This window comes from Grus americana, chromosome 12 (genome assembly GCF_028858705.1).
Source record: "Grus americana isolate bGruAme1 chromosome 12, bGruAme1.mat, whole genome shotgun sequence".
In the NCBI taxonomy this organism is placed as follows: domain Eukaryota; kingdom Metazoa; phylum Chordata; class Aves; order Gruiformes; family Gruidae; genus Grus; species Grus americana.
Window position 1 is genome coordinate 14,422,713 of NC_072863.1, and position 60,948 is coordinate 14,483,660.

Sequence of the window (60,948 nt, forward strand, 5' to 3'; positions counted from 1 at the left end):
ACATACTGAATAATATTTTTAATAAGATAATTCCAAATGCTTTTCCTCTTGTAGCTATTTTATTACATTTCTTACAGATAATGCTTATAAAATTATCTCACTTACTGTTATTACTATAGCCTCTGGTTCAGGAGCCAAACTCTAATAAAAAGAAAAATTTTGTTTTACATTTCTTAGTCCTAACAGGAATAAAACCTTTCTGTATTTAGCCTCTATTATCACAGCTCACAGTGGAAAGTGACCAAAAATCCATAAATCAATCCAACTCCTAAAAAAAATGCCCAAACCTCCAAGCATCAATCACCCCTAGTCTATCGAAGGTGACAAAATACCTTCAGCATTGCTTCTAAAGAAGTTATAATTATTCTGTTTCATCTGAGGGAAAGATTAGAAGGCTCATGCCATATTTTAGGCAAAAAAGGGAAAATAAATTGAATAATCACTTGTTAATGACAGGCTTTCACACCCAGATAGGAAAACCAATGTTTTTGCACTATGGTGCATCAGAAACTATGGTGTGATAAGGGAAAAAGGGAACAAATGTAAGCTGTTCTGTTTTACGGTACTGACCAAAAAGAAAACTTAATCCTGTTTCCTAGCTGAAAAAACTTTTCTTTTTAGCTTTGCACGAGAATAGCTGGTCAAGCAAGCAGTTCTAGAGATAGCAAACTACTGAAATAAAATACAAATTTCCCAGAAAATCATTTGATAGTCTTCTGCATAGTAACTGGGGAGTTAAAAAAAGAGTACCTATTATTCTTTCATTAAGACAGTCATCTGGTAAACACTCATTTTTCAAGGGACCAAGAAAATTAGTTAGGAACCAAGGCTTCATGTTTTGACAGACACACTGCTGTATTTACTCAGCTTGGATAAAATCTTAATGGTGATTAATCTGACATAGATCAAGTAGAGTGAAGTTTTCAGGGAGCTCAGATTTTTATTAACATATATCTCACTAACAATAGCTATTGAAGAACATCATACTAATTTTCTTCTATCTGTATAGATTCAGATCCTAAAAAAAAAAATTAAAAAAACCCAAAATAAGTTCTGGGGGTTTTATGAGTATTTTTCTACCTGCTTTCTCAAGTCTTTCTAGTTTCCATCAAAATCATTGGGAAATTTGCCTTCATACCTGTGGAAACCAAGTAAGATCTTTAATTGCTGAGACCCTTGAATGGCTTGCACAGCATGTGCTTCAGGCTCTAAGAGAGCTGGGAAATGTCTCTTACTGGTGGACAGACCAAGAAGGATGCTACTCCCCTCACTGTTTACTTAATTTAGACTGAGAACAGACTTGAAAAGAGATACCTGGGTTGTAGTTCCTTATTTGTCTTCCCAATGCCCTAAATAATTTTTATTTGAACATAGATCCTCACTTTTCTCCTCAGAGAATTCTTGCTCTGTTCTGATGTACAATTTTGTTACCCATGTCAGCACATACAGCCTCTCAATCACCTTTTTCTCATTAAATAATATCTCTGAATGACTTATTTTAATCACTGTTTTTCATGTTGGGAAGCTGTCAAAGCATAAATCAAATCAAGTGAACACACCAGCAATAGCTAATTACTATATATCCAAGCATTGCTGAGATTTGATAGCCCTGTTTCATGCACAGAGCATTGCTGGGTCTACTCTGCTCCTGTTCAGGTAACAAACAAAACTGTTCTTGACTTTAATAGGAATCAGTCTTACTTGATATTTGCCTTACTGGAGTGCTTAATTAAGATTGCTGGCCTATTATGATAGAACTCAGGGATAAAGGAGAAAGATGCTGTGCCACATGGCCTGCCCGCACCCTTCCTGTCCTCCATCAGGATCACACTGGGTGGCTTTTACTCCTGTCCTCCCCCAGGCTCTTGAAGGACAGAGGGCAGGGAGAAGGTGAAACAGCCTTTATGCCATTGCTCTTTTCAGTGTGTATCTTGGCTTTTTCAGCTGATACAGCTTCACCATCATTTTGGCTCATAAAGCCGCTTGCTAACCAGTAAGTAATGCTCTTCATATCCAGAATCACATTTGCATCTGCTTCAGTGACATCTCCTCCTTGGTCTTCCATCTTCCTCTCAATTGTACCATCCAGAGCAGGAGTTCTTAATTTTTCTTCCTGTCTTCTCTACAAAATTCTTATGATCATTTTGATAATACAGTCATCTTCCCTAACGCTTTAGCGTAGAGGTTGAGATTTATTTATTCTTTGTCCAATCAATAACAAATAATTGAGAAATTACCTGATGAGCAGTATTGTTTCATATCCTCTCCTCAAGTAACCACAGTCCTGCTGTTCTTCCTTGGGCTGTTGTAAAAAGCCTAATGGGTTTCCAATGGGCCAAAAGCTTTGACTAGCTTTATTTTCTTCTTTTTCATGAGTGACACAACTAAAGCCATTGGTAACCTTTAATTTCCATTCATATGAATTGGTACAACAATTTGTGTTTATACTATTTGGAAGCTGCTTTACATGAAACTGCCACACTACTTCATTAAGACAAATTCCTTTAGGGTTTATGATGCCTATCATCATAATGTCATATCGGAACAATTGGTCTCTTGTGATTCTGACTGATAATGCTTGTCTCTTCCTGGGAAATGTTAGACAGTCATTTCAGAGACATTTTCCTTCTATTCAGAGATGCTTTTTCTCAGCTGTTGGTTAACTGTGTCTTCTGTTGTAACTGTTATTTTATCCCTCCATGTCCATCAGCTACCTTTTGGCAATACCTCACACCCCTGTGTGGCAGAACCTCTGTCCACGTTACAACCTTTCTGTGGTATAGTTTCCAACTCAGAGATCTGCTGCAATGCGCTCTGTAGCAGGTGAGCTTTAACAAGGCACTGAAAGAGTCAATAAAGAAGAAAAAGATTGTCTCCTGAGCTTTATATTTAACCACAGATGTGGCATTTTAATATTTAATGAAAACTGGCCACATGGACATCTCTTCTCGTTCCATCAAATAGCATGAATATCTGAACATGCTTGAAATGCAGAATTACTGCATCATTACAGAACCATAGAATAATAGAATAATACCACAGAATAATAGGTTGGAAGGCATGTCTGAAGGACATGCAGTGCAACTCCCTTCATAGCTGGGCAAATTAGATCCTAAGACTGAAGTGGTAGATGACAGGAGGAATCTTGACCTCAATGAAACCAGTAGCAAAGCTCCGGGGTACTTCTGTTCAGCAGAGCGGTTCACCAAAATGAATCTTATCACAGGACCTCAGTATTTGTGGTGTGGTTTAGTTCGTGATACAGAGTGAGAAAATAACTTGTGATTCCTGGTGATGACTTTTTGCATGCCACCAGCCTAAGCTGCCATTTTGCATGCAGACTAGGTGATGACAAGTAGCCTACGCTCTCAGGCAGCCAACAGAAAAACAGCCACCTGCAACTGGTGCAGAGGCACAACATCTTTGCTAGAATAACCATGTCTTTCACTCACTGAAATCTGTAACTTTCCTTCCACAGTTGAAACATTTCTTCCACCAACTGCCAGATTCAGCAATGTCTGTTGTTCCAAGAGATTCAGAGAGCACTTGTAAAATAAATTTACACTTCTTTTTTCCATCTCTTCTGCAAAATGTTACATGTACAAAAGGAAAAATGATGCATTGAGTGAATGGCACCTCTTTAAAATGTAAATCAATAATCATGTCTGACATCAACACACTGGAGTGCTGCCAAATCTTTTATAAAGGTGTGAATTGCTAATCTAACTTAGTACAGGACTAGATGTTTTGACAATAATGTTAACAAAAGCAGAAGATATATAAAGCAGGGAGACAAATGAGTTTGCTAAAACATACGGTAATCACAAGCTAAAAGACCACAAAATCATCTATTTAGTCTCATGGTTTTGGGGTTTTTTTTTGGGGGGGGGTGAAGGGTGTGTGAGGGAATAGACACTCTGTTGTGTCCATGGTGTTGAATCCCTCTAACACAAATTGTGATGCAGCAGCCTTTCAAACCATATTTTCAAAACTAGAACATACAATCTCAAGCTTTTGCCTACTGTAGAATATGTAAATATAGGAATGATTTAGGAGTGAAGTTAATTTATATTTTCTTATTGTGAATATACCATATAAATTTGGGGCTGAATTCCCTTCAGGCACAATATCATCAGTTATAAAGGAAATAATTTTAATTACATTAAATTAGGTCCAGCAGTGCTTCTGCTTGCTGTCTGGTATTTTCCATAGCGGCAGAGAAAAGACCAGTCAACGGAGTCAAATACTTTATTGATATTTACACATACAAGAATCTGGCTTCCTACTAACATGATAATACATCTGCATGAGATTTATGTTAGTCCTTCAGGTGCTTTGCTATTGAGGAAGCACTGATTAACACTGGGTAACCTATCTAGATGTATCTTTGTGAATAAAAGCAGACTGAGTCTTGTAGTAATGATTTATCTAAACTCAGGCTTATTCAAGTCTAAGCTCAAAGACATGTCATCAATATTTTCATACTCAGATTAAGAGATCTGAGGAAACTGTTCTCTATGACACTTTAGTAAAACTAGCTCATACTGCTTTTAAGAATACCTAAGTGTTTGCTTGTGTTGAACACAGGCCTAGAGCCTTTGACTGTTACATGAGCTGAAGTGATTGTATAGTGAATGGTAGGAATATTCATGATAATTAATTGTCATTTAGCTTGATTATCATTGTAAGTAGAATATCACCTTCTTTTATAGTATCAAAATGTCTCTTACTTTCTGTAGAACTATATTTGGATGAACTACCATAAACTACTTGCACTTCTTGTTTTTTCTAAAAAGTAATGGGAAAACGTCTTGGTTTTGTCTATGTATCTACAAAGTCAGGGCTTTGGCTTTAGACCATATACTTTTACAACCAAGACTGACCTCTTCTGTCATCAAAATTAGACCATTCTAATGAGTTACTGAAGCTAAATTTTATACATATAGTTATTCACCTAAGTGTCCTGATTTAAAATTTTCTGAACGGTAAGTAGACTCTTTCTAAAGTGATAACCTTATTTTTTCTGTTGTTTTGTAAAGATAGACTTCTCTAACTTGTTATTAAAAAGTAGTTTAAAAGTTTTGAATAAGTTTCCATTCCTTGTTTGATACTGCCTCTTTTTTTTGAGATTAAATTAGAACGGCTGTTCCTTTAGCAGCCTTCCATTTAATCACGATGGTTTTGCTGAAAATCTCATTTGATTTGGTTTAGCAATACATTATTGAAGTGGAGCTTTTTAAAGAGTAAAGAGTACAGCACCGAAGTCCTTCCTGTAGAATGAGAACATTTAGTTGACTTTTCATTATAATCCAAGAGAGCTCAACCTCACGCTCCACTCTTAGTGCATATGATTTTCTTTGAAAGTCTGTGAAAATGTAAAAGAAGTCTGTGAAAATGTAAGCTGCAAGGGACAGGATCATTAAAGCAGAATAAGTATTGTCTAGTTAAAGTGTCTGTAAGGGAACTTCAGGATTCAGCACAGGTACTGCATAAGTGTTTCATAGTGTTCTGAGTAGATGAAAGTAATGGAAGAACAATCTAGATCATGGTATACAAGACAGTTCTCAAAATTAAAATGCATTTAGCAATAATAAAAAAATCCTTTCTAAGTGTTTAAATTTACTACTAACAAAAATAATAACAAAAGTCATTATATGTTCTTAGTGTTTAATTTGGTTCAAATATGGTTCCTGGGTTTATGTGAAATACTATTAGTCCTAACGTAGTCTGTAGCCAGTATTTAAGGAGCTAATACCATGTCTTCTTTAAAAATTACAGTGAAATGTATAAGCTATCTAGAAGCATAATTAAATGTATGGCACACATCAGTGTTCTGAAGACAAATTTGTATCATCTCGTTTTCCACTCAAGACAAACTGTCTTTGGGGGTCCTCTTGTGGTAGGACTTAATTATTGCACTTAAAATCTTCATGGTGTTCAGGTAATCTTCAGACTGATCTGTCTTCAAATATTATTTTCTGCAGTTTGTGAAGCTACAGAAAATGCAAGTTAAGATAAGTAATTTTTGAAACCCACAGGGAAAAAAAAATATAGCTATGCCAAATATGTCCAGGATATAAACTTATAAATGTTATGTCAAAGACTGTTCAAACTAGTAAAGGATAAAATGTTAGCTATTAAGACAAAAATGTCATCTATGTTATCTGAAAAAAAACCCAGAAAGCAGGACTAAAAGACTATTATTACAAGCTGATTGCTTCCTTTGCTTTTTATTTTTGTCACACTATTCACCTGTTGCCACATTGTAAGATTACAGTCTTGTTTTCTATAACAATTTAGTGGAAAAATACAAATCTTTTAAGTGATGTATGCTTGTAATAGGAAGTTATATATCATGGTCTGTCAGGATTATGACATTTTATATAGTACTTCCATAGCACTCCCCATCAGGGTCAATACAAATAATGCTAAGGCCATAAAAATGTACTAGCATATATAGCCTTTAACATATAGACCTACTGCTGCTCAACATCACTGGGAATTCTGCTATGGATTGGGAAGAGTCACGTGATCTTTTCAGATTAATCTCAGCGAAAACTGCAGTATGTTCAAAAGAGGCAGTAATCAATCTTCATAAATCTGTACTAGCTTCAGGATTGAAGCATCCTGCTCATAGGCACAACAAATTGAATGCACTGTTAAAATCACTACCTGATGATTGCTCAGTTGATTTTCCATGGGTACTAGAAAAACATGCTTGTACTCTGTTATAGAAGTAGATGTGAAATAGCCTAGAAATTTCTATCTATTGTACAAGTAACTTTATGTTCTAGGTTGAACCTATAAGCTCGCAAGTTCCATCTTTGACATTGATGCTGATGAATACTGCCCTTTAACAAATATACAGGAGCTGGTTGGAAAGCCCATAAAGGCTCAAAATGTGGAGTTCATCTTACTGTAGATGTCTACAGCGCAGCTGTCTTCGTCTGAATTGTTATCTAAGGTTCTGCATATAGCCACTGAAATGTAGGGCTGTACTTGCCTCGCTCTCAAGATGGCCAAGTGAATCACAACCATTTTGATGCCAGTAACTTTTGGATATGATTCTTAATTCTATGAACCAAAGCCATCCCTGGTGAGTTAACTCCTAATGCACTAATCTCTTCTTTTCAAAATGGCAGCATTAATGCCAATACTCATGAAGATCACAGAATATTAAGGTTTGTAACTTCCAGAGATAAAACTATTATTTAAGTGTTATATGTTCATACTAAAACTCACTTAACTGAAATGAGGACTACTGTATGGATTACCATACAATATTCATACATAGCCATCCAGCATGCATATTGTAGGGGAGTATCTGTACGTTTACAGTTACAAATGCTGTCTGACCACAGGAAAAGAATAGAACATTTCTCTTGTATTGCTTTCTAACCAGTTGTACTCCAAGTTTTCAGTAATTTTTTTCTGGTTTAATTCATTCATTGTCAAGACCTACATAATTCAGGGCATCTTTTCACATTTATCTCAAATGTGATTTGGTTAATGATTAATAAAAACAAAATTAGCTGAATAAACTAATGTGCAGTTTTACACATGAATGTGAGTGTTGTCTATTAACATGGACTGTTTACAATACCAATGTACTTCGGCAGATGAAATAACATGCAGTCTTAATATACTAATAAATGCATTTGTGCATGCAAAAAAAAAAAAACCCCAAAAAACCCAAAAACAAGAGAAATGGAGATGAAACTGAATAATTAAGCAGCAAAATGTTACATGGTATGTTTTCAAATTCATTACTGATACTCAAAAAGAAAAAAGGAAATGTGTTACTGAGGGTTGTAGACCAACAACAGGATATACAGGTATTGTTCTGGAAGAATGCAGAAAAAATTACTATTAATTTTAATAGAGAGACCCATTATTCCAACAAAGAACATAACATGGAGCAAATAAGAAAGCAATTACCCACCAAGACAATTATTTTACAGGTGAGTTGAATGACAATGACAGTTGTTTTTTGGATGACCAAATTGAGCTAGACCTTGACGGTTAGTAGGTAGTATTTTAAAAATACATATTTTTAGAAAATTATGCTTTCATAAGTTACAAAGTTTAATAACCTTCTGAAGTTTGGATTCCAGTGTTCACTTCTTTGACTCCTCTCTGTGAAACTGGGAAGCTTCTGTACTGCAGGTGCAAAGTAGACTTGATTCCCTCAGGCTTCCTTCCATATCCAGGTCAGGAAGATACAGTATACTGTAGAAACTGAAAACCACTAGTGGAAACATATATCTACACTAAAGTAGAATCTGTGACAAAATGAACCTTGGGTGCCTATCTATTCCAAACTTGCTATACAGAATACTATGTATTTGGAGGAGGAGAAGGTGGAGTAATGACTTCTAAAGGAAACAAAGAAATAGTCAAGTTTAATCAAAGGTCAGCTTAAATAATTATGATAGGAAATCAATAGAGATTAGTTGGCTCTTCTCACTAATAAGTTTTTACAAGATCAAAGAAGATTACCCACCAGTCTAACACGTGTAATGAAGGATTTTTGGGTTTAATAATTTTACAATATTTGGTTTTGTCTTTTTGTAATGGTTATACTTTCATTGCCTCTCCATGTGAACACTACCTTTTAGAGTGTTTTATTGGGACTCCCAGATAAAGTTCATATTAACTATTCAAAGAACTGAATAAAGAAGCATAGCATAATCTGATTTCTTGTACACATGCAAATCTTCCCTGGTTTAGTTCAGCTTCTCCTCACAAATTCTGGGAATACCGGCTGTTCTACACCCTGATTTGGATATATGTCATTTCTGGGTATCACTTTACTCAAGGACAAGCTAATAAAACTGCAATACTTTGGTTATATTCAACCTTCAGCTATTATTGATTAATCATAAAGCAACCTTGTCTAAGAAGTTTTTCATTTTTATATCTCTATTGATTATAACTGTTTCTTCCAACCGCTGACCTGGTTATTATAACATCACCATTTCAGTTAGATTACTGAAAGGCACTTCATTGAGACTTACCAACACGAAAAGGGCATCTGACCACCTTTAAACTAGTGTGATAGTCTCCTGCCCTCTGAAACTTTAGCTACAGCTATAAATTGACAGGACAACAATCTCAGCTGTTCCATCTAATTGCAATAACTCAAAATCCTACGTATTTCAGATGAATGCAAAGCCTTTTTTTCTCAGTATCAAATACAGTGTCAGAAATAAGATACATATATTGTGACTACCAGGCTTAGATGGAAATACAGAAGTCTAAATATCACCTGTATGGCATGCTGAAAACCATAATGTAGGGGAAAAGAAGTCATCCAGGAGACGCTCCTCTTTGAACTGATGCACAAGGAAAACCAGCAGATAAAAATTTGCAAGGTTGAATTAAAATCTCTAAGAACCTCAGCAAGACTAAGCTGAAGCCCAAAATGAGTGTGTAAACAAGGAGAATTGTATAAAATTCCATTAAGAGACTTTAATAGTTAATCAGATTACCACCTTTTAAAAAGAATGTTTCATGAGTAACTCTTATTTGTAGTCCCTGAGCCATAACGTAAATAATAGCACAAGGTGGGAAAAATATTCAGTAGCTCCTGTGACTCTTACCTCAATGTCTCTATGAAGGGTCTTTCACAAATTGATTCATGAGCAATTCATGATGCTGAGAAAGGCTCCGAGTGTTGCTGTTGCTCTGAAAGGCTGGTGTTGATGGCTACATTTTAAATGCTTATTTCCTTCAAGGTACAGAGTCAAACCCAGCATTTCCTGGTGAAGATCAATAGACAAAGAACTGGAACACCTAAGATACAAATACCAGGGAAATAGTATTAGCTAAACTGGTACCGATGACCAAGGATACAGGACTCTGATATGCCCTGAGGAGTTCCACTCACCTTCGCTTTATGTCCTTCAGCTTTCCAAGGGAGGACAGGATGGGGGGATACCTTTCTCTTATATTGTCTACAAATATTTAAGAAAGCATTTGAGTAAATCCATTATTGAATGAAATTCAAAGTTGGGGTTTTTTTAAAACTAATTTGATGGTGGAAAGAGGTGTCCCAAATGCAGAGTGTCTGAAATACCTTCCAGTTAGCAGATCAGCCTGTAAACACCAAGTAGTGTAGCTCTGAGTAAGAAACAGAAGCCCTGAGCTTCTGTATGACCAAACCCAAGATTTGGAACAGGTGAGTTGAGATTGTTGGGGAATATGAAGGAATTCAGGAGTTAGAGGGGTGGAAAATTTTGGTTGAATTATAATCCCATAGCCACAGCATAGTGTAACTGAACACTAGAATTTTATATAAGAAGTGAAGTCTAACATTTCAATGAAATAACATCTTACCCTTAATATTAAACGACTTTAATGGAATTACTGAGATGTATTTTTATAGTGTCACTGCCTTTGAAATACAGACACATTTAAAAGAATCTAGTTGACTCTAAGTCTACATAAGAACTAGTCAATTTGTGAACACATTTCAGAAGGGATAGACAGTTCAGTCTGAAGATATTTCAAAGTAAAATAGCAAAAACAACTAGTAATTTGGAAAATAAGAGGAAAGGTTAAGAGTCAATAAGCAGAAAAACTAGAGGGTGGGCTCTGGAAATACGTAAATTCTCTCATTAAGTAGACAAGGCTTAAAACATTCACTAGTCAGGACAAAATAAAAAATGTTGAATTTAAGCAATGGCAAGGAAAACAAGTCAAGCATTAGGGAAGATTATGCAGTACAGCAGCTTTTAGCTTAGGGAAAGTGGTGAAATCATCACTGGAGGTCAGAGCTCAATTAGACACGTTTACATTCTGTCTGCTGAGAGATAATCTACCTGCATGACAGCAACCTATTCTATTAAAAAGAGAATAATTATGACAAACAATCAATCCTAAAAAAACAACCTTCAGCTAACTTTGTTTTAGAGCTGGGCATCATCTCTCCCAGCAGACTGCTGAAATTTTGAGTTGAACCATTTATGCGGTTTCTAGTTTTTAAAAAAGTATCAGACACCTCCCCTTCAGGGTACATTGCATAGCAATCATACTACTAAATTTACTTCAGTACTGTGAATGCATACAATAAACATCACAATAAGCAGGTGAACACATAGCACACAGGGATTGCTACAGGCAACTCTCAAGCTCTTGCACATTAAAAAAAATAAACAGAAAGGAAAAGTTTGAGTGGCTAACAAGAAATACTGTACACTCTTCCGTGCTTAAATGTAAAATGCAGCATACAGAGAAACACTAATTTGCAAGGTGTGAAACACAATAATGTAAAAAACAAGAGGAAAGATGAAATCATATGCTTACTGATTTCAAGAGTTTTGAAAATTCATCAGTATTCACCCCATATATAAGGAGAGTATCACACACTTATTCAGAGAAATCACAGCCATGGTAATACTTTGTGTTCGTGACTTTTGCAGGTAACAGTAGATCTGGGGTTTTTTCTTCTCTTATTCTTTGTAGTTAGTAGGAAAAAAAAAAAAGGAACCACAAAGGAAGATCATGTTAATGTTTGTGCGGGTCTAACGAAAGGCTGAACAAGCAGCTTTTGTGCCAGAATACTTTCAGTTGTAAATGCTCCATCACGGATACAGCAGCTTTTTAAAATATTCAGCACCGGGTTCTATGGTGAACCATACGCAGTGTTACACTTTGCTCTCAGCAGAGTTCGAGTTGAAATGTCTGTGAGTGTTTAAATGTAGCTAAAGCAATAGTATGTGTTACATGGTGAACTCATTGGTTTGCTGAACGCTTAACTGACACGGAGAGGCAGAGGGAGTAGCACACCAGCGTTCCAGGCCGACAGGTCTGTTCATCTTGCATTACACCCCTTAGAGGCGTTTAGGTCTTCAGCATAACCACCACAGCCAGACCATTCGTTAGTGCAGAACTCATTAAAAACTGCCACAACTCATGTTGTGTTCTTCACTCTTGACCGTAACCAGGGAGGTAGCGACCACCGCATGGTCGAGCCCGCTGCCCCCTGCCGCCGCAGCCATCTCCCGCAGCTTCCCGAGGGCCTTGAGCCGAGTCCCCCGGGCCCAGGCCTGCGCCTTCCCCTACCCACCCCAGCAGCCCCCGCGCTCTGCCGGCTCCACCATCCCCATCACCTCTCCCTGGGCCCCTGCACTACCATGGCTTCCAAGCACCGCGATCAGGGGCCCCAGCGCTGCCCCGGCACAGCCCCCTCGCCCTGCCTCAGCCCGCCCTCCCCGCCCCCGGGCAGGCCGCTGTAGAGACACGCACACCCCCGCCCCCGTCACACGCGCCCGGAGCAGGCCGCGCGCCCCGCCCCCCCGTCTGGTCAAGACGCGCGGTGCAGCGGCACGCAGCCTGATTGGCCAGCGGGGGCAGTCACTCAGGTGCGCGCCAGGAGGGGAGGCGGGACGTCCGTCACAACTGCCGGGTTCGATCGCCCCTTGCCGCTGCGGCTGCGCGGGCGCGCGGGAGGGGCCCGGGGCCCGGCCGTTACGCGGTGGGCGAGCGGCGCGTGCTGGCTGGGGCCAGCTCCCCGCCCCGCCCCGCCCCCCCCCCCCCCCCCCCCGCCGCGGCCGGTCACGTGACGGGGATTTAGCGTTTACATTCGAAACGGGCGCCCCCGCGCGCCCCCCTCTCCCCCCCTACCCGCGCGCGCCGCCCGGCGGTGACCGTTTCGCTTTCATTTCCGGGCGGCCGAGGGCGAGGAGCGGAGGCGCGGAGCGTCCCCGCAGTGCCCCCCCCCCCCCCGCCGTGCCCCCCCGCGGCCCGCCTTCCGGCCCCCCCGGCCCCACCCCCTCGGGCTCGGCGTGAACCGAGATTCCCCTTCCCCTCCCCCGCCCCGGCACACACACCCCTCCTTCTCCTCTTCCCCCTCCTTCGCCGAGAGAGAGAAAGGGAAGGGAGGAGGTGCCGGGCCTGGGTCTCCCGCACCGAGCCGCCGCGGCACAACATGGAGGAGCTGGTGGTGGAGGTGCGGGGCTCCAACGGGGCCTTCTACAAGGTACCGGGAGCTCGCGGCTGGGTCGGGCTGGGCCTCAGGGGAGGGAGTGGGGCCTGGGACGGGAGGAGGAGGAGGCGGCGGCAGCGGTGGCGGCTCCTCCTCCCCGCTCTGAGGGAAAGCTGAAGCCCCGGGGCAGGAAGGAGAGGAGGAGGAAGAGTGGGGCAGGGGTGGAGGCCTCGGCGGGTCCCTCTCGGTGTCTGGGGAGAGGGAGTCGGGCCTCTGGGGTAAGAAGAGCCGGGGGCCGCCGCCGCCCCAGGGCTGAGGGAACTCGAGGCCTGACGAGGAGGGAGAGAGGCAAGACGAGAGAGGGCCCCGGCGTCCGAGGAGGCCTTGGGCCTTCCCCCTATTGTGGGAAGGGGAGGCCCTCGCGCTGCCGGTGTGCGAGGGGAGGCGAGGAGAGCCCGGGGCCGCCTTCTCCTTGACGCCGAAGCGAGGATCAGGGCTGGGGATGGGGCGTTAAATGCTAAATCCTCAGCTTTTGTCGCTACTTAAGGAAAGTCTTTCTCGTTGTCTAGGCTTCTGAGGGAGCTGTACTGCTGGTGCACGGTGTTTAAGGCGGGGGAGGAGGGGAGGGCCCTTGTTAAATACACGTTCGTGGTAGAATGCTGCCGTGGATTCCTGCTCTTCATGCCATGGCAGGGACACTGCCTACTGATACCAAAGAGAGCGTTGCTTGACCAAATAGACAGGTGCTGAGTTGCTAAATACATTTAATTACCAAACGTACTTCTTACTGAAATTACTTAATGGCATTCCATGTTTGTTTCCAAGCCCTTGTGCTGGGGCTGAATAAAGCCATCACTGAGCCTTGAACATATATGCTGAGTGCTTAATATTTTGATTAATGCTGTGCAGTATTGCTGTGGCTTTGCATGAGTTGGGTTGTATTAATCAGCATATTAATAGGGTATAATTTGTGGGTTTACCCTATTCACAGAAAAAAAAATTTGGATACAGTGGATTTGGGCCTACTATCATTGACATGTTATCAACATAACAGAAACAGTCATGGATTGGTTTATGCAAGTCTACCGTTGTTTAAATGTTCCTAGTACTTTAAAAATTGGGCCTAGTTATTGTGCGACATCCAATATTTATGTTAGCAATGAAGAAACAGGTAGAATTTCACACTCTGATGTTAGTGTGGTAGGGCAGGTCGATATCCAAATGATACAGTCCCAACAGCTCTGAGTGTTTCTAAGAAAAAAAGCCCTCTTAAAAGCTTATTTTTAAAATATAGGTGATAATCTCTTATTCAGAATTTTTTTTTTTAAAACAGAGTATGTGTGAAATAAGTCTGTAAATACAGTAAATAAGCATCCTGTGGGTTTGCAGTATTGTAGCCAAAGTCCTAGATCCATTTATTGCTTCCTGGAATTAAATTAACGCTTTCAAAAATCAGTTTTACATTTTTAAAGATATAATATTTGCTCAGAAAGAAACAGAAGGCATAAATATGTTGCATAAGAGAACTTTTTTAAATGAGACTTTTATCAAATTATATGAGAGTATTTACACAGTCTTGTGAAATAGATGATGATAAAAATGACATTCTGCATTCTTTAGTGACAAATGTTAATCAAAGAAACCTAGGAGAATTGAAAGCTTCGGTAACTTTTTTTGGTTACATTCAATTTTGACATCATGGAGGCTTGTATCCCTTTTGTCCATAACATGCCGACATTGGTGGTTGTAGTTTAGGTGAGAATTTCATTTGAGTGTATGTTCATGGGAGCTTGTTCATTAATCATGACTTAATGTATCCAAGTTGTAATGTAGACATTGCCTCCAAGTTGCATATTATGTTTGCCTTTTAACTTTTAGAAATTTAAACCTAGGAAATTTTTTGTGTTGTCTTGATCTCTAACCAGGAGGACTTGGTAAAACTATCTAAGGGGGCAAATGGGGCACACAGATTTATCAGTCTTCACTTGTATTACCTGACTAGATGGAGCATCACACTTAAGATAAATGCAGCAACTTTTTTTTAACTAAAAAAGCTCAGTTTTCTTTTTTAAAAAAACCCTATGTGATAATGTTCAATTTAAATCAGCAGTTTTCCTCTAGCCTGAATTACTTGAATTTTAGGTACAATTTTTTCTTTCATCACAATGTCTGAGTATCGCTGTGTTATTAAGTAATTTATCTAAATGTTATTGCGAGTTTTATGCCCATCTTGCAGATGGGGAATTTGATTATGAAATTAATTGCTTGACCCAGCATAACAAGAAGTGTGTGATGATGTCAAGTGCGGATTTAATTGCAAGATTATTTTATTTTTTTCATGTAGAAAGTTTCTTTAAGCAGTCTCCTGAGAAATGTTTTACAACAGTAACATTGCAAACACATCAAAAGCAAAAGAGTTCTTTTATTCAATCTCATGGTTTACTGATAACTTCTGATAATTTCTTTGGCTTTGAATCGTTTTGACGATCTTCATCAGAATATGTAGATGTTTTGGAAAAATATGCCTCTATCTCGATATTAAGATATAGAGGGAAGGAATATGAGGCTGGTAGAGTCATGAAGGGACTAAGTGGTGCAAGTAGACACCTAATATCCACTTCAGGTTTTCATACCCTCCTTGTAGCTCTCTTTGAGGACCTTATAAATTCAAGTCCTGAAGCACTTAGTTTCATTCTTTAGTGTATCCAGCAGCATCTTGATCTTGACAGTACAAAACTGGTGCCTAATTGTCATCTAAGCCCTAGGGAGACTAATAAACCAGTCTTTTCTCTGCTTGTATCACCTGTGAGACTTGATCCAGAATGTGCTCTGAGATACATCTAGAAGGATCATATTCCACACAAAACACAGGAGATGGTTTGGGGATGTGTTCATACGCAACTGGAAGATTTAAATTAAAATTTCATACTGGTCAAGTGCACTGCATTTCACAGAGTACTAGAGTGTGTTGGTGTGATCACTGTAGTGGAGACGAATTCTTTCTGAATGGAATTAAAATATTGCTTGGTAAATGCTTCATACTTTCATGATTTTTGTTCTCCTTGACTAAGATGAATTATTCCATGGAAAATGCAGTGCAATCAATGAGCATGATTCAGGGATAATTGACAGTCTGGTACCTAGAGATGCTTAGTCATGACTTGGTGTGTTGCTGGGCCCAGAATCCTTGGAAAGAAAAGATAAGATTCCCTTATTTATTTTAAGAAGACTGGTCCAACAAACCACCAGGACTGTGAATCCTAAGGGGAGGGAACTGCCTTTTTGCAGCTCACAGCTAAGTAACTAAATCTTGCAGATGTGTGCTATGAGGGCATATCTTTTCATGTCTTTTCTTGTATAGGTGTAGTAAATTTGGTTTTAAAGTTTTTGTCTCATTCTCAGAGGACTAATAGGTAGTCCTTTGTCTATTCTTTCCAGGACTAGCTTTAGATATTATTTTCCTCTAAAAGGGGACATGCTGGATGCCTTTCCAGCATGGGAATGATTTTTCTTTTCCGGTTTGGGAGTGATTCTTGTATTTTCTGCTGAAGATGGAAAGCATCCTGTTTGAGGCAGATAGCTTTGGAATGATGTTTGCTGTTAACATCTATATGGTGTCTGTAACCAATTTTTGCCATTTCTTGCACTATAACCTTGTTAAAAATCTCCTACTTTTTCTCCCAGTAGTTTCAGCACTTTGCCATTGTTTCCTTGGTCTTATAGATACTTCACATTTTTTTTTTTTATAGCTACAATTGACAAAATCATTCATCTTTCCAAGTTCTTTGTTACTTCAGGTCTCACTATTAACAACTGTTCCTTTGGCCTCCTGTTGCATTCCGTAGCAACTTTTTCTTTTCTTTCACTGTTCCATACAGACATACCCTCAGCAAATATCTCCAGTCTCTGTGTACGTTCACAAGCCTGTCTCCTCAGTCCTTCTAAGGATGATCGTCTGTACCCTTTTCCCTCATTCGGGTACCATTTATGTGACTATTCTTCTTTCCCTATTCTGTTTCTTTGTATGGCCTGCCTTTCTCAGATTTGATTAGTCATGTGAGTTCCCTTTTGACGTTCTCCTTCTGACAGGTATGAAATGTTACAGAACTGTTATGAAAACAGTAGATACACATTCGTATCAACATAGCTTTATTTTATCTTAAAAAGCATATTCTCTCTACTTTCACTCCTTACCATTAGTTGTCAACCATTTTAATAAAGGAGGATAATGCTTAAAAAAAGCAATAAAACTTCATGGCAGCTGGAGCCTTTGAAGTATCTGTCATTCCATTTAATATAAAAATAACAAATATACAGGTGTTTCCAGTAATTCTTGGTTTGTATCAAACAATTTGTAAAATTTAGACCATATCTTCAGCATATAACCCTTCCTAGAATGATTGCTCATGTGTTTGAGAAATGCCATAACATGTCAATGCTGGATTGTAAACTTTTTTACTTAATTATGTCTGAAGCATAGAGAGAACTGTTAATGGTTTATGTGACTGAAAGTCAAATTTGGGGTAAAAAAATTTACCACATATGATTTTTTTTTTCCCCCCACATTAGAGAAGAATCAACCTTAGCCATTGTAAAATGTGCTTCTGTTCACAGAAGTAAAAGCCAACCTTTTTCACTGATTCTGATTTCTTTTTGCGCACTCTTATTGGGTATCACTGCTATTAGTGACAGTGATATCCCAGCTGCTGTAGTCTTTCACTGTCCTGTTCCCTCATTTTACTTCCACTTAGTTTCACTATGTTTTTAATGCTTTTCATCTATGTGCTCACTTGATCATAGCCAGTGTTCTGTCCCTTCTTGGGTGTGCATTTCAAACTCACAAATACGCACCTTTATGTTTGAATTTCCATGCCCAACTTATACTCTTTATTTAAAAAAAGACTTATAAATGCTTATTGTACTTTTCATAATACTTCACGTGAAGTCAGTACCTCTTCTCTGCCTTTACTGATATCTGAGGCTGGCTTGTCCTGCATCTGTGAATTTGGCTTATGGTGTTAAAGGTCTTGTTTTTTTAGCATTGTATATAATTCTTACATATATCACAGGATAAAGAAAACCAAGCAGTTCTGATATGCCTTTGGAAAACCAAAATTAAAGCTTTAATGGTTGAGTATTAATTTTTTTAATGAAAACTTAGAAATGTTTTGAAACATTTGTACTTAGAAGTATACAAATATATAGTGCTGTAGAGTCCAAATACATTTTACTTACTACAAATCTGTTTAAATATTTATATACCGGAGGAAAATTGATATAATGTTATGATACTTACCAGTTTTTCATAGTCTGTATCTCTGACATTTTTCTGTGTCACAAGGAAAACCACCTTTCTATGGGTAGATGGGATTAGACAACCAAGTATTTAGGCTATTAATATATTTTGTCTGGTTAATTGGTTTTTAAGCATACATCTCACATGGAGGTAGGCAGAAGGGTTGTATGTATTGCATATTTGTAAGTAGGTATTTGGCAAGGCATCATTCACTTTGTGATTAATTAAAAATTCATTACAATGAATTTTTGTAATTTTGCAAGGCTGGAAATTAAAAGCTAAACAACAGTGTTATGACATCAACTTTTTTGGCCAGGCTGGAGTGAAAACCAGATATTCCATCTGTTTCTGTGGTTGAGTCTTCTAAACTTGGTATAAACTAAAGAAATTTCATTTTTGTAATTCTCACTAGCAACTTCTGTCTTGATGCTACCTGTGTACGGTCAACACTTACCTTTGATATTCCTGGTTCAGGTACCTTCAGGTTTCTGGGTTGTGACCAAAGCAATGTGGAAGACCTGTTTAAGGAGAGCTTTTGCAGTAACTGGAAAGCAGTAAGACCCTAAACTAAAACCTTTGCATGTTGTTGGAATCATCTGCAGCCTAATGAAGTTCATTGGTCTTTTTATGGTGACAGACACAGTAGCAATGACAAGAGTGCTTCATCCCCTGTACTAGATCTTCAGTCTTTAAGTTAGGACATGATGCAAATCTACGACAAGAGTTGCCCATAGTTCAATACTCTGCTCAACTAGCTATGTGTCCCAAGTTTGACTTTTTCCAGGTGACGTAAGTACGAGACTGTTTAAAGGCATTAGACTAGTCTTCAACTTGATAACTCACATTTATTTGTTTCACCATCTGGTTTACTTATTAATGGTAGGTTTTAGCATTATTACCACAATTTAAATATATTGCTGTAGTCACTAAGATTCTACTCAAGATGACTTGGATGTTATGACCTGTCGAATCCAAACATGAGATGTAGTCTTGCTCTTCACTGCTGTGCTTGTGTATTTTTCTGTCATTTCCTGTAATTTTCACAGTGCTATTTAGATCATCTTTTGGTGTTTTTATCACCATAGAGGGGACGGCTACTTCTCTGAAAGTGTCTTTCATAGTAGGAGAAATGATTCTTTGCTATTTTATGAATATGAGAAAATGAGCTATCAACAAATTCTTTCTTGGGGCATTGTCTTGTGTTACTCTTACCTGTTTTCTGCTAGGCTGTTAAGTGTTCTCAGTGTCATTTGTGTTGGATTGGCTTTATAAAATAATCTCTGATTTTGCATACTCAAGTGTTACTAATAATACTAAGTCCTATCCTTTTCCTGTTTGTGGCGTGAAGGAGTCATACCAAATACTTGGTAACGATTACAGTATTTTCAGGTGTTAAAGGCATCCATTTCTGCTACATCTGTAAGAATAGGTGCTTCAGAGCTGCACATGACAAACATTGGAAGAAATGTGGGTGGAGCCTTTGAAGGTGGTGTGTGTAATGTTGTGAAATGAGTCAGGACTAACAGTATTTTTCAAATACATTTCCAATTCTGGAATTTTCCTACAGAAGACACAGGAATATGAAACATTAGATAAAGGTTTAGTATCTGTAATGATCAACTGGGAGTTCTGTAGCCCTTTTATGTAAATAGCATTTCTGTACTACTATCAACATGATTCTGAGATGTGGTCTTAAATCTGTTTTGCATCATGTCACTAAAAAATATCAACTATGCTTGTAATCCCCTTGGAAGGAATATCTTTGAATTTTGAGATTTGCAATTATGTAAATACTATTAGAGACTCTTAAATCTCCTTTGGATGTTAGCAATCATAAACTTTCTGGTAACCTTAATCTTATGGTATTGAGAGGTGAGCAAGCTATAAAACCATTTTTTGCTATTGTCATTGTGGCTTTGCTTTGACTTCTATTCAAGATGGCATTAATTATTTTCAGATTATTAACTGGCATTGCACTTCTTATACTGAATGTCTCTGAATAATGACACTTGTGTACACATACTGCTTAATTTTAGTATAACCAGTTCTTGGAGCTCTGTATCAGTCATCACGTACTGCTTTGCTTTGATACTGAGATACTGATGCAACTCAGTACTGCTGAAATACTTCGGACTACTTTTATAAAGGAAAAATACCAGAATAAGTTTTTAACACCATTTAGATTCCATATGAGAAAGAAACTCTTAATTTTGTGTAAGAGATAAGAGCTGTTCCTGTCTTGGAAACTTGAGATGCAAGGAGAATAAAATGTTCCACAGGTCATTAACTAATTCTTCTTCAGAAGTGGTAGTTACTGCTAAATTATTTTCAATTTACTGAGAATTTTTTGATCTACTAAGACAGATCTCCATTGGTAGAACAAAGTTTTATAGTCTTGCTTATGGACTTTTATCTATGTACCTTGCAAGGATATACTATATATGGACAAATATTAGTGGAATACTCAGCACTTCACCAATGTTTATCTGTTTCAGAAGTTATTAGGAGGTATTTTTAAAAAGAAAGAAACAAAAAAACCACCCAAATCTTTTCATCCCTGGTTGCCCTGTGATCTCCATCATTTGAGGCTACGAAAAATATTTTCATCGGTAAATCCTGAATTTCCTTGAGTATGGATCTTGCTGTTCTGTTGATGGTTGGGAGAGGCACATTTGGACTTAAAGCTGAAAATTGATCGAAGGTTAGTCAGTTGAGTAGCATGAGGCAGGAAAAGTCCTCTTCGTACTGAATCTTAGTTCCGTACTCTGCTTTGTGGTTGCATGGGAGACTTAGCACAATTGCTATCCATCCCCCAGAAGAAAACTGAAGGAAGGCTACAGGGCATTTATCTTAAGTTTGTGCACTATGGAAGTTAAGTATGATGAAGTAAATGAGGGGAAAACTGTGCGGAAGTGGATATAGATGAGTTTTGCTAGTGCGTTATTCAAAGGTACCTTGAGGTAAAAGAGACAGGGTTTGGGTTTGGTTTTTTCTTTTTTTAAGGAGTACTAACATGGTTTAATTTCTATACCTGTCAAAATACACAAAATCTGATTATAAAATCAAACATTTTAAATGTCATTCCAAATAGTTTCATAAATGATCTTGTCATTTGTTAGTAGCCTTTCCCATTAAATCTAAAAAGCAGGAAGAATGCATGGGTAGCTTGGGCATTCTGTCCATGTATCAGTACACTGGCGGTCATGAACCCAAGGAGGTTATCAGCTTTCAGTATGTGTTTTCTATAAGTCTGTTGCAAAATTAAAAAGGCTGACTTGAAAGCATACTTAAATTTTGAGTTTCATCCATATATGTGAAAGGAATGCATTATACAGGTTTAAAATTATTTTTTAAAATATCCATAAGCAGACCATAATTATACCCTTTTTTTCTACACAGGCATTTGTAAAGGATGTGCATGAAGATTCTATAACAGTTGCGTTTGAAAACAAGTAAGTGTATTGCTGATGTTATACCTATAAATGATAGACTATCAACCTTGCATTTGATTAACCTACATATAACTTAAAAAGGTAGAGTAGAATCTTTTACATACTCTAAGATTGCTGCTAGCATGTTTTAGAATTATGTTTGATATTTACTACGCTGTGACATTTCTGTATGAATGCTTTTAATTAAGTGTTAAGTACAAAACTATATAACATGGGTTTGTTGGGAAGATAACCTTGTTGTAATTGAGTTTACATATGACAAGCCATGTTTGAGTAAGCAGCAGTGGTACCGTGACTGCCTCTTTCTCATATAAATGTCTTATTTTAGATTTAGTAGATTATTACAAAATTTGTTTTTAAGATATATGATAAATACTGGTTTTCTAAGATGGAAATGAAATGATGTTGCTTTTCCATCATTTAAGGGTATAAAAAGTTAACCTTCCATTATACTATTTAGTTCAGCTTTATTTCTTTTCATTCAGAAAAGAAATTTAACACACTGCTGTATACTTTTTCCTGTGAATCTTTGTTATGGCATCATCTGTTGTATTCTGGAAATTGTTTTCTAGTTTCTTTGAAAATAATCTTTTCTTGTCATGCTCATTTTATCCAGTCTGTTAAAGACCGTGAAAATTAAAATTATATTCAGACTGAATCCTGATCAAGTTTTCCTAATCTGTAGTAGAACCAAAGAAAAAGAAGAAACAGGCTTAGTTTGAAGGAAGTGTCCAAACTTGCTATGAAATGTTTTTTAAACTGTGTTTCTAAGGTTGGGGTCAAAATCTATAGCTGTAAATAAAGTAAAAACTGCTGCTGGAAGACTTCAGAACAGTGCAGGTAGCATCAGGGATTCATTTAAGATGCTTAATGGTCACTTAAGTGACTGTTATACGTATACGTTGGATCGCGTTACCTCTAATACATCTAGGCAGAAAAGCTCCACAAAATTTAAAAAGTTAAAATTACTGGATTGAAAATGCTTCTGACTGACTTTTACAAAAAAGGTGAGAGTGTTTAGGCCATTCTCTGTATTTTTATTTGTAGCTGGCAACCAGAGAGACAAATACCATTCCATGATGTGAGGTTTCCGCCACCTGCAGGCTATAATAAAGATATAAATGAAAGCGATGAAGTAGAGGTATGTATGCTCCATTAACAACACTTGTTTTGAGAAGTGAGAGAACTAAGGGTCAACAATGTCAGCCAAGCCAGTGGAAGGTTTGCTTCCATGTTACATGCTGTCATCTTTTTCGATTCCAAGTACTACATAAAACACGATGTCAAGCATGTCATCAAAAAGAGATTTTGACAGTTGTAAACCATATGGCTATGTTGGAATTCCATGTACTGTGACCTCCATGCTGATTTACAAACATGATCAGTGTTTCTTTGATTACAGATCAGTTCTTTATCAGAACTGAATTAATCTAAAAATAAATGCTGGACTGTAGTTCTTCAGCTGTAAGGTAATAATGTCTATATTACCAAAACTTCAAGCTGAATGAGATAATTTGCATTGTGTGTATGTGTACAAAAAGTATAAAAATATATGTGTATATATAAATACCTACGTATATGTAGACAGAGACGGGCTTTAATATAGCACATTCCTAAAATTTCCGTATTTTATAAAATTGATTTTACAATTACTTTAAAAAAAGAGAACTTTCAAGATTTACATTTTTCTTGCATGCTATTTAAGCTTATTTTGATTTGAAAGATAGGAGAATGGCAAAACTTCTTTGATGTGGACGTGACTGATATCATATGTGTGCTAAAGAGATGTAGATATGTGTCCTCTCCCTTCCACCCACTGGTAGGAATACATATCAGGAATACACTCATCAGAATACACACAATTAGAAATATAGTTGATTAAATATTAACAGGTGTAAAAGGCTGAATTATCTCTCTTCTAACTGTATTTAAGACTGAAGCAACTAATGCCAGTAGATCGGGTGCAATATTAATCATCTGTACAATCTCATATACATAATTTTATATCCCGCCTGTATTTGCAATAGACATTTCAGCTGTTACACGCTTGCTAAGTAGTGCTTAGATTAGAGACTCTATGTACCAATCTGTTATGCTGGATTTTGTTCCTGTAGCAAGAGTTCCTGATCATGTTAGTTGGTGTCAGCTTTTCTGATGTCTTTTAAGAATGCTACAGACATGTAATGCGTGTATTTTGTTTAGGTTTATTCCAGGGCAAATGAAAAAGAACCCTGCTGTTGGTGGTTGGCTAAAGTGAGAATGATAAAGGGTGAGGTAGGAATATGCATATATACATATATATTTTTTTAATGTATTTATATTTTATTTTTCTTATTTTTTTTAATACTGATCTGCACAGTGTTTTTATCTTGTCCCTCTTCATTTTCAAAGAGTTTCTTAATTAGGACCATTGCAAGTATCATTAACCTCAACCTGAAAAGTTCAAATTTGACTGTACAGTTAACAAAAGTGCCTTTCTCTTAATAGTGTAATGTTCACTCTTGTCATCAAATGTGTGGCTTGGATGATTTTATTATTTTTATATCAGTTCTACGTAATAGAATATGCAGCCTGTGATGCTACATACAACGAAATTGTCACAATTGAGCGTTTGAGATCTGTGAACCCCAATAAACCCGCAACAAAAGATACTTTCCATAAAATCAAACTGGCAGTTCCAGAAGATTTAAGGCAAATGTAAGTACAAGCATTTCTTTGTAGCTTGTTTCAAAATGTGGGTAACTTCTTGAGTCTGAGACAAGAAGGCATAAAAATGCTTTTTACTGCTCTAAATTACCTTTTAAAATTTTAATGTAAGAATGTAGAAAATACAAATGTGGACATGCTCCTACTTCAAAAATAGAAAGGAGTATTTTGAAATGCAGTTTAGTCCTGGAGGAGGACACAGTTTCTTCAACTTTTTAAGGTTTGCGTGCAATATAGATTAAGATTTTTATTCTTACAGCTAGTCAGTGACGTGCACAAATTAGTCTGAATCCATTCTTTGTCAACTTTATTGATAATTTTCAAGTGGTCACTCTTTTGTTGATGGAGTATCTTTCTATGCAAGTTAGTATTTAATGACAAAACACTGTCTTATATTGTAAAGCGTAAGGCATTTTGATGGTGGCTGTGGGAATAGTTGTGCAATAATCAAACATTCCATAGTATGATACAGAAACAGCTAGTTTTCTCACAGACATGTTGTTCTCATGTAAATATAGCTCTAAACCTCAGGTTAATATTGACTCTCCCTTTTTAGCATCAGATCACTTTCTGCTTTTTTGAGATACATGTTATTGCCTCAATGTGGAATAAGCTATAGATTCAGGTTAAAATAAGAAGTTCTGAAGTTAATGTTATAGTACACAAGTTCACTCAAGTGAGTGGACAGAAGAAACCTGGAGAAGCAAAATACAGCATGAGATGAGCGTAAAGTCATTAGAATGCTGCAGTGGTTACAGTGAAGTCACGCATCATCCTGGTTCGTGGTGTGTTTGAAATTTTGGACTTGCTGATTGTAGTTATTATGGCTTTTTAATGTAGTTTTGCTTAACTGGTTTGTCATTTCAAGGATGTACATACAGCAAATTTCTGAAATATTTCTAATCCTGCTCATATGAAAACAAATGAAAGAAAAATGAGTAAAACAAATAACAGAATAATAGCACATGCATTAAAAGGGAAAACTTGGATATGTTTAGATTCTTTGTATTAAGAAATTAATCTTTCTGGCTGTGAACCATAAATGCAGCAGTTAAAAATAATAACTTTCTAGCGTTTTTATTCCTAGGTGTGCCAAAGAATCTGCACATAAGGACTTCAAAAAGGCAGTTGGAGCTTTTTCTGTAACATATGATTCTGAAAACCACCAGCTTATTATTTTGGTATGTACAAATGTATAACCATACCATTGGCAGTGGTTTGTTTCAAAAGTTCATGTGTAAACCACTATGTTTTCTTTATTAATAATTTAGTCAATCAATGATGTAACAACAAAGCGGGCAAACATGCTGATTGATATGCACTTTCGAAGTCTTCGTACCAAGTTATCCCTGATACTGAGAAATGAAGAAGCTAGCAAACAGTTGGAGGTATGTTTGTTTTCCCTGAAGTAATTTGAGTTTAAAACAAAACAAACAAAAAACCCCACAAAAAAAACCCCCACCAAACCCACAAACTTGCGCATTTCTTAGCTGGTAGGACTTGCATTGGGGTGAAAATAATTATTATGTACTGATACTATTCTTGGTCTTAAAAAGAGGCAGATAGAGATAGAACCCAACAAAGTAGTTTATGGTTTAAAGGCCTGTTCTTGCGAAGACTCTTTTTTAATCCAATCCTATTTTATTCGACAGGATTTTGTGTGGGATTAAATACATACATACACGTACAATTCTGTTACAGCTTGAAGCATAAAGTCATTAGCCATTGTTGCACGAATAGTGTCACATATTCAATAGCTTTGGATTACTGTTTTTAAAAATAAATGGGAGTGAATATGGCATGATACTGAAATGATCTAGGACTGGATCTTGCAAAACTACACAGTGAAAATAAGAGATGGAAGAGGTGAGACTGATGTTGGTAGGATGTACGAAGGGATGGGTTTGTCTATAGATAAAATGTTAGGAATTCATCTTACAGCAGATACAGCTTCTGATATTCCTGTGACTAGAGAGTGGGTGTTGACTGGCAAGAAGCTTGACTCATATTTGTCCATGGGAGGAAAAAAAAAGAGTGGGCTAGGAAATAAGGGGATCTTCATACAGTAGAATTAACATTTCTTCGTGGTTTTTCTCCTATCTACAAATCAGAAAAAATAGCAACATTTCTGAAAACTTCTTTTTAGATTCACTGTCAAGAACTAGAAGTACCACTCTTAACTATTGCAATTCAGTTTTATCTGGGTGTATAACGGATCTGTTACTTTAGAGGCAGGTTTCATTCCCCCCTATCCCTAAGGTTACATCTGTTTGGTTTTAGCTTGAAGTGAGATGTGGTATAGTAATTCAGGTCTCTAGTATTCAGTAGGTGTACTCACCATTACAAGAAGTTCTCTTTTTAAAACGTCTCTTGATGTCTGTATTTCAGAGCTGTAATCCAAGTCTGTTTGGGTCTTGATTTTCCTCAAGACCAAGAAAGGACCGGTTTCTCCTCATTGGTGTTCCTTCGTGAGCACCCCACTGTAGCTCTTCAGTAAGCTCTCTGTCTTCCTCCAGAACTGACAATTGTGTGGGCAGTTTACCTCTTGAAGTGCAAAGTATTATTTTGGAGGTGGGAAGAACAACAGTCTCTTCAGAGCTAATTCTCTGTACATGCCCCCACAAATGCATGCAACAACAGCTGTTCTCATTGATTCCTTTCCCAATCTTGGATTCTTGCTGTCATTGTACGACTGAACCTTTTTGCTGCTGTGAAGGACTCGAACTTGATTTGGTTCTGAGTAGAAAACCATTATTGGACTTTAGTTTCTACTTAAGCAGTACTTAAGTGAAGGTTGTGAGATAAATATATGTGGTTATAATTTGCCTGACAAGAGTTGGCTGGTATTTTTCATGTTGGAATTTGTATTTCTTAAATATAAAATTAATTTAAACCACACCTGAAAAGAAAAGCTTCAGGTAGTTAAAAAAAAAAAATCATACTCATGATTTCTGTAGAGGCATTGATATACAAACAGACTGGACATGTCGATCTGCAGAAGAAATACTTAGTGAATGCTTTGGGCTTTACTGCATTATTAATAGTTCATTATTTCCATCAAATAAACTCTTCTTTTGTGTTTTATACTCTCTGAACTTTAAATGTCTACCACTTTTTTCTTGTAGCAGTTTTACCTTTTCTGCTTTCTGAGCCATAATCACTAGACCAGCTTTTTTGTTTGTTTTTTTCTCTCCACTTGTTGTATCTTGTACCTTCTTTCTTTTTGCATATTAGCTTCTTGACTTGCATGACTCTACTTCTCAAACATGGCTTTTAGAGCGTCAAGTAAAATAACCAATTACTTCTTTGTGTTCTTTCCAAGTAGGTATGGCTTAGTTGTTATTTTGGCATACTAAAAAGCCTGAATTTACAAGTGTACTTTTGCATTCTGATTTGTATTTTATTCTATCTAAATGCAATTCAGTCATAGCCTCTAAGTGGGTATTAATAAATTATTTGCATAGTTGGTTCTTGCTAATTTATTGGAGGGAAGTAGAATACAGAATTTCCTATGTTTAAATAAAATACATCTTGTCATGTATAATTTACAGAGAAGCTAATGATATTTTAGTACAAGCAATGTAACTACAGTTTGTCATAGCCAAGGTTCCCGGTGATGAGGTAGCTTCATCTTTTCTACGTAATAGATAGTTGTGTTAACAGCTAATTATTGATTTGATCATCCTGTTCTCTACTCTCGTGCAGCAGTCTATAACAGATGTCAGCTAGTAAATCGGCATTTGGATTATCTGTTAGAATGTAGATCTGTGAGCATTTAGAATAGTTTGCTTTCTGAGGTGTCTGTAATCTAGTTAATAAAGTGCTTGATAGAGCCCTAAGCATATGAAGTATTTCATGACACGTGGATACTTACGCCACTGCCTACTGTAGCCAATTCTCTGTGACAGTGATTTAGCACAGGATATTTATCAACAGCTTTAAGCAGGTCAGATAACAGTAGCAGCTTAGCTGGGACAGAGTAAGGCTTTCTCAACCTCTGTAGGGTCTCATGTTGCTGAGGTTAAACTGCTAATTTAAAGTGTCTTTCTATATGTCTTCACAGTTATGGCTTTGCAATGCGGAAGCATGTATAGGATTACATATCTTGGCTCTGAAAACATACAGCTTTATCTTTCCCAATGCATTAAACTATTGTTACTTTCCTGTGTTCTGTTATGCTCAGATGCTTGTGGATAGTGTCCACATTTTTATGTAGGGATTTTATTCGCTATGGTAAATAATTACTTTTTTTACATGTTTTATAGTTGCTCTTCTCTGTAGATTTAAGTACTATAACTTCCTTCAAATGTATGACAACTTCTTTATCATAACCAATATGTATTTTTTTCTGTATGTTTATGTCTTACTGATTTCTCTGCATGAGTTTCTTTTAGTTCTCAGGGTGACTGATCTTAGTGATTTTCCTGCTTCATATAGCACAAGCATCCCATATTGAAAACTCTCTGGTTTTTTGAAAGGATGAAGAGGCTGCGTAGGAGAAACTTAACAGTCATTGTTTTAGTCTCTTTAAACATGTGTTTTTGTTTTTGAAAGAAAACGTGTCCACTTACCTTTAACAGTTTCTCCACTTGCTTGGCAGGTTCTGAACTGCATGCAATTCAGCATTTCCCAAGTGTTTTTCCTTGCACTCATGAGATCTGTTCATGATAATAATCTGAGCCACCTGGGATTGACAGAGGCTATTCATATCAATGCAGGATTCTATGGATTTTGAAAAACTCTAGGTTTCCTGCGTATTTGAGTATTTTCAGCACCATCCAACTCCACAGTGTGCTGCAAGATATTTCTCAAAAGCTTCCCTCTGTTCCCAGCTCTCTTCTACATGCTTGCTATGTGGTGGAAGGTTTATACAATTAAGAAGGCATTGAAACTGTGTTTTATATATGGGCATGTATATGCATACTTGTGCATCAAATCAGAGCTCGCTAACATAGTTCTCTTGGAAGCTCAGGACTGCTTTAGGAAAGTGTTTACCATGGTCATTAGAGTTAGAGTTTGTTTCGGTTTTTTTCCCTGTTTTGTATATTTTTTTGCAAGTTTTATCCAGGTTTCTAGTGATACTTTTTCAGTTATTTTGAAAATCCTCTTCCAGATGCAGAAGTTGTTTAGTTTTTTGTTGTTTGCTTTTTCTTAATTTCATATTAATTTCATATAGGACATCCTCATTAAGATTCTGTAAGCCACTTTGTATTGTTTGGTTAGACCATAGCAGTTGCATGCAAAGGTGATGAGAGTTGCAAAACAGTAACCAGGTGTTTAATTTGAGAGTAACTGAGCCTCAGACATGTGATTGAAAGTTGTTTTAATAGTGTAGTCTTTAGTCATTGTTTCTGCCCTGCTGAAGCAAGGAATTTTGTCTTGATAGTGTGTGACAATCTCAAGTTCTCAGACTGACCCTTCTGTCTTGGTGTAAATGTGATTCCTGGGTGATAATTCTTAACATACCTGTTCTCTGAATTCAAGCAATGTACTGCAGTTATACCTTAATTTTGTGTTGTCTTGCATAGGCACAGATTCTTCATTTTATTTTTTTAAGTGCAGTAGATATCCATAGTTACTGTTTTCTATATAATTTTCGTGTCCAGTGATTTATTGCTGTTTCCCTCTGTTGAAATGGGTGCAGTTGTTTTTCTCAGTGATCATATGGTTTGCTTTAATAATCAACACAGCTCCTATTTTACTAACCTACACGAATGCTGTCTTACCTAGTAACATTTGATAGCTGTAGATGTCCTGTGGTAATTCAAAATATAGATGTGTCAACACAGCTAGAGGCTAGCTTTATGTTAATATTTAAAAGGCAATATTAGGACTTCTGAAGAAGACTCTTCAGTGTTTTCGAAGTGAAAATAATTGCGTTGAAAGTATTGATTAAAATAAAAAGTAGGCTAAGTACCTGATTAAAGAATCTGCTCTAAATTTATGTTGATTTCTCTCTCCAGTATACTAAAAATCAAAGTAAACTAACCTTATATTTTTCTTCAGAGTTCTAGACAACTTGCATCACGATTTCATGAACAGTTTGTTGTACGTGAAGACCTAATGGGTTTGGCCATTGGCACTCATGGTGCTAATATTCAGCAAGCCAGAAAAGTCCCTGGAGTGACTGCTATTGATCTTGATGAAGATACTTGCACATTCCATATTTATGGAGAGGTAAGTTCCCTTCTTTAGCCTTAAAACCACACAAAAAACCTTGCGAAAACAGGTCTTGTTTCTCTCATACATCTGTCTATTTTAGGATCAAGATGCAGTGAAAAAGGCAAGAAGTTACCTTGAATTTGCTGAAGATGTCATACAAGTACCAAGAAATTTAGTAGGTATGTCAATTCTGGAGGCTAATTGTATGATAGTAAGGAGAAATGCCTTGTGAGACCTGTTTTTTACATTTAGAAGGGTGGCAGAGTAAAACTTTTTGAAGAAGTTCCCTTTGTGAAAGGGTTCTAGGTGTAAAAAAGTTTTGGGGTTTGGGATTTTTTTGTTTTCCAGCTCCGTGCAGAACTTCTATGGACACATTTACCTTCAGTACGTTGTAAGAAATTACCTCCTGATTTGCAGTTCAGGGATATCTTAACCTAGAAGCAATGTACCGAAGTTTAAATACAAAGTAGAATAGATTCTGGATTGAGACAAAGAATTAGATTACTTCCTCCAAGGATGTCCAGAGATTAGTTCAGTTATACAACAGATGAATCTGCAGCTTCATATTTTCCTAGTATATTTTGAATCACTGATTTGATTTGTATTTGTCTTTTTTCCTGTCCTTTTACATCTGAAATATAATTTGTTTAGAGGCAGCACTGTGGAATAAACTGAATGCCTAGTTAAGGTACCCAATGATCAAGAAAATACCTCAAAGATAATCTAATAGATTTCTATTATCAAACACCCTGAAAAAGGTCCTCAAGAATGCATGTAGCCCTATTGGTGGGGGGGAATCTTCTAGTGAGCTTTTGAGGCTACAAAGCAACATAAAATTATATGGCTTTATTCAGTAGATAAGAAAAGAACAGGGAAAATACTGTACAGTATAATATAAGTCTAAAAGCAAATACTTTAATAGGTTGTCAAGCAGTGTATGAAAGCTGGAGTTGAAGCAGTGTGAAATTCTGCAATGGGGCAAGTACTTACAAATGTGGCACCTCAGCTCTGGTATTAATTTAAAAACAGTAGTTTTCCCTTCCCCACTCCCTCCTGATTCTACTGGTGATAAGTAAAAACAATAAGCTGCCATCATTATTTTAACTTGAGGTTTTAATCTTTTTGTTTCTGTTTTCTGTTTAGAACTTTGCAGTTATTTCTAGCTTGGCACTTTTTCATTTCTACTCTGTTTCTTGGCCTTGGATCCTTTAGAATATAAAATTGGCTGAACCATATCTTATATCCAAAATAAGCTATGTTTGATAATTTACTTTTTTAGATTTCTAACAATTTGCCAGAAAACCAAATAATTTGCTTTAGAAAGGCAGAAGGTTTTTTCCTTTTACTACATTATTGATATGCTGATATTTATTTTTTTTAATCTAGAGAAAACGCAAACCTCTGGCTTTTTCTACTTAATTATCCTTTAAAATTCAAACTGAACAAAATCAAAACAACAAAACACCACCCAAGATGTTGCTTTTTTAAGGGCTATATGGAAATTTATAACTTAAAACATAGGTTAAAAAATATATGCATACAGTCCATAATTATTTTAAAAGATTATGTATGTTGCTGAATTGTAACTAAAACCAAATATTTAAAAAGATATATTTCTTTCATTGGGACAACCAGTGTTAGATTCTTTCTTTTCTTATTTCATTTGGTTGATTGGTTTACTTTTTTAAATCACTACCAAGGCTTTTTTTTATATTTATTAGTAAGCTGCTGTTAGATTTGCCAGTGATGTGTAATGGAATAAGGTATTCAGAAGAAGCTTTTGAGTCTCAGAGCAGCCTTTGTCATCAAGGAAGAACTTATTTGCCATCTCTTGTCATGTTTTGTACAAATATGTAGGATGTAAAAATTCACAGTAGAAAAATTGAAACAAATGAAAATTTATTTCGCTTTGAACAATAGGAACAAAGTCCCATGTGATTAAAACTGGGTTTTAATTTGCTCTTCATGGATTAATTGTGTCAGCAAAATAATAGCTGTCACACTCAGTATTTTTTGTCTTGATTTCAGTGATGTGCCTGTGAAAAAGTTTACCATAAGTTTTGTTAAAAAATAATAAAATCTTCTGTTACACACAGAAACATGCAGAAATCTTTTTACATCGCTCTTAAGCTTTTCCTTAATGCTATGATTGAAGGATATGGTGTTTCCTTATTACTTCACAAGCAGTTCAGTTTTCCTGTCGATTTTCAGACAGCAAGTTATTTTTGCTTAGATTGGAGAAAACTAAATTTTTCATTTTCATTGTCTCAAATCAGAATGTCTGGTTCCTAAGATAAATGTATGCATTACTGGCATTAGAGTATAACTTATTTACATTTTTGTCTTTGGCTTTTCAATGAATTACGAACAATTTTCAAATATCTGTTACAAAAAGCTTAGTTTCAGAGAAGAGAATTAATTTTACATCTGGCTCAAAACAGTATCTTCAGTAATATCAGAAAACTTCATCAACTAAAATTTTTGTGAACGAACTAAGAGTTTTGCTTTGTTCGCTACCCAAAAGGTAGTTACAGCAAACGTTAAGGCATTGTAAAAGGGGTTTTTATTGTTTTTTAAATGCAACCAGCAATACTTATTTGTGAATCACTGGAATTATTTTAAACCTACCAAAGCAAAGCCAAATCAGCATGCAAGATAAAGAATATTTCCGTAATCGAGATGTGTAATTTCAAATAATTTTATACAAAGGTAAGACATTTGTGATTGAATTTCCTTTGTTCTCTTATAGGAGCTTTGAAAAAGAAGTAAATGATACTCAGTAACAAACTTTCTGAAGAAAGTACCTTTCTTCCTGTATGCTGCAGTGGTTGCTTTGGAACATTACCAAAGTTAATGCCCCAAGCTTACTTAGACATTTTAGTTCATGACTCGTTAACTAAATCTTTGTTGTGGAGCATTAAGTCCTTTTTGACAAGTTCTTGCACTGATACTAAATACTCTTGTTTAATTAGACTGTAGTAATACTCTCAGGTTTGGGAGAAAACCCTAAAGGTGGAATGTTCTGTATGTTCTTTCTGTAGGAAAAGTAATAGGAAAAAATGGAAAACTGATTCAGGAGATAGTGGACAAATCTGGTGTTGTAAGAGTGAGAATTGAGGCTGAAAATGATAAAAATATTCCACAAGAGGAGGTATGTTTTCAGTTCATGTCATATCTATCTGTGTTAATTAGTGGTTATATTGTACCCAGTGATAAAATAAATTCTTCCTTGTGTCTTTGTTGTGGTAAGATAAAGTTTTGATTTAATGTGGGGTTTTTTTCTGATAGAATCTATATTTCCCTATTAATACCGAGGGGCATTTTTATATAAATGTTACCTGTGTTTGAAAAATGCTTTGTGAAAGTTTAGTGATACACCTTCTTAGAGATTTCATTTTATTCCTGTTAGCAGTGACACTGTTTCCCAGCACTTGCTAAGCTGTAAATCAGTGTATAGGAAACTTACTGTTTTCATTTACTAATTTGCTTTGAGTTTGGTTTTTTTTTAGGGTTTTATCTAGCATAAATTTTTATTAGTTATTTCTTGTATTGTAATGAAAACCTTGTGCTTTATGTATAAACCTCTCTCTTTTTTTAAATATTACCTAAATTCACTATAGCCTGGAAGTTGTAACCTAAAGAAAAATCAGGCATGAACAACGTGATGCTCCAGGTTTGCACAGGAAAGCTATGAGCCTTACAAAGGGCCTTAATGAAGTCTCGAACTTGGTAATTTGAGGTGCTTTTATGTGGGGTTGTGTTGAGGGGAAAGGTTGCAGGTTTGCAAGGAAAGCTTCAGGCACGAAGCTTTTAACATCTCAATGCAAAAAATATTCCCCACAATTTCAAATGTGAAATACACTTAAAACTGGGCTGTCTTTAATTTACCTGGAAATGTAAATATGTACCAGGTAAGGAACCTTTGCTACTTTGAATAAGACATGAAATACGTTTCTGGAACCCTTACGTTCTTGCTTGAGTAGTTACATCATCTTCTGTATTGTTACTGTAAAACTATGGCTGAAGACCCACAATCCAATTTCCATTCTAAGTTTTTTATTTTCTACTTTACTAGTTTGCATCTGTCTGAAAAGTTAAAATAGTCAATGTTTAAAGGATTCACTGCTATGTCATGTTTCATTTCTAATGATAAATTCTTGCAGCATAAAATTCTTGAAGTAGCTTAAGCAAGAGGGTGCTATTTTTGCTGCAGGCTAAAACTTTCAACGTTTTCAACGTGTCAGCATACAGAATAATAGAAGGGTAAAAGACCAAGTAGTCGTGGCTGCAATTAGTATGTCAGGGTTTTGTGTTTGGGTTTGTTGGGTTTTTTTCTTCTGGCTTGAAAAAGCTTATTTGTTGATATTCTTCAATTCAAAATGCAGCTTTTAAAGATTAACTTGAAAGCTTTTTTTACCTGCCAAGGTCTGCATTCATACTTTTCTGTTTTACCTGTTAATGACATTGCTAACACTGGCATTGCTTACACTGCTTCATGTGTTAGTTGTCATGCCAGGAGCAACACAGAAACCTGAGATCAAATCTTGGCAGGTAAGGGTTAGTTCTTGTAAGCTTGTTTGTATTTCATATTTGAAATAAATGTGCATTAATCTTCCCATGTGTGAACTTGGATATTTCAGCCCTTCATTTTGTAAAGAATAGTAGTTCAGTTTTAAATTTTGGTACGGCATTGAGTTCTTTCTGTTATGACTGAGATGTTAGAATACTGCCCATAAATTTCAGGTGCAATTTTATAACTCACATAATTTTATAACAGGATCTTCAGGCTTTTCATCTTTTTAAAATGAGATAGGTACTGTTTGTAGTAGTAGTATATATTATTTTTATCTCTAAATTTCTTATGCACATAAGGTCTGCTCAGTATTCACCGCTGAAACTAAGTTGAAGATTGAAATTTTGCTTTGAAGACAGAAATAAGGTTCAACAAATAAGCACTTTGATGCTTTTGTATGGCTAAAATTGCTTGACATTGTTGCCGGCTCGCATTCTTAAAAGCTGGCATTGCTATACCTAGAATCCACTGCTAAAAGCAATAACAAGCTGTTTCCTTAAATGCGTTTTTAAGTCAGTTGTCTTGTGATCTTTTAATAATTGATACTATGTGCTAGTTAATGCCAATTTAGTAGAAATTTCATTGCTCTTTATCAGGTTGTATTAAATATTTATGAAATATAAAATACTCCAGATAATAAAATGTTTCAGTCAATAATGCCTGTGGCTAAAGGATTGCCAATGCTCATGAAAGTTAGTGTTGAGGTTTCTTAGGGTGAGAGGATTGTACAAATTTGCAGTGGATAACAAGGAAAAAGGATTTAAAAGATCCAACAAAAGTTGTTTGTATGTAAAAAAGGAAAAAAAAAAAAAAACACACCCAAAAAGCAGAGACAAATTATAGACTTGCCAGTCTTAGTGAACCTCAGCATACTCTGTGTGTGTTATTTTTCGTTTAAAATACTTGTCTCAAATCACTTTTGCAAAAAAAAAAAAACCCTCCTTTGGAATGCAGTCCTGTAAAGGGTAGAGTGAAAATTAAAGGTGTTTTTAGAGATTATGATGAGATACCAAAACAAAATTTAAATTATCCAGTAGATGTAGCCAAGCTCTGGGTCTGCAGTGGCGTAGGTTTTAACAGCTAAGTGTTTGAGACTTTTGGGTTGTCTTCTGCAGTCCACAGTGAAGCTAATACTGCCATGGTGAGACTGCAGCTGGTACAAGAGTCAGGTAGTTTGAAGCTAGCTCATTGGGTCTGCGTGGGCTGCAATCACACCTCTGAAAATGCTGCATAGGCCTATTTTAGTGTCAGGAGGTTTGGTGTGGAAATTATCCTTGTATCTGCTAAAGCTTAGTTGTTTTCAGCTCTCAGGGGGGCTTTTTAGGTGGATTTCTTAGCCTGCTTTGGCTGCTTAAGTTAGTCTTTAGATATTTTATCTCCAAGGGTCATAATTCCAAGCATTACAATTTCCAGCTTTACGTTTTTCAGGTATTTGTTGAATCACTTTAACAAAATGCTTGAAAGGTAAAAGAAATATAAGTTAGCAATCATTACCTGAAGTACTAAGTTTTTTTGAATATTCTTTTGTTTGCCTTTTACAAATGAAGAGATCCTCAAGAAGGATCAAGTTTTGGTTTATGATGTGTTAATTTGATTTACTTTTTTAAAAAAGATAAAGGTTTCTTTACTGATGTGTAGCCTAAAAGAACCTGGTGTGAGAGTAGACATGATCAGCAAAGGTAGTATTAATTTTAAAGAGAGGGAACCTGAAGTGTTTTGACTTTTTTTACCTTTTCAGAAAAATAAATGCTGGCATTGTGATTTCTTATTTAAAAAAACTTATTTGCATAAGGGTAATTAATCTACATGATCTAGTCTACATTGAAATTTAAATATAGTATTGTTTCATTTATTTAATGGTTATTCATGTTGTAAAAATTATTTTCAAGTTTTACAGTAATATGTTCAGTGTTTGATGCCTAATTAGTAACCGTAGGTCTACTGTTATTGTGTTTTAGGGAATGGTACCATTTGTGTTTGTGGGAACCAAGGACAGCATCACTAATGCAACTGTTCTTCTGGATTATCATCTTAATTATTTAAAGGTGAGGAAAATGATACTGCTTTACCACTGACATTTTTCTATCAATACAGTAAGATGGTCACAATAAGATGATTATCAAAATCTGTTTGGGCCCCAAAGGCTGTTGAAGAATTGATGTTATAACAGTCATAACAGGCTTCTTGTAAAAGCCATGTTTCAATAAAAGAATAATTTATCTGAAGGATGGGGTGAAAATTTTTTTCAGAATGCAAACTAGAAAGAAATAAGAAAACCAAAAAACATTATCTCAAAAAATGCTGACAACTTTATATACAAGGAATAGTCAGTCACTCATGCAACTGCAAAGCAAGCAACGTTCATGCAGAGAACTTGTATACAGTGAGTATTTCATTCTAAAGCTGTAGACTTCTTTTTCTGTAGTTAATTGACGCTTCAAACTTGAAGATGCTTCGTAGGCAATTCAGCTTTGTATGTTCTGTTTGTCTCTTGGTTCTCTAGCTTCTCCATTAGTATGCAGCGCTTGTTTTGTTTTATATAGCGAACAAAAAACATCCCACATTATTGCTTATGGTTACTTTTGCTTATAGCTGTTATGGCCAGATGCTCCATCTTTGATGGCAGGGCCAGATGCTAACAGTTGGGACTGCTTTGAGTTCATTTAATTAAATATATTCTTGCATCTCTTCTGAAACCTCCAGACCATTCATGACTTTTATATAAGTCCAGTCTGTGCAGTAGCTATCATTGAATCTTCTAGAATGCTAACATTTCTCTACGTAGCTAAAAGAGACTTCTCACAGTAGTTAGAAGAAATTACTTTTGTTCCTTTACTTACCTGCTCAATAACTGTATCTTTTAATCCTGCTTGTGGAGCACTTGGATTTATCAGTGCTTTGGAGCAGAGATACAGCAGCTCTGCAGCTATCAGGTAGTAGAGGCAGAGAAGGACCACATGAAAAGTAGTACTAAAAATCAAGCTCCTTTCTTGCATGGTCACTGTTACTTCAGAAGATACTTCTGGTTTAAATTCCTTGGCTGCCTCAAATGGGTACTTGCGTGTGACTCAATACTGAAATCAGTAGTGACATGTGAGTGGAAAGGGCTTGATAGCCCAGCAATTTTTTTAGATTCTTCAGTTCATTGTCAATTAGGGTCACTTTCTCCTAGTACTGTCCTTCTAAACTTTCTGAACAGAAGGGCACATACAACAGTGTTCATCAGTCTATGTAACAACTAGAGGATAGATTCTTACCTTGGAGGTTTTGATCTCAGCCTTCTCATCTCATTTAACATACATACATAAAACGTTATCATTTTAGTGGCCTGTTGCCTTATGGTTCACTTTCAGAATAATGTCCTCCAGTTCACTGACAAGAAGCGGAACTGACTTGTTCCTTTAAGATTTTCTGTGTTTCTATACCTCCAGGCAAAGCTTATTAAGGAATTTTTTTTTAAAAGATACACAATAGGACATCAATGTCAAATGTACTATATCAACTCAAAGTAGTGAATTTCCGTATAAAAGAAGAAATCAGATTTGGCTGGAGCGACTGTTATGTAGTGAAGTTTCAGGATCTTGAAGGAGAAAGATTAATACCAGGATCCCAGCCCCAGACTTCAGGAGAGTGGACTTTGGCCTGTTCAGGGATCTGCTTGGAAAAATCCCATGGGATCCATTCCTGGAAAGAAAACAGGTCAAGGAGAGCTGGCTGATATTTAAAGAATCACCTTCCCCAAGCTCAAGAGTAGTCCATCTTGATATGTAGGCAGTTACAAAAGTAACAGGAGGTCTGCATGGATGAACAAGATGCTTCTGGCAAAATTCAAATATAAAAAGGAAGCCTACAAGGGGTGGAAGTAAGGACAGCTGAAGGAATATCAAGACACAATAGTGTTTGGGAAAGCTGAAGTCCATCTGGAGTTGAATATGGCAAGGGATGTGAAGGGTAACAAGAAGGGCTTCTACAGGTATATTGGCAGCAAAAGGAATACTACAGAAAATGCAAGCCTGCTGCTGAATGTAGTAGGGAACTTTCTCACAAAGGAAAAGGATGAGGTACTGAATGTCATCTTCACTTTGGTTTTTTTATTGATAAGATTTGTCCTAAGGAATACCAGGCCCCTGAAATCAATGGGAGAGTCTGGAGCAATGAAGGCTTATCCTTCCTAAAGGAAAATTGAGTTAGGGAACATCTGGGGGAAGAAACCGCAGGGATATACACAAGTCGGTAGGATGTGGTGGGATCTATCCCTGAGTACTGACGGAATTTGTCAAAGGCCCAGCTGGACTGGGTGACCTCCAGAGGTCCTGTCCAATATCACACTGAAACTTTCATAAATAGCTTCCTCCCTGATTTTAAAAAAAACAAAGGTGGTTGCCACTTTGTTAATTAGACAACATCTCAAACTGGTGAAAGTACTTTCTGAATATGTGTCACTGTAGGTAATTATTGTTTTGTGTTTATCTCTTGAGTAGTTACATGTGGTAAGAATTCTGTGTGCTGGCTGTCTTTCTGTGCCTGAGTTACTGCACTTCGCTCTCTATGTTTTTATGCTTCCTCGCTTCCCTGGTATTACTCGTTATAATTAAGCAGAATTTAACAGTGGCGTAACCTTTAGCCCTTTTTATCAAACAATACTATTACATTATAATTGTTTAATAATTTTGATATGTATTACATACAACAGTGTAAGAAGCTCGTGTTGGGATCTAAAAAGTTTAAATTATGCCATTGTTGAAGTAAATGGATGATATTACCATGTTCAAAAATAAAGGAATGTTAATTTCTCTGTTTAAAGAATGTTTAACTTCCTTAAAGGTAAAGATCTCATAAATTTAGTACTGAAGTATAGTTGATTGTCCTGAAAATGGTTGATCTGAGTGCTTTTTCTTGATATATCTATTTAAAAAAAACATGCCAACTGTGCCACAGGGGGAATTAGTAAAGAAATTATTCCAAAGATGAGTTACTATTTAAGTATTAAATAGATTATTCCTTGCAATACTTAAGTGTTCTTTCTTTGAGTACCGCATGTCTGTACATTCAGATGATTAAATAGTGCTTACGTATGACTTGCTATGCTTTGTGTAGGAAGTGGACCAGCTGCGTTTGGAAAGATTGCAAATTGATGAGCAGCTTCGACAGATTGGAGCTACTTCTAGGCCACCACCAAATCGTACAGATAAGGAAAAAGGGTACATGACTGATGATGGTCCAGGACTTGGACGCGGTAGTCGACCTTACAGAAACAGAGGGCATAGCAGACGTGGTCCAGGCTACGCTTCAGGTAGGTAACTAGAAGTTTAGAGTTTTTAGAGAGGCCTATTGGTGTCTTGATTTCTTGAAAAAGGAACTGGACTTGGAAACAGAGCTGTAAAACAGAAATTCAGCTAATATTGAGTATTAGTATTTGAAGATTATAGAGAGCTTTATGCTGTAGAAAATATTCTGAAGTAAAACGTAGTGCTTATATGTAATCTAAACTTATTTCCGTGCAGTTCCTGTCTCTTACAGCATGCTTATGTCTTCTACATTATGAACTCTTTAGGGCAAGGATTGTTATTTTATCTATATTTTGAACAATTCCTAATAATAAAGCCTCAGTTTTCATTTGAGCCTGTAAGAGGGTATCTTAATATAAATATTTATAAGTGAAAATATTGTGCAGCTCAATTTGCAGAAAAGCTACTTTCCTTATATTAAATTGAACTTTTATGTTTTTACTAGAAGAGCATAGTCACCAAAATACAGTGTTCCTCTTTAAAACCTTGTATAATTCATTAATGAATAGTTTTCAGGATTGTGCTTCTTCAGAGCAATCTGTTACTTCATTATTCATAACGTAGGTCAACTGGTGTTTTTCCTGACTGAAAGGCCTGTAGTATGAGTTTGATAAGACAATCTAAGCTTACGTTCTACATAATACAAAATTAATGTTTTTGTGCTTAAGCTCTTTTACTATTTTTAGAAGATAGGAGCTCACCTGGCTAACAACAGGGTTATAGGGGGAAAAGAACCAGCTTTTATCAGTGAAGATTATCTGTTATCTGGAAAAATTGTAGTGGCCAGTTACTTTGGATTTGATACATTTCTAGCATTCTAACTTTGTTCTCCGTTTTTGTAGTGTGTGTTACAGGTTGTTTCATGATGGAAATTTTTCTTTTCATAGAAGAGTTGCAGTGGTGAGGGGAGACAGGACAGGTTATATTCAGAACTTTCAGTTTTAAAAATATGAAATTTTGAGTCTAGTCTAATGGACTTATATTTTACTAGACTTATTACATATGCAGAGTAGATTCAGTATATTGATAGACTGATAACACCAAGTAACTATAAATGTATGGCACACTTAAATTCAAACACACGTTGAACTTTTATTTATGTCTGTCTGGACTTTTTGAAGAAGTAAGGTATATTATACACGTTTCTGTGTTAGGTATGCTATAGAGGTTGAGAGGCAAAAAAATCCCAGAACCATGTATTTAAAAAAAAAAAAAAAGGACATTTTAAATACATAATTTTTTCATTCTACTATAGTATTTTCATGCTAAGCTACACTGGCATGTTTGGATTTTTTTTTTATCCTCCTAATAGGAACTAATTCTGAAGCATCAAATGCTTCTGAAACAGAATCTGATCACAGAGACGAACTTAGTGATTGGTCAGCAGCCCCAGCAGAAGAGGAACGAGACAACTACCTTCGTAGAGGAGACGGGCGAAGACGTGGAGGTGGTGCAAGAGGGCAAGGAGGGAGGGGTCGTGGAGGATTCAAAGGTAAATGTAGACTTAATTTTGAAAAAGAAGTCAGTGTTGGAATCCTTAAGCAAACTCACTTCTGTTAGCCTCTTGTTTTGTCATCTGCTCCAGCCTCCTAGCCATCCTGGTGTCCCTCTCCTGAATTGTCTGCACTCTGTCAATCTCTTAAATTGAATATTTTATTTCAGATGTGTTGAATGTTGAGCAGAGGGCAATAGTCCCTTCTTTTGACCTGCTGGCCACACTCCTACTAACTCAGCCATTATTCAGTCAGCTGTCATTGTTGCAAGAGCACAGGCATGTCTAATTTAATAAAGTTGTTGACCACCAGGACAGCTCCTTTTGTGTGGAGCTGCTACATACACCGCCAGTCCACAGTGTGTGCTATTGCATGGGTTATTCTGTTGAAGCCATGGGACTTGAGATTCATGTTTAAAGCTAATGAGTTTTCTGTCAGCCCATTCCTTCAGCTTGTTGAGGTCCTTGTGATTAGCAGCCCTGACCTCCAGCATATCAAACCACTTCCCACGGTTTGGTGTCATCTGCAGAATTGCTGAGGAGGCATTCTGTCCCATTGTCTCTTCATACGTTATGTAAAGTCTCTCTTCCCTATATAAATAAATTGGGATAGCTTTCTTAATATGCATCTTGACTCAAGTTTGTGGGCTGTGCTATCACACGTGGAGGTCAAGGAATCAAATTCTAGTTTCTCAGTGGATATAGAAGAATCTTTTATGATCTCATTCAACTATCTATATTGCTTCTTGTATTTGATTTTCATGCAACAGGATTATATAAGGTTGTAATTTGTGTTCAATGGAAGAGACCAGGCAAAAGTAAGATGGGAGAACGTGATATTTCATTATATTTATGTGTTTATTTTTTGTCTACAACTCTGCTTATTCTTTGAAAATTCTTTTTTTTCAAAGTATGAGTATTGTTTAATAAGATTTTTTTGAAAAAAGGTGATTTGGAATTTAGAAAGCTCATAAGCCATTAGAAAAAAGGTGAACATGTTAAGTCTTACTAAAGTTGACTGTACTGTCTCCTGTGGTTAATCACTTCGAGAGGTGTTTTTACTTCAGTCAGTAGACAGTCTCTTTTAAACTGTGGTGGCTTTAAACACTGTGGTTTTATCTACTTTGATTAACACATGAGAACGTTTTCTTTAGTGATTCTTGGCCCATTGTTGAAGAACTGTTGTTATGTGTTATTAAGAATATTTGTTTAATGTTGTTTAGCAATAAAATTTTGAAGTAATTCCCTATTATGCTTGTATAAATTTTACTTAAAAGATGATCGTATGTCCTTGTCGAACAACTTAATTGATTAATTCTTCTTACAGGAAACGATGAACAGTCACGAACAGATAACCGTCAGCGTAACTCAAGAGATGCAAAAGGGCGAACAGCAGATGGATCTCTTGAGGTAACTTTGCTCTTATTGGAACTCCGCACTGTTTAAAATTGTGTTAAGTGTCATATACTGACACTAGTGTCTTCAAAGCCGCAGGCAGCACAGTAGCCTTGTGGTTCCTTGTTCGCTAATTCCCTAATCAGATCCACAAGAATTCTGTGTCGTTTTGTAATGTATATGCAGGAATGTCAATATATCAAGTTGTGTAAATATGCAGCTTCATAATATTAGCTTTGCTCTCCCTTTGGTTAGAACACTGCTCACCAGTCCCAAGGAATTACTAACCAGCTTGATTTCAGTCTTTGTTCTTACTAGCTTTTTGTTTTTAGCTTTTCTTTCTTGCTGCGTTGTGTATTGTTGTCTGTCGCCTATATACCTGAGGGAGGAGAATCCTTAACGCTTTATATAAAGAGTGTGTTGTAGCCAGAATCTTCAGAGTAAGAAAGATTAAACTTCAGAAACTACCTTCACTACTAAATGAAACATTTGCAATTGAAGGCTATGCAATCTAGAAAGTAAGTTAAAAATGCACATCAAGAAACTGTTCAAGCATATTGAAATATTTTATAACCTTAAATATTTTATAGCCTTTTATAAAGATATTTCTACATTTTTCCCAAATACATTTTGTTGCATAAAGTTATTTAGGCTTATATGTTATGTATAAATGTTAAGTTTCCCCACATGGAAACTGTTCTTGTTTCAAATGATAACATGCAAACCTTCTACCATCTCTTAACACGTATGTTTGTATACAACAAGTAGAAAGTTGAATTTTTGAAAGGGAAAAGATATTTCAAAGTTCCATCTGCTATTAGTTCTTCAACTTTCTCTTGCACAAACACCCTGGAAAAAAATTTTTTTAGCTTTCAAGACTAGGGAGCCGGGTTTTTTGGGGGGGTTTGTGGTTGTTTGGGGTTTTTTAGGTCACAAGTATGTGGCATTTCTGAACAGAAAAGAATTCACACACTCTGCATTTCAGCTGGATACATTTAACAAAGCCATATAAGGGTGTGGTACTATTTGTGTCATCTGACTGTTAAATAAACAGTGCTCCTCCCAGGCTGCTAAGGTAGCGAATGCATAAGGGGTGGATGAAAGGAAGAGAATGCTTTATATAACTCTGACTTGTTCCAGATCAGAATTGACTGCAATAATGAAAGGAGTGTCCACACTAAAACATTACAGAATACCTCCAATGAAGGTAGTCGGCTGCGCACGGGTAAAGAACGTAATCAGAAGAAAGAGAAAGTGGACAGCGCAGATGGTCAACAGCCGCTGGTGAATGGAGTACCCTAAACTGCATAATTCTGAAGTCATATTTCCTATACTGTTTCAGTAATTCCTATTCCATGTTAGAGAAACTTGTTAGGCCAAAGACAAATAGTAGGCAAGATGGCGCAGGGCATGAAATGAACATATGTTCTCTGTTAGCCTTTTTTAACATCAACAGTATGCAGTTGTTTTCAGAATAAGAAGTTATTCAAATATTTGCATAAAAATATCTGAATTTCCGAAAATCGCTTTCAAGTACATATTGCAGTTCAAACAATGAAAGATTCTTTTTTGTTTGTTTTAAAAATACTGAGCTGTGCATTGGTAAACTTTCTGTTCAGTTGTACCATTTTAACACATCGGGTCAAATTCACTGCTCAATTTCAATTTTCAGAATAAATAGTGTTTGCAGTAATCAAATTGGCTTCTGTTTTCAATCTAACTTACAAGTTCTTCATGAAATGCTATGTCGTTTTATGTCCTGTGTCAGTTCACATTCTGGTCCACCTTTTTCAATATTTTAGTGGACTCTGAAATATGTGTGATGTAACAATTGTCATTTTCATTAGCAAAAAAGTTGTATGATCTGTGCCTTTTTTATATCTTGGCAGGTAGGAATATTATATTTGGATGCAGAAATCAGGGAAGATGAGTTGGTAACACTAAATGTAAAATATATGTAGCAATCCTTGTCAGACGTTAGTACTTTATAGACAAGTGCATGCTTTCCATAATTTTTCCTTACGTAAACATTGAGTTAGGCAGTTATAAGAATAGGAAATTTATTTTGCACTGAAGATTTGGCAAATAGTGTTATTGAAAAAGGGGTGTAATTTTTTTCTTTGTAGGCAGTACAGAAGCTTTTTTTTAAAAAAAAAAATTAAAAAAAACGTTTCCATTGTGGAAAACTAAAAAACTCATTGTTACTGAGGGAACAAGTGTAATGTGTTCACAAGCTAGTAATGTGTGCCTGCTATTTGGCCAGATGACCAGTTCAAAGCGCTGATGTTTTCCATTGTCCCAAAATTTTTTGAATTGCTTCTTTTAATTCAGGGACTATCTCAGGAGAGGTAGGAAAAAATCACCACGTGTAATGCCCTGGAAAGTACAGATATAGTAGTTGGATGTATCGGAGATAGAACAAAAATTCATCATATGTTGAGGTACAAGGTCTGAATTACCAGCCTATTTGAAGGTGTCACAGAATTTGATCCAAAATACAGTCATATACCAGGGAAGGGTGGGAAGTAGTGGGAGGAGCTGTGCTTTCTTTTATTTCTGATCACATATTAAACTTACTGGGCAAAACCGTATGAGGACCTTCATTTTAATCCATTTTTATTCCCATTACTCCGGAAGGAGAGCCACTGTTCATGTACAGAACTTTACAAACTTGACCTTGCCTCTGATGTATTTTGTGAGTTTTGTTTCTTTGCTTTTTTCATTCTTTTTTTTCCTTGCATACAGGTGAGCATACTAAAAATGGCAACGAACTGCACATGGTTTAACAAATATAAAAATGTCTTAAAAAGTATTGCCAAACATTAATGTTGATTTCTAGTTATTTATTTTGGGAATGTATAGTATTTGAAAACAGAAATTGGTACCTTGCACACATCATCTGTAAGCTGTTTGGTTTAAAATACTGTAGATAATTAACCAAGGTAGACTGACCTTGTAATGTAACTGCTCTTGGGCAATATTCTCTGTACATATTAGCTACAACAGATTGGATTTTATGTTGACATTTGTTTGGTTATAGTGCAATATATTTTGTATGCAAGCAGTTTCAATAAAGTTTGATCTTCCTCTGTTAACTGATGTTGATGCAATCCTTATAAATGATTGCTTTTAAAAATCACAACTTAAAAAATAGAAAGTATTTCTCTGTTTAGACTTTAACCGTAGCCATTGTTTATTTACACCTTTTAGAAAACTTCTAAAAATTACCAGTTTTCAAAAATATGGCGCATAATGCTCAAGAAAATGCAACCTAATTATGAAATGGTACAGTACCTGTTGAGTCTTCACACTACGTGCACTATTTCTCACATGCAGTGGTTGAGTTCACTAAGGTGCTAACTAGGTTAAATGTGAAATTACTAAACTACAGTCTGATTAATCAGCTGCATTCCATTTTCAAGTGCATTTTGGGGCTATGACCTTTTTCAGTATTTGTGTGCTTAACATGTATCCCTTTCAATTCAAATTCCAGTGTTTTTAAATGTTATTAAATTTCAACAAATTAAACTGTGAATCTAAATGTACAATTTTATTTTGAAAAGTCATGTTGTTACGAAACTTAAGTGCAACAAATGTCTGATGCTTGAGTTCAGATCCGTCCTATTGGTAACTTATAAAGTATGGTCTAATGAATTAAAATTATTTTTAAAATAAAGTTCTTTAAAAAGAGTGAGAGGTATTTGTGAGTGATGCCAAAGTCTAAATTCAATAGGGTTAAGCTCAAAGCCTATGAATTACCAAATACTTATGAAAATAGAAAGTTTGTGTTTCCTCTCTTTACTAAATGCATTTTTGATGGTGGGAAGTGAAGATTTTTCAGAGTTGGTATAAAACCTTATCAAGGAAAAAGTCTTTTTATACAGCTTTTTTGAAACAGATAAAAATCTATGAGCATTCATGAGTTCAAGAAGCAAACAGGTTTAGTTTCTTGAATATGGAAATTATTTAAATTATAGGTGAGCTTTTTCAGCTCTTTGTGTCTCTAATACCAGATTTTTGTGTACCATGCTTTCTTTCAACAAGCCAGAAATGAAATTAAGTACTGCGATTATGATACTGAGTGTGACTCTGTGTTCTTCATAGCACTTACTGTGAAAGATAACATACTGCAGTTCAGGAAAATAAGTTTCTCTGCAAAAACCCTTCAGTATTGTATATCAAAAGGGAATAGATTAATTAGCTTCAAATGAGAGTATTCCTCAGTCACTTCAGGGAGCCCTGCTGTATGGTTCTGGTAAGCGGCACTCTGTAGTACTCTGCAAGAGGAGAGGTGGGTCTCAAATTTAGTTTTTCGTCTGTGTATTGTTAAAGATTATGTCTATTTCCAGACACAATAAGACTTGTGGAATACCTGTATTAAGGGATGGGGGGAGATGTTGATACTGCTTCTGGTGGCTACTGTAAAGAATTTTTTTTAAGTGATAAGGCTTAGCTCAATGTAGTTTCTGCAGTAGTGTCTAATCAGCTTGTCTGTGTCCACTTAATAGTAAAAGATGCTAGTCAAAGAGTCTCTTCCAGCAGTATTCACATCCATGAAAATCAGGGTGACTAGAAGAACTCCTAATACCTTCACAGTGTAATGCAACTTTATATATGTTATGTGAAGTGAGGTTAGTTCTTCTGAGGTAAGTGTTCTGAATAGATTCCGGTTTGATCTGCAAGGTGGTTCTTGTCAGAGTTTCACCAGACTGAAGTGTGGTATAGCTTTCACATGACATTTTTATGGTGCTTTCACCATTGAAAGGGTTAGATTTACTACAACAGCTCTTTACTCTTCAGCAGTGTGAGTCTCTCACAGCAGCCTGGCTGTGGATCTTTTGCCTGCATCAGGGGATGAGTCTTTTCTACTAACAATTTTTTTAGATGTACCCCACATCTGTCACTCCTGCTTTCATGGTTATGAAGATCATTCATCTTGAGCAATTCGTGATGGAGATGAATAATTGCTACTAAACCATGAATATGAATTAGTTGCCACTATTACTTTTTTACATTGTTTAAAAATTTCTTTACAATTGGCTTCAAAGTAGTGATTTTTGTGTGCTTTGAGTACTGAATGGAAGTGGATAAAAAAGAGCAACAATTGTAGATGATTTTTTTGTTTCTGTTGAGGGTTCAATAGGACAAGACTTTCTGACATTTTTGCACTGAATAGAAGAAACTGATTTCCAATAAAAGCAGTGAATTTAAAGAAAAAAAAATCCCATTGATATAGTCTGTATAAATGACTAGGAACTTGACTCTTGCAGAAATGGTGTAACAAAGAATTGTTTGGAGTATTGAATGTGCTTTTTTGATTAGTGTACTCAGGTTGAGCCTTAGGTACATGCTATGGTTACAGCAAGGAGACTCAGTAGTCCTAAATATAATAAAAAGATCAATGAAGTGGTAAACAGAAAATGTGGGGACAATTTTCTATGATTCTCAGCAGTCTGAAAAGTCCCATATTTGTGCATCAGAAATGCATCACGCTATACGCAGTGTTCCATGAGAGTAATCAACATGGAAAATCATAATTGCATGTGAAATCATATGCTTCAGTAAATGAAGAGTGACTGTTCCATATTAAACATTTCTATCTCCTCATTGGTACTATTGGCTGTGTTTAGGCTGTGTATAAAATGAAACAATGACATTGAGGATATTGTATATTGGTGCTTATATTAGCAAGCTAATGCTGCATACAAATTAGGTTAAAGTCATCCTTTAAGCTCATTACTCATTTAACTGAAATAAAACCCCACAACATTTGCATGTGAATAAATAACTTTTTTCAAAATCACTTACCTGTTCAGATGGCTGTGTAGCATACATTTTTTTTTTCTAAAACATATCTCTGCTTTAGGCAGCTTGACAGTTTGCAGAACTGCTGATTTTAGGGCATCTGCATTTACTTTAGGTTTCTACATTTTTTTAAGACACTGTTCCTAGTCTATTCAAAGAGCCTCTTTCCTTATAGAAGGAATGGAAATGTCTAAGGAAGATGTGTGTCACTGTGCTTTACTTCAAGTGTGCAGATATTTGGTGAACCTATGGGATCATCCTGTTACCTAATTAATACATGTTTAATGGATTATTGGGAAGCTCTAACTTAAGGACTCAGACCAAACTGTTTTGAGAAGTGTATTTTGATGTCTGGAGGTATCTATTACCTGGTCTGCACAATTAAGTGGTGTTTGTCTTGCACACTGAACTGTGATTTGTAATAGCATAAACTTGATTTTAACTTCATGAATTAGAAGACTATGGGGCTTTGTAACAGTCTTGGGAGGGGGAGCTGATTTTTTTTTTTTGACTCTGTGTGCAGCTTTTTTTCTGGCCCCTCGGATGTATTTATCACATCTGTACTGTTCATTCTGAGCTGCATCATAGTGACAGGGAACCCATTGTGATGAGCTTTGATTCCACACCGTTGTGCGTAAAACATCTGTAGTTGCTGTACTCTGTGGTCTTCCAGTTCCAACAGTAGCGGAGAAGACAGCAAAAGTAGTATGTAACGGGGAAAACTGGAATTGTCTTCATCTCCCTTGTTTTCCTTCTCCCAGGAAGTGTTTTCCAATTTGTCCTGGATGGCATTAGATTTTAATAGATATCCTGGAAAACATGATCCCTGTCATCTTAAGAAATAATTTCACATTTAACTACCCGAGCAAAGTTTCTCTGTGGGACAGAATGTGTGTGTGTATTACTCTACAGAACAGGTACATCCTAAGGCAGGCAGGCTTTCCTCGCTTAGCAGCAGGAGTGCAGAGAGACCAGACCCTTCAACGGCCAATACCCGTGTGAAATGCAATCTTTTCCCTATATAGCACTTCAGAAAATGGGGTTTTACCTTCCTTACAAATGCTAACAAAATAATCTCTAGGTTTAAACTGTCTTAATAACTAAATATATGTGGTAATAATTGAAAAAGGCCTTTTTAGGGTAACAGCAGGAGCAGCAGGCAAAGTGCAATACAGCATCTGGCAAAGCAATCTTCGGGGGTTGGTTAGAGGTAAAAAACCCAGCTTAAACCTGCTGTTAAACTCCTATGAATGACTTGGGGATTTCCAAAAGTATTTTTATCCATAATATCATTTTGAACCACCTTCATTAAAATGCTTTTGTCCAAAGCATCTCATACGCTCTGATTTTGGAAAGACTGAAGGAATGAGCTAAACTAGAATTCAGTTGTAGGCTTCCAACAATTTTTACTTCTTCAGTCCTGATCCTGTTCATTAAAGCTGGATTAAAATTTTAGCTAAGAAGTGATCTTTTTAATATATCAGGTGTCCAGCTCTGAGGCACTTCAGATCATTTTTTTTGGCTAGTCTCTGTTAACAAGATGTCTCCTTTCAAGCTCTCTTTACAAGAGTAATTTCTTCAAATGAATGGAAAAAAAGTTTTTACAGGGTTTGGCCACCTCCTTATTGTAAAAAAAGGTAGTCCTGCTCTGGGCAGCAATCTGCTGTCATGTTTGTTCTAATCCATAAGTATGAAGTTAAGATCAATAATATTTTTACGCATAACCACATACCTATTATTGCTCTTGGTTTTATTGCAGTAATGCTGCTACTTGGCACCCATCTAGTGTGGAACTATGTGGTACTGATACTGCTTTGTAGCATTAATTCAAGTGAGTATTGCAAGGAGAAAAGTATTTTCGTATAGAAGCATCAAGTACTTTTACTAGCATGAAGTTTACAATGTTGTTGACTTAGTAATGATTGAAAAATATTACAAAGAGTTATTTACTCTAGATTGATCAGTCCTGACACTTAAATACAGCAAAATGATGTTTTTTCCCCCAGCCATAGTTCCTGTTTCCATCTTTGTATGACAAACAAATGCTGCTTGTTTCATTCCTGGCAGTGTATCTTGCTTTCATTTTACCTTTGATTATAGATTCTTCTATTTTTCCCCACTTTGACTTTTTTTTTTCCCCAGTGTACAGTTAAAGGTGTTCCTATAACCTGTTGAGATTTGATGTATTTGCTTACTACAGCAGGTGGCTCAAAATAGTTAGCAAAGGTTTTTGGCTGATAACTTGCACTCACACCAGAAGCTAAATTTGGTCATCTGACATGTGTAAAGGATCAGCCCACACATGAAGCTTGCATTTGATCCTTTATGCATTGAGAAACCAGACTTCAGAGACTAGCTTTTCAGATCTTGGTGAAAGGCTCAGTTGCAGCGAGTGTCACTGTAAATTGCTTCTGCAGTATCTAGATGAGGAAGTTGTTCTATCTTAAAAAAAAAAAAAGGGGGGGGGGGGGAGGGCAGGGAGGCAAAAACATTTTTCCGGGGTGCGTGTATGTGTGAGCTCTTAGATATCAATGTGATTCACAAGTATGTGATGCAGCTCAGCTTATATTGATCAGAGGTGCCCGTTAAACCTCTATTTATGGCTTGTGTCTCCTTAAGCTCTCAGGTGAGAGAGTAATGTGTAGGACAGCCACAGTCATATTTTCAGATCTTACCAAACTGTTTGTTGGATACCTCATTTCATTAACATCTTGTTGAAATCATTACAAAAATCTTTAAAATTTTCTGTTCTTCTGTCTTGATTACTGGTGGGGGACTGTGCCATAACTGTTAGTGTGAACTCTGCTGGTTCCATTTCTGTTATATGTTGGTTTCAGATTGTCTATTTTGACATACATTCAATTCTCCCTGCTCTGATGCTGCTTTTTCCCAAGGGAGTTTTGTATGGCATGGAAGAGATGAGTTGTGCCCCAGGTCAAACAGAGAATTTATACACCTGGGGCTCCTGGTGCTGCTAGCTGAAGGATCATCCAAAAGACTGAAGTTGCTCAATACCTTAGTTTTTGGTTAGGCTGTGATCTCACTTCTCTTCACAAGGAACTGTAAAACCATGAAATGGCTTTCAGTAAACTCCATCACTGAAAGCTATTAAAGTTGTGAATGTCTAAGTTTCTCATGGAGAGAGAAAAAAGGCAAGCAAATAGGAATATAGGATTTCTTTTTTTTTTTTTAACTCGGGGTGGAGTGGTTGATTGCCAGCGGAGTCCCACTGTGATACGTACTTTTGGTTTAATGAAAAAGAGATGTAGTGAGGCAACAAGGTTTACTGATGTCACATTTTTTGGAGTAGTGTAAATGAAAGGTGATTGAGAAGTCCCAGAGCCATAAATCACTAGGGTTTGGGAGAATGCTCCGGTACCTCTGTATTCAGGGATGTTTTGCTCTTTTCTACACAGCTGCTGTAGGTCACTTTCTGAAACAAGATGTAGGGATGGATGCATGTTTGGTTGTATCTGATAAGGCCTCCTTTCGCCACTTTCTGTGTTTCAGTTGGGGTCTGGTCTTTAACTAAAACAAAGGCTGAAAGTTTTGCTTGCATACATAAGAGAAATACATCTATAGATGTAACAGAGTTTTCCTGTAACCTGTACCTTATAGGTGAAGAGTAGGGCTTTTTATCTTGACAATTTCCACCTGATTGGATTCTTTAATTTAAATTTCACAGCTTTAGTTCTTTACTCACTGTGGTTCATGAAGCAATTTGAAGTAATGTAATTGAATACAACAGAAGGACTTCTAAGCTTAACCTTGCTGGCCATCAGTAGTCACAATTCCTAATGACTATAAATGCCTTCATAATGAAAGATAATCAGTATGAAAATGTCATTGCATTTAATTAATTATGGATATTTTATGGTAATGAGCTAATCGTTATGAGCTTTCAGGTTTTGCACCACCAACTCAGCATGTTTTAGAAAAAAGTGAAGTGGCACCCAGCAAATTTAACATGAAACTGGAAGATACATATGAACTTCTCTTAAGCTTCTTCAGGCCAGTGAGTAAGTGTCACTTCATCACTGCAGCATGGTTTCTCTCTTCCCTTTCCCCTTCTTTTGCCTCACTTCCAGTCCACCCTCCCACCCCTACCTCTCAGCATTTAGTGCACTTAAAACCCTCAGTCTGATACTGTAAAACTCACTAGATCTCTTCAAAATGGTATTGTAAAATGCCCCTTTGGAACAATCATAAATTTGCTTCCACTGCCTTACTACCCTACTATAAACCCCTTCGTCATCAGTGATGGGATTGTGCTAGAAATGCTGGACAGTTTGGTGTTGGATCCACCTTGCCTAGCGTTGTTGTATCTGACCTGAACTAGTTTTCTAGTCTTCCCATGTATGCATAGGAAGAAAAGGGCAATTTGGCACATCCTAAGTGAGAGAAGGATTTTGCCCCACAGTAGCGTGTCTCCCACTGCTACTGGCTGAGGAAGACTCCAGGGCCTTTAGCATAGACTGAACCCCTCACCTTTTGGACTGCTGAAGTTGATGATGCTTTGCAGCTGCTGTGAAAGTGTCACATAAGGGATGTGATACCAAGTTTGACAGGAATTGAGAGACGTGTGCTATTTATAACTATCCGATATGCTTAAGCCCTTCCCACCGAGGATCTCATGATTATCAATAAATCTGTTATTAAATGGCAAATTTAAAAATTTGCTTAAATATTTTGTTCAAAACCAAGATTGGATATCTTGGGGGTTTGTTCCTATCGGCTGATTTTCAGCTGCATGTAGAAATATGCAATTAGTGCCAGAGATGATTAGTTGCAATATATTCTATGCTGGGCCCTTCAAAAAAAAAATTGTCTTAAATTTCTGTTTTCTTTTTTTAATTAGAAACAGTCCAGTCAGAAATTTAGTTTGTCTTTCCCACTTACTTGACAAACCTAAGTACAAAGAAGGGGTACAATGGTGCTTAGATTCACTTTTTTTAAAATGTTTCTTACTGAAACAAAGCAAATTATTTAAGATCTTATATGACATGATTTTAGCTTTTCTGTTAATTTTAATATAAAGATTTATTCGGTTTTGGGAGAGAACATACATGAAGGTCAATGATACTGTTCTCTGGCAGACTTACCCTATCAAATCATATTAGAGACACCAAAATGACAACTTCCCTCTACTTAACATTGCTCCTAGAATAAAGAACTTACATGTTACTTCTTTTTTTTAAAGCATGCCGTCACAAAGACGAAAAAACTTTAATTCCTTGCCATGTAGGAGAGAGCCTTAACACAACTGAATGCTTGGAAAATAAATGTTGTCCTTCCAAAGCCAGCCATGAACTGAAATGTTACATGCCGTTTAAAGACAGTAAGTATGCTTGTGTAGATTACTGCCTCATGCTCCATGCCAAATGCTGCTTCTGGTCAGACAATGTGATTTTCATTTCTGTTTCTTCCTTTTTAGTTTTTAGCTGGGACATTGGGGAAAAAAAAATCTTTAGGAAAGTAGTGCAACTCTAGAACAAATCATCAGAAAGGTGGTGGAGTCACCATCCTTGGAGGTTTTCAAGACTTGGCTAGACAAAGACACAACACCTCATGTTGGTTGTAGCCTTGCTTCAGGAAGAAGGTTGGTCTACATCATGTGCAGAAGTCTCTTACAACCAAAATTTCTGTGATTCTGTGTTCTCAAATTCTAGTCTTAACACAATATTTTACTGTTTTTTCTTTGAGCATAGACTTGGTGTGCATGACTTTATTTTTTTTTCTCTCTCATATGAAGGAACGAAGCAAACTATTTTTGTGCGTCATACATTTGCACATAACTCTGTGGTAATCTCTGCTTTAGTGAATCATAGAATCATAGAATGGTTTGGGTTGGAAGGGACCTCGAAGATCATCTAGTTCCAACCCCTTGCCATGGGCAGGGACACCCTCCACTAGAGCACGTTGCCCAAAGCCTCATCCAACCTGGCCTTAAACACTTCCAGGGATGGGGCAGCCACAGCTTCTCTGGGCAACCTGTTCCAGTGCCTCACCACCCTCACAGTAAAGAATTTCTTTCTAACATCTAATCTAAGTTGACCTTCCTTCAGCTTAAACCCGTCACCCCTTGTCCTGTCACTACACTCCCTGATAAACAGTCCCTCACCATCTTTCCTGTAGGGCCCTTCAGGTGCTGGAAGGCCACAATTAGATCTCCCCGGGGCCGCCTTTTCTCCAGGCTGAACAACCCCAACTCTCTCAGCCTGTCCTCATAGGAGAGGTGCTCCAGCCCTCTGATCAGCTTTGTGGCCTCCTCTGGACTCTCCTCCAACAGCTCAATGTCTCTCCTGTACTGGGGCCCCCAGAGCTGGACGCAGTACTCCAGGCGGGGTCTCACAAGAGCGGAGTAGAGGGGCAGGATCACCTCCCTCAGCCTGCTGGTCACGCCTCTTTTGATGCAGCCCAGGACACGGTTGGCTTTCTGGGCTGCAAGTGCACACTGCCAGCTCATGTTGAGCTTCTCATCAATCAATACCCCCAAGTCCTTCTCCTCGGGGCTGCTTTCAATCCATTCCTCGCCCAGCCTGTAGTTGTGAAAGGGTTGAATCAAATCTAAATTTTTGTCATAACTTTTTTCCTGTTTGTACAGCTTTGTAGAAACGGTTGTTGCTTTTCACAGTGAAGTTGCTTCAACAAACTGAAGAATGCAAAAAAGTTAAAGACTTTTTGTTAGACACAGAATCACTGAGTTGGGAAGAGACCACTGAAGAACATACAGTCCAATTCTCCCTGCTCAAGCAGGGTCAGCTATAACATTCCCAGGGCTGTGTCCAGTCAGGTTTTGAATATGTCCGAGGACAGAGACTCCACAATCTCTCTGGGCAGCCCATCCCAGTGTTTATTGTTTGAATCCTCACAGTAAAAAATTAAAAAAAAAAAAACCTTACGTTCAGGTGGAATTTTGTGTCTTAGTGTCCTTTGCCTCATGCCCTGATACTAGACATGTATCTCATGGTTTTCTGTCAAGAACAATGTCAAGATATTAGAGTGATAGTTCAACATTCATCATAGACTTAAATAGGAACAGAGGCAAATATTACCACATTTTTTCTAACACAGGAATTCCTGTTATATTGTATCCATTTTTTCACCAACAGTTAAGCAGGAAGAATTCTCAGGCACAAGCAGTCATGCCAAACATGGATGTTAATTTAGTAAAAAGAAACCATAATATAGAACTTAATGGTTTAGGTCTTTCTGATATAATTCAGCATACCTCCATTGATTTCAGAGATGATATCCAGTTTTCAGGAAGAGCTGACTTAATACGGATATGAAACCCCAAGGGAATACTTGTAAGCTAACATGAATTCACTGCCTGCTTGTTTGTGCTTGTTCAGAAGCGAGCAGAGGTCAGGATCAAACTTGGCAATTTTTCTTGTAGTTGAGCAGCTCCACATTCCAGTGCTAGGGCAGCTGTAATTACTCCTAGCTAGATAACTTTTAATAGAGGAAAGTACCACTCAGTGCGAGACCATCAGAATCTGTTTGTTAGTTAGGGGCATACTGCAGAAATGAAATGTTTTAATAATATCCATTTCCCACTTGGGCCTTTATGTTATGTATAAAAGACACTTCACTATAGCAAGAGGGAAAGCTGTACAGTGAAAATTATAGCTCTTTTGCTCATTTTTAGGACATACTCAAGCAAATGTTAAAATTAAATATGCTTATTCAGCTGTGACTGTTGGATTCCTCATTCCAGTTACGTTTTTATTGTTTGGACAATATCAAGGGATGACTATTTTACAGAATTATTTGTTCCTAGATTAATTAGCTACTTGAATGCTCCTGGATGTACAACATATGTCCAAAGAAAATACAAACAGTTACTGCCCTGGGAGCACATGGTGTTTGCCTTGTAGCAATCTGTTGACAAAATAGAAGCACTTAGCAGATATTAGACTCATGGTACTTGCGTTTCTGTAAGATGGTCACAGGCTGCATACTCGAATGGTTCTTATCTGGGAGCTTTTGCTTAAATTTCACTAAGAATAAAATAAGGCTTTAAGAAAATGCAGCAAAAGTTATGAACTGAAATCGATAAATAGCATTCATTTGCATGATTTTGTCTCCATTCTTAAAGAAGCTTCTAAAGGACTTTGAATTTTTTTAATTAATTTTTTTGTAATTCTTATTTATTTCCCCCATGCCCTGGGCTCACTCAATCTCTAGTTGCTTCTGAAACTAACCAAATGCTTGGACTATTCAAACTCAAGGCAAATTTGAGTCTTAATCTTTCTCATCTGAGCTCATTTCTAACACCTACTTTTTTCCATTGTGTTGCTGGCTGAGATACATACAAGTCTGTCTTAGAGGCTAATCTGTCATCTATACTTCAATATATATCGCAGAATGATTCATAACTAATGCAAACTTGTGCTGACTCTACAGATATGCAACTGACATTTCGACTGCTTGTGCTCACGGCAGGAGGATTTTTGATTTTGGGGTGTCTACCGTTCTGTTGTTGTGCCTGTTTGCAGAGAAGGTAAGCGTTAGAGCATGACCAGGCCAAATTTAACTTGAGTTTGGCTCTGCAGGAGGTGGATCCTCTCCTGGGCTGATATGCTGAGGTATGGAAGACCAGGCTTTTGCTCCCTTGATTCTCCAGTTATCTTCCCCCACTTTCTGCCCCTGCTCCCCACCAAAGGCTAGTATATCCGCATATGTTAAAGGAACTTGGTTTCCACTCTTCTCCTCTTTGGCAGGAAGGCAACACCAATAACTGGCAGTTGTGAGCAAAAGAGATGGCCAATGATAGTTAAGAGCAAACCAAGCTATCAGGCAGCCTTCAACACTGCACACAGTCCATCCCCATCAACCCAGAATAGGTTCTTAGGACACAGTGTCCTGAGCGCAAAGAAAACCCAGAACATCAGTAAAAAACAAAAGGGAAGTTTTGAGGAAAAGTTAATTTCACTTTGTAACATAAGTTTAAACAGAAACAAGTGAGAGAACTTCTGCCACTTGCCCAGCTCTCAAAAGTCACAGGGAGAAGGGAGACAAAAATGGTTCTTTTACTGCTGCCTTCAAAGGCGCTTCTACAAAAGGGTGATGGTGCCTATGGTAAACAATTGACTGCTGCGCAGGAAATGACATGTGCAAGCAGGAATGAGTTACCTGAAAGATAATAGGGAAGAAAATAATGAGAAAAAGCAGTTTGTAAAGAGCAACAAGTAGAAATGTGTGTGTGTAGGATAGACCTAGAGTTATGCGGTAAGACACAGAAGGAAAGAACAAAGTAGTAGACCTGAACAGAGTAAGAGAGACGGACTGGGGAATGCTTGGGAGAAAAGCAAATTAATTATTTCTGATGCTTGTAGGGTGTGGTGCATTTTTTTCAATGTATAGGGCACACTACAACCTGTGAGTGCTATGTAAGCAGTTTAGTGTTTGATATTGTGAAGAGTTTCGGCATGTGTATATGCTCTTATAATGGCAAAATATAAGTGCCACAACATCAAAATTATTGAACTAAGACAGAATGTATTAACATAACTGTGCTTTATTTTTCTAAGGTGGAAGTTCATATTGAATGGCTGATGCTGTGGCTTGGTTAATATGACAGAATTGTCTTTTTTGTGAAGGGTATTTTTTTTCCCCCCAAGTGTTAAACTTTTGCTTTACTAAGATATTAGTAGTCTGTGTGGGATCATGTACATGCACGTACACACACACATAGACTTTACTAATGCGGCTGCTTAGCAGATGGCCGTTTGCTATGAAGTTCCACATTTAGACAAAACCTGCTGTGAAAATCTCCACATTACATCTTACACTGTGCTCAACAGCTGATGTTCAGCATACAGATAGCTGCACTGAGTCATCAGTGACTCTGAAAACAGGAGGCAAAGAATTAACATGAAATTATCATAAATTTTCTGGAAAATGAATTAATATGTGTTCATTTTGAGAGAATTCACATTAATGTTTAAATGATCATTTCTGTGTTTTTTCATAGCCAGTGAAACTAGGAATATTGCTGTTCTGCTCTGACTTGGGTTTTGCTTTGTTTTTTAATGCAGTGATTAACCAGATGCTAAATGGTTTTAATTTCCAACATCATATATTTGAGTTCTAGGAAAGGAGCAATCCTATAACATTGCAACTTTGAGTTTTACCAGTTTTAGAGACATTTGATAGAGGATATGGCTTTGAAAAGCATTCCTTTAATGAGCCTAAACCCTTCTCTCTGGATGGAAATGCTTTTGTTTTCAACGTTGTATGGTCATTGTTGAGAAGGTCCTACGTACAATGCCAAAACTCTACTGCAATGGACCTGCACAAAAGTAAAAACTGTTCTCTAGAGTTATCAAAAAGTAAGAGGGCTTTTGCTGATGTAATTTGGGATAATTGATTAGTTTCACTGTGCTGCTTCTAGAGCAAATTCCAAGGTTTCCCATAGGAGTCTCTATTTATATTAAAAAAAAAAAAAAGAGAGAGAGACACAGACACCAAACCTGGGTGACTGGCCCTGGAAAGCTTTTGCAGGCACTTGTGCTGCGTAGCTAGCAGTGGCAGTTTGTCAAGAGGTGCCCAGGACTACAACAGCAGGGGTAATTCCATAACATGCCCACACTAAGAACATGTAGGAGCATGGAATTCCTGTAAAATTGATAGAGGGAGCCAAGTACTCCTCCCCTTGCCACACTTGATCAGCACTGGTAATTTCCCGAGTCAGTGGGGCTTTGTTACTCCACATCCCCACTGATGAACTGGGTATTTGCCTCCTTCCAATGGTAGTTTTCATGCAGCAAGCAGAATCTACATGTGCCCGTTCCCTGGTAATCGATAGTTTCTCGTGTGCAATCAACATAACATGTCTCTTCTTGAGCTGCGCACTCTGATGCTTTTGCTGTCCATAACTGTGCTATCCTATCTTATTTCTCTTGGTTTTGTTAGTCTTCACTAACAACCACATGCAATGATGGGTAGATGAAGACACTAAAATCTAGGAAAACGCAGGTGCACTTAACTAGTGCTGTATTTAAATAATACTGTGTAAATTTTAAAAATACAGCAAGAATTAGGAAAGTCTTCATTTCTTTCTGCTGAATTCCTAGTACAGGTGTGGAAAGCAGGCAGTAGAATTTGGTTGGCTAGTTACTGGGGAAATTTCTGGTGATGGTTGCGTTATATGAATCAGAAGGTGAGCTGAAATTCATGAAAAAAATGTAAGAAATGGGGAAAGCTTATTGAAATGCTTTTTCTAGCCTTAATCTGTCTATGTTCTAGTGATGAAATCTTGTGATGGCTCCTGAAATCAACTGTAGCTTTGCAGGTTTTTTTCACTGGAGCTAGGATTTCACAGCTAAAGTCTAGGTCATCTTCTCCAAGTTCCTTCTTTGGAAGTCAACCAATTTCAGCTGTTGTTTTAATACATTGCAGTCAATGCGTCAATCCTCTGCGAAGGGCCAACAATGAAGTAAAGCAAATTGTGTGGAAGAAAAGAGCACATAGCGAAGACGTTTATGGCCGTTTACCAAATTGACTTAAGAAAGGCTCTAAGAACCATAAGAACAAACAAAAAGGTAAACCAACCTTGGAGTATTCTTTTATTCTTTCAGTTTAGAATTGTTGTCTTATATCAGTTCTGTACAGGATACTAAACATTTGCAGTACTAAAATGCCTGTTGATTCCTAGTCCAGTAGAGTTTGTCAAAAGGCACTGTTTGTCAGGGATCACCTTCAATTTCTGTTGTGGGAGAAGTAATGAGTCTGCAAGAATTTGATTGCTGTCCTGGGATGCTAAATGACAGCAGAGCAAGCCATGGACAATATTACAGTCCTAGGTTTAAGTCCTCTGCCATTTCGGTGTTCCTTATTCCACGTG

At 37.0% G+C, this 60,948-nt stretch overlaps 2 protein-coding genes and 1 long non-coding RNA gene across 8 annotated transcripts; 2 read left to right on the top strand and 1 right to left on the bottom strand.

Moving 5' to 3' along the window:
- Window positions 1-4,395: 4,395 nt before the first annotated feature.
- Window positions 4,396-12,002, bottom strand: LOC129211658 (uncharacterized). Its single transcript, XR_008578908.1, has 4 exons — window positions 11,308-12,002; window positions 9,890-9,956; window positions 8,094-9,795; window positions 4,396-5,993 (listed from the first exon to the last, which is right to left on the bottom strand). It is a non-coding gene; the product is annotated as an uncharacterized LOC129211658 (long non-coding RNA).
- Window positions 12,003-12,566: 564 nt separating this feature from the next.
- On the top strand, window positions 12,567-46,384 carry FMR1 (fragile X messenger ribonucleoprotein 1). Of its 6 annotated transcripts, none has more exons than XM_054839085.1 (16): window positions 19,645-19,710; window positions 20,720-20,833; window positions 21,624-21,676; window positions 22,724-22,817; window positions 23,879-23,950; window positions 24,225-24,373; window positions 25,470-25,563; window positions 25,654-25,770; window positions 30,389-30,559; window positions 30,645-30,723; window positions 33,586-33,695; window positions 37,076-37,162; window positions 40,215-40,410; window positions 41,718-41,897; window positions 43,225-43,307; window positions 44,484-46,384. In XM_054839085.1, exons 1-16 carry the CDS (start codon window positions 19,690-19,692, stop codon window positions 44,592-44,594), a joined length of 1,731 nt encoding a protein of 576 aa, XP_054695060.1. In that variant the 5' UTR covers window positions 19,645-19,689; the 3' UTR covers window positions 44,595-46,384. The 6 variants fall into 6 exon arrangements, with proteins under 6 accessions (XP_054695061.1, XP_054695062.1, XP_054695064.1 ...); XM_054839088.1 differs by having other exon boundaries at window positions 19,646-19,710; window positions 44,438-44,540; XM_054839084.1 differs by having other exon boundaries at window positions 19,648-19,710; window positions 44,433-46,384.
- A 4,474-nt stretch (window positions 46,385-50,858) lies between these two features.
- On the top strand, window positions 50,859-60,606 carry FMR1NB (FMR1 neighbor). Its single transcript, XM_054839690.1, has 5 exons — window positions 50,859-50,928; window positions 53,003-53,116; window positions 54,298-54,435; window positions 57,507-57,603; window positions 60,504-60,606. Exons 1-5 carry the CDS (start codon window positions 50,859-50,861, stop codon window positions 60,604-60,606), a joined length of 522 nt encoding a protein of 173 aa, XP_054695665.1.
- Window positions 60,607-60,948: the final 342 nt, after the last annotated feature.

Bases quoted from the DNA above. Each gene is read 5' to 3' on its own strand.
- FMR1 (XM_054839084.1), top strand. From the start codon at position 19,690: ATGTGGGTGGAGCCTTTGAAG. The intron at 37,163-40,214 runs GTGAGGAAAATG...TGCTTTGTGTAG, and splicing joins ATCATCTTAATTATTTAAAG to GAAGTGGACCAGCTGCGTTT. The intron at 41,898-43,224 runs GTAAATGTAGAC...TTCTTCTTACAG, and splicing joins GGGTCGTGGAGGATTCAAAG to GAAACGATGAACAGTCACGA.
- FMR1NB (XM_054839690.1), top strand. From the start codon at position 50,859: ATGCTGCTACTTGGCACCCATCTAGTGTGGAACTATGTGGTACTGATA. The intron at 53,117-54,297 runs GTAAGTGTCACT...TTTTTTTTAAAG, and splicing joins AAGCTTCTTCAGGCCAGTGA to CATGCCGTCACAAAGACGAA. The intron at 57,604-60,503 runs GTAAGCGTTAGA...AATACATTGCAG, and splicing joins TGTGCCTGTTTGCAGAGAAG to TCAATGCGTCAATCCTCTGC.